This window comes from Bidens hawaiensis, unplaced genomic scaffold (assembly GCF_021521415.1).
Source record: "Bidens hawaiensis isolate Kalapana, Puna unplaced genomic scaffold, B.hawaiensis_p1.1 tig00010302_1, whole genome shotgun sequence".
In the NCBI taxonomy this organism is placed as follows: Eukaryota; Viridiplantae; Streptophyta; class Magnoliopsida; order Asterales; family Asteraceae; genus Bidens; species Bidens hawaiensis.
The window spans coordinates 422,152-494,240 of record NW_027491781.1 but is presented as its reverse complement, the minus strand read 5'-3'; the positions used below and the strand labels follow the sequence as shown (position 1 = coordinate 494,240).

The 72,089-nt window shown below is 38.0% G+C and overlaps 4 protein-coding genes across 4 annotated transcripts in view; 3 read left to right on the top strand and 1 right to left on the bottom strand.

Moving 5' to 3' along the window:
* The first annotated feature begins 11,121 nt into the window (after positions 1–11,121).
* LOC143534746 (transcription repressor OFP17-like) lies at positions 11,122–12,567 on the top strand. Its single transcript, XM_077029164.1, has 2 exons — positions 11,122–11,540; positions 12,139–12,567. Exons 1-2 carry the CDS (start codon positions 11,234–11,236, stop codon positions 12,387–12,389), a joined length of 558 nt encoding a protein of 185 aa, XP_076885279.1. The 5' UTR covers positions 11,122–11,233; the 3' UTR covers positions 12,390–12,567.
* Positions 12,568–13,285: 718 nt separating this feature from the next.
* LOC143534769 (heat stress transcription factor A-4c-like) lies at positions 13,286–15,339 on the bottom strand. The gene is made up of 2 exons (XM_077029182.1): positions 14,871–15,339; positions 13,286–14,211 (listed from the first exon to the last, which is right to left on the bottom strand). The coding sequence occupies exons 1-2, from the start codon at positions 15,087–15,089 to the stop codon at positions 13,333–13,335; spliced, it is 1,098 nt and encodes a 365-aa protein (XP_076885297.1). The 5' UTR covers positions 15,090–15,339; the 3' UTR covers positions 13,286–13,332.
* Positions 15,340–18,457: 3,118 nt separating this feature from the next.
* On the top strand, positions 18,458–22,946 carry LOC143534744 (uncharacterized). The gene is made up of 6 exons (XM_077029163.1): positions 18,458–18,627; positions 19,785–19,898; positions 20,006–20,264; positions 20,349–20,469; positions 22,295–22,453; positions 22,724–22,946. The coding sequence occupies exons 1-6, from the start codon at positions 18,535–18,537 to the stop codon at positions 22,758–22,760; spliced, it is 783 nt and encodes a 260-aa protein (XP_076885278.1). The 5' UTR covers positions 18,458–18,534; the 3' UTR covers positions 22,761–22,946.
* A 40,643-nt stretch (positions 22,947–63,589) lies between these two features.
* Positions 63,590–72,089, top strand: part of LOC143534767 (putative LRR receptor-like serine/threonine-protein kinase At1g07650) — a 10,005-nt gene continuing 1,505 nt past the window's right edge. The window contains exons 1-22 of the mRNA XM_077029180.1: positions 63,590–63,729; positions 63,831–64,014; positions 66,074–66,145; positions 66,258–66,326; positions 66,446–66,517; positions 66,629–66,700; positions 66,780–66,851; positions 66,942–67,013; positions 67,398–67,469; positions 67,593–67,661; positions 67,741–67,812; positions 67,904–67,975; positions 68,057–68,122; positions 68,237–68,302; positions 68,389–68,427; positions 69,261–69,319; positions 69,400–69,785; positions 69,934–70,129; positions 70,314–70,454; positions 70,757–70,875; positions 70,973–71,183; positions 71,862–72,089. The exon at positions 71,862–72,089 is cut by the window's right edge and continues 13 nt beyond it. Of these exons, the coding sequence (XP_076885295.1) occupies positions 63,594–63,729; positions 63,831–64,014; positions 66,074–66,145; positions 66,258–66,326; positions 66,446–66,517; positions 66,629–66,700; positions 66,780–66,851; positions 66,942–67,013; positions 67,398–67,469; positions 67,593–67,661; positions 67,741–67,812; positions 67,904–67,975; positions 68,057–68,122; positions 68,237–68,302; positions 68,389–68,427; positions 69,261–69,319; positions 69,400–69,785; positions 69,934–70,129; positions 70,314–70,454; positions 70,757–70,875; positions 70,973–71,183; positions 71,862–72,089 (2,545 nt within the window). The 5' untranslated portion in view covers positions 63,590–63,593. The remainder of the gene's footprint in view (positions 63,730–63,830; positions 64,015–66,073; positions 66,146–66,257; positions 66,327–66,445; positions 66,518–66,628; positions 66,701–66,779; positions 66,852–66,941; positions 67,014–67,397; positions 67,470–67,592; positions 67,662–67,740; positions 67,813–67,903; positions 67,976–68,056; positions 68,123–68,236; positions 68,303–68,388; positions 68,428–69,260; positions 69,320–69,399; positions 69,786–69,933; positions 70,130–70,313; positions 70,455–70,756; positions 70,876–70,972; positions 71,184–71,861) is intronic.

Genomic DNA, 72,089 nt, shown 5'->3' with positions numbered 1-72,089 from the left:
TACTAGAGGGTGCTCCTCCTCGTATTGTTGTCGGTGAGCTGTCACCCTGTGATTGGTTCATGGGCTGCTCTGGTCAAATTGTCTGTTCCGCCCATACCTTAGTAGGTATAGTACGAAAGACCTTCCAGAAGCATACGGACTGGCTCATTTAGGCGGGAGTATTCCTGCCTTGCTCATTCCTTCATGTGACTACTGAAGTAGCGAATGCCTTGTGCGTGTAGCCTTGCTGTTAGTGCGGGTAGCCTTCCCTGATGGCTTGTATCCGCAGCTGCGGGAACAGGCGGGGTACTTCGCCATTGGGAGGCTTTCCCTGCGGGTACAGCTGGCGTACTGCGCGTAAGGTTCTCTGAGCATGGTGGGCCCTGCTGGAGCAGTTGGTTATTGCGCAGACGTCCCTATTCAAGGTGAGTCTTGCGGGTCCAACTGGGCTCTGCTGGGACCTACCTCTTCAAGTCCCCCCAGTCCAATGTTCTTCTCATGAATTATTAATAAGTGAGGTGAACTTTTGGACTTAGCAAGGAATTCTTTGAAAAGGGTTTAGTTTTTCGGTTTTCCGTGGTGATTCTTCCCGCGGTTTTCCTGATGTCACGCAGAAATTCCCGACTTTTCTGCTTGATCTTTGGGTGTGAAGCGGGTAGGTTTGTAACCTCCTCGTACGTCAGGAGCGTTGAGTCCCACTTGTGTGGATTCTCCGTGAGGTTTTGGTAGTTTTCAACATACTGATCAATTATGCTAAAACCACCAATCCCATCATGGAGTTTCGAACAATATAGTTCTCGACGTTCCCGTCATGCGGGGACGTTATTCCCGTTCCCGCCAGCATGGCCCAGAAGATCCTTCTTGGTTTGAATTCCCTGCAGAGTGCCACGTATGTGAAGGGTTTTGCCTTGACACCGTACCCGCACTTGTCTTACGGTTACTTTACTTCCAAGGTATTCCTGGCGTCAATTCCCTGCGGGTACTAAGTATGTGAAGGGTTTTGCCTTAACACTGTACCCGCACTTGTCTTACGGTTACTTGGTTGCCGAGGAATTCTTGGCTTCAATTCCTTGCAGGTGCTAAGTATGTGAAGGGTTTTGCCTTAACACTGTACCCGCACCTGTCTTACAGTTACTTGGTTACCAAGGTAAGGGGTATTTTCCCGCTTACTTTTGAATCTTTTTGAATTTTGAAATTCGAAGAATTGGTGGAAGGATAAGAACAGTCCAAACCTCTGACACGTCGTGCGACGGTTTCTTCTGACTGTGTCAGGACGTGCAGGAAGTTATGGTTACGTGACAGTACATGGTCATTCCAGACGCTTTTTCAGGCGCGTGGGCGCGATTTTTCGGGCGCGTGGCCGCGAAATTAATGGTATGCGTCCTGTCAACAGCTGTTGCCAGCTTGCTTTTTGCCACGTGTCATAGTTTCATTGCACCTTCGTTTTCTCTCTCTTCCGCATTAATTTCATCGCATTAATTGCGATTAGTATATAAAGGGGGAGAGGGTTCTTTGTAATCCATACTCACTCTTCTCTTCATCTTCTTTGCGATTTCCGGCGAATACTCACCTTTTCAGGCAAGCATTCTCCCGAAATCGTTTTCTTTTTCTTTTACAAGATGTCTCGTGATCTCGAATCTACAGGTGATGACCATAGTACTGCTGGCGAGTGCCAGTGTGCTCTGCCTGGCGATCTGTATCGGTACGTCGTCAGGAAGTTCATGCTCGAGTCTCTCGAGCCTGAGTTTCCTGAACCCCATCAGACGGTGTACGATGCCCCCAGAGGCAAGATCGGGGTTTATGCTGCATTCTTTGTTTATGGGAATCTTAGGTTCCCATTGACAAAGTTTGTTTACCGTGTCCTTGAGAGGCACGGTGTTCATTTGACCGAGTTGCACCCCATGGCGATCGCCAAGATTCGCCACTTCGAGTGGGTGTGCCGGATTTTGGGCATTGAGCCCTACGTTGACCGCCTGATGACCTTCTACACTTGGAGGTGCATCCAGGGGTGGTACACGTTGATAACCCGGATCAAGGGTTTGAAGATTTGCGCAACCGAGCGCAGTCTTCGCGCGTGGAAGCGGGAGTTCTTCTTCATATCCGCTCGCGCCATCCCCATTGCCATGAAATTCAAGAACGGGCAAGCACTTCTCAGCCTTCACGCCTCCAACTACGAGGAGGCGGAATGGTTTTCGAAGATATCCCGGGTCCAATCTCCGGTTTACCGGTTTGCGGAGTCCGGGATGGTGATGTTGGGGATGAGCCGGGTGTGGAAGGAGGCGGATGCGCGAAAGATTCCGATCGTCCTCGAATACGGTTCGAACTCTGTTCCTTACGGTATGCTTCGTTTCTTTTTTGTTTGTTTAGAATCTCTTCTAACTGTTCTTTTTGTTGTGTATTTCAGAGGGGAACGACTTGCAGTCGCTCCTGAACCCGCTGGAGGCTGACGGTCCCGCTCGGATGGGTACTCGCGCTCTAGACGAGAACGAGTTGCCCATCCTATAACAAACGGCGGATCGGTTCGTGGAGGTCTATCCGCAAGGCCATGAGATCCTTAGCGCCCGTCGGCCAGGTAAGGCGCTGATCGACCCTCGACCCCTCAATGTTGAAACCTCTGCTGGAATTCCTCTAATCGTTTGTTCTGATGAGGAATCCGCAGATGGTCCTCCGTTGGTGCGGAAGAAGAAGGCTGCCGGCGGGAAGGGGAAGGAGAAGGTGGCCTCCACTGCCGATCCGGCGCCTCGGTCTGATTCGGAGACCGAGAGCGAAGAGGTGGCGGGGAATCCCGGTGGTGATAAGACCACCGCTCCGGAGGCTGCGACTGTCACCTCCGGAGCACCCAAGAAGACGACGGTAACCGGCGGAAAGAGGCCGGCTCCATCGGGTTCGTCCCCGCCTCTCCGTACCTTTAGGCTCAAGAAAACCCGTAAGTACAAACTTCTTGTCTTTTAACTTCATAGCTTAATATCATTTAACACTTATCTTTTTTACGCAGGCGTGGATGTTGACGCATTCCAGGGTGGAGCGCAGAGGAGTACCTCTCCGCCAATGACGGTAGGCTTGGTCAGCCTACCTGAGGCGTCGACCCAGGCGCCTGCGCCTGCTTCCGCCGGTTCGGTTGCTCATTCCTTTCAACCGACTGTTCCGGCTGAGATGACGTCACCGCCGGCTGTGAGTGCGATTTTTACAGCATCCTTCACCGAGCAGGCGGTTACTATTGCTGCGGCTTCCGCAGCGGCCACCGCGGCGGCCGCCACCATGCCTCCTCCGTCATCGGCAACGACGGCCGGTCCTTCAGGTATGCATGGGGCGTATCGCCAAACTCTGCCACCTTCCCATCTGCCTGACCTCTTGGATGGATTTCCCTTGGGTTCAGGTGATGGGTTCGGCGGCTATCGGCCTGTTATTGACCCTACAGGTGCGTAGGGTTCTTTTGGCCTATTTTATATTTGTCAATCATCTTTTCCTAACTGCTCTTTGTTTTTTGCTGTGTCGGATTCCAATGAAGTGTATGTTCCACGATGGAACATTCGCCGAGGAACAACCCTTCGCAGACCTGTGGAGTGCGTGGAGTGGGCTCGTCACGCTGCTCCCAGTGGTGCGTTGGGGGAAGCCATGGCTAGCTACCAGGAGGGTAGGCTAAGCAATGAGCTTCGGGTTCTCCTTGCCCGGATGCAGCCGCGCGTCGAGCTGCTTTGTCGTGAAAACGACAAGTTAAAAGCAGCTCGCATTCAGGAAGTAGCTCAGGCGCGGGCTGTCCGGGAGGAGAATAGGAGGCTTTCCGCCGCGGCGGCGGAGAAGGAGAAGGCGTTCAAGGCCCTTGAAGTCGAGGTTCAGGCCCGTCTCGAGGCTCGCTCCAAGGCTGCCCAAGCTGTTAATGAACAGCTTCGGCTGGCTAAGGGGACTGCTAGGAACGCGACTGAAAGGGCCACCAAGGCTGAAGCTGTTGCTGAGCCTCTACGCCTGGAGAATGAAGAGCTTAAAGCCAAATTAGAGGCTCTCCAGCAGGCTCATGATGCCTTGGCGATGGAGGACGCTAAGAAGCTTCAAGAAATCCTGGATCAGAGGGGGGTGCTTGACCATACCGAGCGTAAGCTAAAGGGCGTCGAATAGGCTGCGGCTAAAGATGTGTTGCTTGCCAACCTCAACAAGAGTGAAGCCGAACGCGCCCGTAACGAAGCTCAAGCTGCCCTCCAAGAAGCTCTGGTTGCCAAGGAATGGCTTCTTCGAGAAGCGTTGTCTCAGGTATCTTTAGCTTTATGTCTTCACGCTTTTCTTTGTAAATAGAAAAGGTTCTGATACTTGTATTTTTTCTTTGTAGGTTGTGCATCGGGTCTTCTCAGAGACGTCTTATGACGATGCTATGAGCGCAGCCCTCAACGCTTCTCATGAGGATGGGGAAAAGGCCGGCTTCCTGCTTGGTTTAGGGTTCGTTGAGAAAGGCATCCCGCCTTCCAACTTCCCTTTGTACGATGTGGATACTGAAGCTATTTACGACCAAGCGGTGAACCAGTATGCCGCCTTCCCGCATCCTGTTGTGGAGAAGGTGAACGAAGTCGCTGCTGCTGATGATGGGCTAGCTATTCTTAAAGCCTTCCTTGAACCACCACGCTCTACTGATGGAGCGGGTCCAAGTGGAAGTGGTCCTGAAGCCTGATTCTGAAGATCCTTTTCCACCATTAGCGTAGATTTTTGCTTTTGTATAGCTATCTTTGTAATATTTGAATTTAATGAAATAAAGATTGCGTTTGCTCTTTGCCTTGTTTATTTTACGCATGTTTTGTTCTAACTTAGCAATTTCTTTAGTACTTAGATAAGTTAACTTTTTAACGTGGTAAATTATAAGTTTGTTTCGCTTCCTCTTTCATGATTGTGCGGGTATGACCGTCACTTACACTTAGTAGGATGGCTTAACTTTACTTATATCTGACCTGCGTGGAAGTTTTCCTCATCTTTTCCTTTGAAATTTTCTAAGTGTTCAGAATAAGTTAACCTTTGAACGTGGTAGATGATAGGTTGAAGTTTTGCTTCCTTGTTCGTGATTGTGCGGGTAAGACCGTCACTTGCACTTACAAGGATGGCTAAACTTTACTTACATCTGAGCTGCGTGTAGGTTTTCCTTATTTTTAGCGTTGTGTTTATGCGGGTTTTGCCGCCTTCCACACGTAACGACTTACTTCTTCCCCCATTTATGCGGTGATTACCGGCACCAGTGTGGGAAGTTCATAAGTATAAAGGTAAGGCTATCAACACATTGTGAAAGGAGAATCATTTCCATTAGAAGTGGCTTTAGGCCTTTTCTTTACAAGTTTGGAATTGATCTACATATAACATTTGCGTAATTGAGCTCCATTCCATGTTCTTGGGATGGGAGTGCCATCGAGCCTTTCGAGCCGGTATGCGCCCTTTCCCAGGACTTCTTTGATAATGTATGGCCCTTCCCAGACCGGGGCCAACTTTCCTGGGCGTTCTTGGTTCGAAGCCTCGTTGTTACGCAGTATGTAGTCTCCTACATTGAAGTTGCAGATTTTACCCGCGTGTTGTAGTACTTTTGCATTTGTCGCTTGTAGTTTTCTTCACGCACTGCGGCTAAGTCTCTGCGTTCCTCGGTTAGCATAAGGTCCAACCGTCTTTCCGCATCATTGTCTTCTGGCTGAATCAAGACCCTTGGTGAGGGTAAACCAATTTCGACTGGGACCATGGCTTCAGTGCCATAAGTGAGGCTGAACGGGGTTTCTCCCGTACTGGCCTTTTTCAGCGTTCTGTTTGCCCAAAGGACGTGCGGAAGCTCGTCCACCCAGCCGGATCTGTGTTCCAATAGTCTTTTCTTTACGCCTTCGACGATGCTCTTATTTGCTCTTTCCACCTCACCATTACCTTGCGGGTGTGCCACTGAGGTAAAGGTGTGGGTGATTTGAAGTTCTTTCAGCCACTGTTGTAGCTTCTTGTCAGCAAAGTTGGTGCCGTTATCGCTCACCAAATTCTGTGGAAGTCCAAAACGACAAATAATAAATTCCCAAATAAACTTTTTGATATGTTTCGCGGTTATTTGGGCTAAGGGTTTTGCTTCTATCCACTTGGTGAAGTAGTCGATGGCTACCACTAGGAATTGAACATTTCCTGCTGCTGTAGGAAATGGGCCTGTCACATCGATGGCCCACTTCTGAAATGGCCATGGAGAAGTGACTGGAACAAGTTCATTCTTCGGTCGGTGCGTGTTGGGTGCGTGAAGCTGGCAAGACCTGCATTTTCTGATGTATGCCAGTGCATCCGTATGCATCCCCGGCCAAAAGTATCCCGCATTGTTTAGCTTAGCTACAACAGCGCGGGGACCTGCGTGTACTCCACAGATGCCTTCGTGTACTTCCCTTAGGAGGTAGTCAGCATCTTGGTTGTCCACGCATCTTAAGAGTGGGCCAAGAAAGTTACGTCTGTAAAGGATGTCATTGATGAGTTGATAATTCAGTGCTTTACAGCGTAGTTTTCTTGCCTGTGTTTTGGATTCTGGTAGTGTACCTGCCGCAAGGTATTTTATTATTGGTGTCATCCACGTTTCCGTGCCGGTTTGGATGACACAAATTTCCTTGTGCGGGACCGAAGGTGTCTCAAGGAGTTCAATGCGGATATCCTTTCCTAAGTGGGTGAAGGCTAATGATGCAAGCTTGCTTAACGCATCCGCAGATTTGTTTTCACTTCGCTTGACGTGTATGACTTTGCAGTTGTTGAAATCGCGTATAAGGGATTTTGCTTGTGCGAGGTACAGGGCCATTGTGTCGTTTACGGCCGTGTACGTCCCGTTGATTTGATTGGCTACTAACATTGAATCCACGTGGGCTTCCAAGTTTTTCACTCCCATCTTACGCGCAATTCTCAACCCAGCCAGGAATGCCTCATACTCGGCTTCGTTATTCGTACTTGGAAAATCCAGTCGAATAGCGTAAGTGTATTCTTGGCCCACTGGGTTGGTTAGTTTCAGCCCTGCGCCTGAACCCTCGTTACTGGCTGCTCCATCAGTGTAGAGTCGCCAGACATCATTGATGTCTTGTGCTGGAAAGGGTTGAGCCTCTTCATGGCACTCTTTTTCCCGCGATACAGGCACTTCTGCAATAAAGTCGGCCAGAACCTGGCCTTTTATGGCTGGTCTTGGCTTATACTTTATCGCGTATTCCCCCAACTCAATTGCCCATTTGGCTAGGCGTCCCGATAACTCGGGTTTGCCTAGAACGTTTGCAAGTTTGAAGTTGGAGAGAATGGTGATTGGGTGACCCTGGAAATATCGTCTTAGCCTGCGTGAAGCGTGTATAAGTGCTAAGACTAATTTTTCGAGGGTAGAGTACCGGGTTTCTACGTCTGTTAGGATACGGCTGACATAATAGATCGGCATCTGGATGCCTTTTCGTTCTACTAGCAGGACTGCCCCGGTTGCTCTATCAGTTGCGGAAAGGTATAGGATTAACTCCTCTGCCGCTTTTGGTGCTGTCAGCGTTGGGAGTTCGATCAAGCGTGACCGAATCTCCTGAAAAGCTGCTTCCGCTTCTGGTGTCCAGCGGAAGTGCGTTTTCTTTAAACAGTTTCTCAATGTTGACACGAAGGGAAACGACTTATCCGCGTGGTTTGCCAAAAAGCGATTAAGTGCTACTAGTCGTCCATTCAGTGTCTGAGCCTGTTTGATGGTAGTAGGTGATTCCATTTTGATAATGGCTTCGACCTTTTCAGGGTTCGCTCTGAAGCCATCTTTAGTGACGATGACCCCCAAGAACTTCCCTTCTTCCATTCCAAAGGCACACTTGCTCGGGTTGAGCTTCATGTTTATCTTCCTGAGCGTGTTGAAAGTTTCCTCGATGTCTTTCAACATCGCTTCTGGGTCAGGGCTTTTGATGACCAAGTCATCCATGTAGACCTCCAAGTTCCTCCCAATTTGGGCATGAAACTGGCTGTCCATCAGGCGTTGGTATGTGGACCCGGCATTCTTAAGTCCGAATGGCATCATTTGGTAACAAAATGTGCCATCGGGCGTCCGAAAAGCGGTTTTGTCCTGATCATCAACGGCCATGTGGATTTGATGGTACCCCTTATACGCGTCCAGGAAGCATTTAAGGCGGAATGGTGCCAATGAGTCCACCTTAAGATCAATTTCAGGTAACGGATAACAATCTTTTGGGCATGCTTTGTTCAAGTCTTTGAAATCTATGCACATGCGCCATTGTTTGTTATTCTTCGGTACCATAACGGGATTTGCAACCCAAGTTTGATATCTACTAACGCGTACGATGCCTGCGTCAAGGAGTTCCTTGACTTGGGTTCTACACGCGTTAGTTTGTTCTCGCCCCATTACTCTGCGCTTTTGTACGATCGGTGTAACAGCCGGATCGCATTTGAGCTTATGCTCTGCCTTACTTCGGGGTACACCAGTCATGTCAGCTGGTGTCCACGCGAAGATGTCAGCGTTCTTTTGTAATAAGCGCTTGAGTAAGGTGCGTGTGGGATCAACAATTGTTGGGCCAATGGTGACGGCCTGGTCAGGGTACTTGCCGTTGAAGGCCCATCTTTCTGGTTCGGTGATGGTTGGTTTAGCCATCTTTGGTTTGGGTTTAGATGAGACAGATGCGATGCATACCTGGGGAATGCCGGTGATCATCGCTACACCCTCAGCTGTTGGCCATCCCATCATGCCGTGGACTGAGGATACCACGGCGTTGAACCTTGCCATCCCGTCTCTCCCGAAGAGGATGTCGTATGTATGGTGTGGCTTCCTCATCACGACAAAATTCACATCTTCTGTGCGGGAGTGTTTCCCATCCGTAAGAGTGACGGGGAAAGATAGGATACCCAGGGGGGTGTTTGTGCTGCCATCAAACCCTTCCATCGAGGCGTAGATCGTTTCCAGGCGTTCCTTGTCTTCGTCGTCTAGCTTGTCAAAGAACTGCCTGTACATCACCGTTGACGAGGCGCCGTTGTCAGCAAGAGTGCGGGAAGTGATGTAGTGCCCCAGCTGGCTTTTGATGACGATAGGGCCTTCTTTGCTGGGTCCTCCTGGCACTCGCGGGAAGCGCACCTCAGCTTCCTTCCACGCACATGGTTCTGGCGCTCGCCTTTTTCTTCCTCTGATCTTACCATGAACCATGTTGATGCTGATGTCAACAGGTTTTCGTCCGTTGCCTCGGTACCGGTTGTCGTTTCTTCCTCCCTTCTTGATTGATGCCACCAGGTGTGCCAGTCTTCCATCCTTGACGAATGCTTCGATAATATCCTTCAAGGATGTACACTCTTCCGTACTATGACCTTTTGTCCCATGGAAGTCACAGGATTTGCTCTGATCCGCATTAGGTCGCTGCCGGATCATTGGAGCTTTTGGCCACGGTAGCTTTTCAGTGGCAAATATCTCCGTGACGCTTTTGGTGAGTGGCGTCCACCGGTGCTTTTGGTTTGAAGGGTGTGTGTGATTTCTTCCGCCAACAAGAGGGTGAGAGCTGGATGAGGTGTCAAAGTTTACCCTTGACTGCCAGATACCTAGCTTCCTCTTTTTGTTCTGCCGGGCGATCCGAACATTGTTCTCTCTTGTCCTCTGCGTGTAGAGGTGTGTACTCTGGGGAAGATCCCTTCCCAGTTGCTTCTCCGTCTCGGCAAAGCGCTTAGCCGCCGTCATGATGGCATCCCATGTTGATGGCATGCCATCCTTACCCGTCAATGTGCGGATAAGCTCTGGGTATTCGGCGCCTTGGATGAAAGCGGCGCGAACAAGATCCTCACTTATGTTGCCTAGACTTAGCTTTTTGGAGTTGAAGCGGGTGATGAAGTCTAGTAAAGATTCATCCTCCTCTCTAACGCAGTTGAGGATTGTCCATTGTTCTTCAGTATATTTCCTCTGTTGGCTGAAGTGCTGGCTGAACTTGTTCTGAAAGTCCGCCCAGTCATATATGTGGTGGACCGGTAAACGATCGAACCATGCCCTGGCCGCTCCAATCAGAGTCATCTGGAACATATAACACCACGTGGGTTCCGTCCAGTTACTGACGGTTGCCCCCGCAATGAATCTGTTCAAGTGGTCGTCTGGGTCGGATAGACCATCACAAGTGCCAATGTTGGACATTTGTTTGGCACTTCTCGGGGCGATTGCTTCCGCAATGTCCCTTGCGAACTTTGATTTTCCTGCATTTGTAGGAGTTGGCCTAAAGGTTTTGGAGAAGTCACGCGGGTTTCTCTCCGCATTCGTTGGTTTAAAAGCTTCCCCAAAATTCCTTTTCGGCTGGAAGTCCGTTTCCTTACGCTTCCCTTTCGCCTTATGGCGAGGGTTTGCGTCGGTATCGGATTCTTCCCTTTCGTCGTCTGAGTACTCGCACTCGCTGTTCATATTGAGATGTTGGCGAGTACTGCCGAATTCGTCAGCCTGTTGAACTGAACGCAAGCGTTCATCCAATTCAGCTTGGAACTCTCTCTGACGTGCTTCGGCCCACGCCTTCACTTGATCCAGTGTTTGGCGAGGGACCCTTGTTCGTTTTTCCAACTGGGCATCAATGAACCCCAGTGGAAAATTTACTGCACTTGCCCCAGCTTGGGTAGTCGGGGTAGTATTCGTAAGATTTGTATAACCGCCGGTGTTCCCCCCAGTTGCTGGGGTTGTGGTTACCGGGGTTTCTTGGTCGGTTACTGGCCTTGGGACCGGAGTAACGTTAACCATTTCTTCAGAAATTTTGAAAAAACTAAATTAGTTCTAGCTTTTATGCACGGATGGCGCCAATGAAGAAACACTAAGTGAACCCACGGGCAGATTATAGATAATCTGGGGGTTAAGTAATGTTTCCCACGAGGATGAGGTCCAGCAGAGAAGGTTGTTCTTCAGGGGACCTGCAAAACAGACACCGTAAGCTCGTCACTGAGAAGGGGGGGGGGTTCCTCCTTGTGACCACCCTCCGGCGTGAGAATCAGACTAGATTGCTCTGAATATAAGTGTATATTAAGAGATTGCTAGATAAGATTGAGATATCAGATGATGTCCTTACATTCCAAGGTGTTGGAGTATTTATAGCCGAAGGTAGGTTTCCTAGAAGGTACAGCCGGCTGAATAGTATTCCTGTTCTACCAACAGTGGACTACGCACAGGCCTGTTCTACCAACAGTGGACTACCAACTCATACATAATAATATTATCAAACACAACTCATGACTGCAACACCAACTTCCATTAAACCAACAACATTTCACTCATCATTCTTTCGTACATTCCAATTGCTTCACACACAAGCCATCTACAAACATGGTCACCAAACCTTCGGTTAGTACCTTCACGCGCAAGAAACTCTTTACCGGTCCATGCAAAACCTTCATTCGTCTCTTCAAGTTCAAGAAACCAATCTTTATAAGAAGAAGTCTTCGGTCTCACAAAACTAAACCCAAAAACACGCGACGTTGGAGCCGGTTAACGTCGTTTTTTAGGTTGTTTAGGACGAAGAAAGATATGGACCGGGTTATGGAGCTCAAGAGCTTTTCGGACAATGGGTATGTGCATAAAGCACCATGCCCATCACCTCCTACACCGGCGTATATCAAGATGGCTAGAACTGGTAGGGAAAACTGGTCTATAGTGACAACATGTGGTTGCTAAAATATTCGTCAGTATATTTTTTTTAAATAAAAATAAATACTTAATGGTTTTTGTTTGAACCCGTCCCCTCACACATACACATAAATTAATAAATATACACACATATAGAAAAATAAATATGTATGGTGGTGTCACGCATTTAAGCTTAGATGGGAAATCTTTAAATACTTTTTGTTTATTAAAATCAAAATTACGACATTTTAAGTACGTAAAATCTACTCTTTTTTAGTGTTTCCTCGCTGATATTTTATCGATCACAATGTATCATGAACTTGACATGTTGTGCTCGACATTGCACAAGCAAGAAGCGTGATAAGAAAAACATTGTTAACGAAGTCAAAGAAATTTTAACAAGAAGAGTAAACTTAGGAAAGATAGTTTCAATGCATTTTACTTATAAAAATACGTATTTTTTATTTATATTAACCAAAACGAAGTATTTTTATCAGGTTTCACATTCGAATTCAGTTAAATCTTAAGAGTGTGACATTTCTACTATTTTTGCACATTGAGTTGCGATATGGACTAAACCGTGAGGATTTAAAATATATGTGTAGCGACGGTGAAAGAAGAAAATGACGGTGAGGAAGACGCTTGCCAGAAGTTTGAGAATTATTTACTGAAAATGATAGCAGAAGAAGGAAAAATGAAGGATTTGGTGGATGTGGAAGAGCTTCTTTACTGCTGGAAGAACCTCAAGAGTCCTGTGTTTATGAACTTGGTATGTAGGTTTTATGGAGAGCTTTGTAAGGATTTATTTTCTAGCAATGTCGATAATGATGACGACGAAATTCGTAACCTAATGTAGATTTTGAATATTTTTTTCGTGAACTCGGATAAAAGTGTGTCGATGTCACATTTTGAGTATTCGTTGAGTAGGGATTTGGATTTGGTTGCACTTATATGTTATTGTTACTTGAAGCCATAAAAAATAGGTATTTTGGTTTTTATTAATCTCAACCATCATCTTTTGGTCGCTACCAGTCCCAACTAACAAATTTGTTTCCGACGGTCCGTGACTAACATAATCCTAAAGCCATTAGTTGCAGATCACCAGAAAAACGTTTTTTGCCAGAAACTCACATTTTTCAGGAAAACTCATAATTTTTTGTCACAAAACGTCTTTGTAACCTTGGATCGGATCTTTAAGAACTTCTTTATGGTAAAAGCCTCAATAATTGAGGTCGTCGGAACCCTATAACCTCTGTCAGAATCGGTTGGTGGTGCTCAAGTGGCGGTGGTTGGTTGGCGGCGAGTCAATTGATGGTGGTGGTGGTGTTCAGGTGGTGTTTTCCAACAAAAAAATGTAACTTTTCCAATTAAAAAACATTTTTCCAGCGACCTACATTAGAATTCTGTTAGTCGCGAACCATTGGGAACGATACGTTGAAAGATGGGACCGTCAACAGCCAATTCGTTAGCTGGGACCGGCAGCGACCAAAAGATGATAGTTGGGATTAATAAAAACCAATATACCTAAATAAAAAAATAAAAAAAAAATTAATGAACCACAGGTTACTTACATGGTGTTATGTTGATCAAGATGAAGCAAAACCAAATGTGTCAAAATGTAACATTCAAAGCTTTCTATAACAGAAACAAAACTGCAAATAAAACAAAGCTTTAAAAATCTACCCAAAACAGAACACAATGCTTAAAATTTAAAACAAGTAACTAATATTAAACAACATTAGTTAGTTACACTAACACGAGTTTAAACGAGAAACCTCCACGAAACTTACGATCTACAATCATCGAACGTCAAGCTTACCCGAAGGACTACTAAGATTCCCCATTTTCTCCGTAATTTTATCTACATTATTCACACTCCACAAAGATCTAAGTACATCTCGTCGTTCAGACTGAACTTCCTGCGTGTCACCACCACCAGGCGACTCAGTCAAAAACTGTTCCCAGAAAACATCGTTCGCTCCTGTCTGCACTGGCGCTACCACCGCTCTACCACCACTGTCACCGCCACCACCACCGCTACCGCCAACCGGCTCTACATTCACATCAATCCCGGAAGATTTAGACTTCACCCGAGAATCTTGATTAATGTCAGCATCATCCAGTTTTGGATCATATTTTTCTTGACCGCTTTCGCTAACAAAATCCACCCAAAACGTCAACGATGAATCCAGTTTGTCTATAAGCACATGAACATCCAAATTCTCATTTTCGTCTGCATTGGCTTCGTTATGTAAGTAAGTAGATATTAATAATCTTCTCTTTCTGCTGTTTGTTTCCAAATGTTGCACGCGTGACGATGATGTTCTTGGATTTTCTAGTAACTGAGCAAGAAACGACATCATTTTCTTCTGTTTCAACTGGACGGTCTTTAACCTTTCGAGTAAAAATGTGAACTTGAGTTCGTTTTCTTGGTTTTCTTGCTTGTGGGACTGTAACTGAAACCGAAGAGAACCCGTTTCTTGTTTTAGTTTCTTGATTTCGTCTTCATACTCTTTTTTTTCTGAAGCGGATAATGGGACAACAGAAGGCGCTTGTGTCGGTGTTGAGTGGCTGTGGATCGGTTTCCGCCTGTGAATGTTTTTCAAAAGGTGTCGTTGACCTTTTAGAAATTCTTCGTTTGCAAATTCCCATTGGTCGGGATCGATCTTTCTAAAGCCCTGTATGAAATCATATAATAAAAATGCCTTATAAAAAAATACATAACATTTTTTGTTACATCATGAAAGAAAAAGCATTTAATAATAGTTGTCGCACTATCTATGCTCCCAAAACAATAAGATCTAAAATCTAAATCTTTAAGTAAACAGGTCGAACGCCACCTTTGAGCTAAAAAAAATCTGACCCGTTTGAAATAATACGGAACCAAAATTGACCCATTCATAAGTAAACGGGCCAAACGCCACCTCTACTTGCAGTTAGCAAAATGAGCATATATAGATAATAAAAAAAATGTGAATAAGAAATCTATAGTAGAATTGACAAATATACCCTTGAGAAAGCTAATAACAAATCCATCAACTACAAAAGTTCAATATAATTGGTAAACCAAATGTATCATGCAGACGGTAAAAAAAATCAGATTTTGAAATATAGCAATATTTGGCATTGTGGTTTGAATTTTGAAAGTAGATAAACTAATATTAATACTATCATGTAACCATCAATTTAGGAATAGCTGCAACAAAACCGGCTTACTAATTACTAAAGGGTCATTTTACATGTAAATTCTTAAAATATCAGAAACAGCCAAATGTTATTTCAAACATCATAAGCCCATTCAAAACACCATAACTAAAAACAGAAAGAAGATGCTTACGTATGTATTGAGCTGTCGAACGAAACTGGAGAAATTATTGTGCTTGAAGTATTTCGGAAGCAATTCACTAGCAAACTCGGGCGGGTTCCAAACAACAAAACTACTCCCGGTATGACTCCAAGAAACAATATGATCTGTCAAAGGGTCATCCACCATTTCGTACGTTTTATTCAAAAATGGTGGTGATGAATTTGACCCCCCTTGTGAACCATCCATCATAAGATAAAATTATCTTTCGTTAACCGGTTTCACACTTCAAAATTCAAATTGACAAACACTAATATCATCCGGACCTACAACACCTGTTTGCTTCCGAATCAATAGCTACCACCGGTGTAGAATATAGGGTTTGCGAGTCTCTGTTTTCCAAGAAAGATCAATAATAAGAACCGAAAACAATCCATAAAAACAAATTATCATAAATTACAAAATTTTTCAGAGTTGACGGTTCAACGTTGAGAGAGAGCGTACAAATAAATAGACATATCGTACAAACAATACGAAGTGATGGAAAAAAGGGCGCGGTGGCAAATTTGTAATTACCTTGTATAGAGTACTTTCGCTACAACAAAATATAAGTACTAATAATTGCGATACACTTTACAAGTAGAGTAATTATTATTAACTACGTCATTTTGTCGTGGAATAGTTATTGTTACGCTACAGAAAAATATTTCGTGAATTTCGTGAATTTGTATTCTTCGCAAGGAAATTTTCATTTGTATTAGACTCAACTCCACGATACAATTTCAAAAATATTAAACACATATTATCATAAATAACAAGATTTTTGCAGAGTTAACGATACAATTTCCATGAAATTAACCACAAAATTAATCATAAATTTCAAAACTTTTGCAGAGTTAACGATTCAATTTACATGATATTAAACACAAAATTATAAATTAGAAGGTTTTTGCGGAGTTAACAATTCAATTTCGATCAAACTAAACACAAGTTATCATAAATTCAAGATTTTTGCAGAGTTAATGTTTCAATTTTGATCAAACCAAACACAAATTATCATAAATTTAAGATTTTGGCAGAGTCGACGTTTCAATTTCCACGAAGTAAACCCCATATTATTACAAATTACAAGATTTTTAACGATTCAATTTCCATGAAACTAAACACAAATGATCATAAATTACAAGATTGTTCATGTGTTAGGATCAAATACAAACAACTCTTAACATAAGAAGCGCACAAATAACTAGAACTAGACTAATTATTATTATTACTCTACAATTACTCAGTTCAAAACCGTTGAGAAATAATAATAATAATAATAATAATAATAATAATAATAATAATAATAATAATAATCACTCTAATTATTTGTGCATTCAGCAGGTTAATTTCATTTGTACCGAATCCCACTGAACTAACTATTCAACTTCTATGAATTTAAACCCAAATTAACACACAAATCACAAGATTATTCAAAGTTAATGTTTAAATTTCCTTGAAATTAAACACAAATTTAAGCGATTCAACGTACCTCAAATTAGGGCATACAATTTGGGGCTCCCAAACACTATAATTTCAATAAAATGTAAAAACAGAGGATTAGATCAAAGAAAATATATTCAATTTTCATGAAATTAAACACAACCCATCTTCAATTTCATGAGAAATCAAACACAAATTATATTCAATTTTGATATAATCAAACACAACCCATCTTCAATTTAATTAAACCAACCACAAATTCGTAAACAATTATAACAAATTCAACACCACAGAAACTATCCCATCATCCCAAACCAAAACTAAGCAATTAAAGTAATAATACAAGCAATGTGAAACAAGCTACTACTTTAATTTAGCTGATAATTTTAATTAACCATGTGTACATTACCTATGTAAATGAGTCAATCATGGAGTGGTAAGAAAGAGAATGACGTTTCGTGTGATCAAAATTTGATATTGGTAATGAAGGATTTAACACGAAGGTGATGATGGAAGACTAACTGAATATGTGACTTTTACTAGTTGGATATAGTGGTGCGGTTCGGTGCTGGTTTTGGCTAAAACCAAAACTTCGTTTTTGGAGTTTTTGAAGCCGTTCGGTTTCGGTTTTTGTCATTTGAGCTTGAAAATTTTAGGCCGAAGAAAAAAGTTGACAAAAAATAATGAATTTAGGTATAAATAATTTTATTAATTGTAAAATAATCGACTATTATACATTTTATCAAAAATATTGGAGTTATACATTTATTAAATTTTTATAACTTACTTAATATAAAATATAAAAAAACAAAACTTTAGGAATTCGGCTCGGTTCGGTATTTTCGGTTTTTTTAATTGAGAAACCAAAACCAAAACTAAACCGTCGGTTTTTGTTTCAGTTCAGTTTTTTCGATTTCGGATCGGTTTTTTCGGTTTCTTGCACACCCCCTAGTTGGATCATTGAACTGAACGAGTTTTATCTCACCGCACTGTCGTGCCTTCGAATGACTGTTCATGGACCTTAGTCTTAAGTGAGGGTTTTTCCCAAATCGAAAGATGAGTGTATCCCAATGTAGTGAATTTAACCAGTATCCCATTTGGTGGATTCGTTGACTGTTTAAAATATAAAACACATGTATTTCTAGTGAAGTTGATTTCACTTGTCATTTGTTTATAGAGGTGGGGAAAAAATGGTTAACCAAACCAGCCCAAAAATCAAACAAAATCGATCTGGTTTGAAACCGATTATATAGAAACCAGTTTGGAACCGATTGAAATTGTAGGTTTGGAACCGGTTTATAATTCTCTCTACCGAAATCGGTTTAAACTGGTTAACTAAACTGAAACCAGTCAAGAACCAATCATAACTCGAACCGAAACCGATCGAAAACCAATGAAGAAACCGGTTTCAACCAGAACCAAAACCGATCATAAACAGGTTTGACTTTTGTTGACCAAATAGAACGGGTTCAACCCGAACCTATTTATGCACCTCTCTTTGTTTATACTTAATCAACGTGTGAGTAATTATGTGTAGGTAAACGACACAAGTTAGTTTTAAGGACTAGTATAAGAGTTATTAGCAACTGTTATTAGCAACTGAATTAGTCGATTTTTACTTTGGCCTAGTAGTAGAAAGACTTAGGTTCTCCAATGGATACCCAAGTTCGATCCTTACTTGTATCACTTTGGAAGGATATTGGCAATGAAATATTTGAGCTAGGCCTTGTACAAGGTTATCAGTTCGGATTCCGAGCCCACCCGGGTTTTCGTCCCAGCGTGTGTTAAGCCAGAGAGTTCTGCTCTTGTGGCGGCACAACGACTGTCAAAGTGGCAGCCGACTGTATGGTTTCCTGAGGGAACGCCCAAGTAAACTCTGAAGCCAGTTAGCCTGGTTAAGTCAACATAGTTTGGCCAGAATGGGGCATTGGATTTAATATCCTATGAATAAAACACATCCAACCCGACCCGACCCGACCCGATCTGAGAAGACAAATTTAATGTTTAGTGTCCGGGTCTTGATTTTTTTGGAGAGGGTATGAAGCTAAGAGTGAGGCACAGGACACGTTGTTGTTTGTGTGCCCATAAAAATAATAATAATAATAAAAAAACACATTATTTGTCTACTGCTATAACAACCTTTTAAAATATCCAGCTACCTTAATAACTGAAACAACACAAGCCAGAGCATCAGTATTCAGTGAGCAGAAAGATGGCTAGTGAAACAGCAAGACGAAGAGTTGAGACGATCGGCGCTCACTTCTCTGCCGCCGATAACATCTCCGCAACGCATCTCTTCCCTCTGGTAACCTTTTTTCGTACCAAGTTAAATATTTGGTTAATTAGAAATGATTATTATTTTAAGTGAAACTTTAGTTTTCAAGTGTAAATTTCTTTGAGTTTGGGTTATTCAATGGATTATTAAATATGTGTTAAAGTGATTATATACAAAATCAATATATTGTGTAGTGTTGTAAAATCAGTGTACTAGGTAGGGTGCCATGGCGATTTTCTTCAACACGGTCAACATTACTCGGAATCAGTCAAATTGTAGCTAGGCAGTCTAACTTGAACAACGTAGTCAAGTTGGTTTTTCGTTGTTTTTTTCAAGGAGATACCTTGGAAGATGATAATTAAATATTTACTATGGCTATGTATCATTTTGATTCATATTAATATTCACATTATTTTGCTATACATATTACTAAACTTATGATATTTGACATATATATATAATTTCCTGAAAATTAATTCTTTATGATTTACTATGCTTGAGTACTCCCCACCTAGGCCTAGTACTCGCAACTCCCCAATCGACTAGCCTGACAGCATCTGGCGAGTTCGGCAACATTATGTTGTAGAATTTAGTACAAAAACATGTCCGGTTTGTCGGGCTGAAATGATGAACCTAAACAACACCCATATATATTTATAAATTATCCATGTGATAAGTTTATCTAAATGAGTCAAATAAGTTGGAGGTTGAACTCGTAAAGTACAAATATTTTCGTCACGTTACATTTAACTTTAAACGGTTGACATGTCAAACTATTTAATTAAACAGGTTTAACAGATCAATTGTGGAGCACAAATGCACAATACATTTAGTTAAATTAGTTAAACATATTAAATACGAACATTAAATACTAAATGCACAATACATTTAGTATTAATATTTTCTTAACTATATATTAAATTTTAAATTGTTGACACGTCAACCTGTCTAACTAAACGTGCTAACAATCAACCTGAACACAACACATTTAGTTAAATAGATTAAACAGGTCAACACAAGCTGTTCATTAAGCTAGTTAGACGTGACAGCCCAAAACCTTATTATTTTTGTGTCATATTTCGAGTCGTGTCAGGAACCATTTAGTTATGACGTTCTGTTTTAAAAGATACATAAGATTATGCGCATATTATATAACTTTAACTCTTTTGGTTACTTCATTGCATCAGAATTGCAGTGGCGGTTTAACCACGATCAAGAGAAGATGCGATAACACTATGCATTTCGCAAGACAAGATTCAAGGTCCCAAGGTGGCTTCATGAGGCCAACTTCAACACAGCAGGTACCGGTCAACAAAAGTCAAACACCGTCCGAAAACGAAAATATTTTATTACAAAATCCATACCAAATTCTAGTTTAATCAAGCTAACATTCATAATTCTTTAGCAGGATAGCTTTGACCAATCAAGTTTGACTTTTAAGTCAACTCTTTCCCAACAAGACCTGTCATCTGAACTTGTGACAACACCTATGTTTTCTCAACCAGCAAGTATTAATTCCAATCCTCCAAAAGTTAGAAATATTCAATATGATGTCAGTAATTACGTGTCGCCTTCGTTACAACCACCTAAGTTTTCCAGAACAACATTTGAAAGAAATGTACCAATGAGATTCGGTCACAATAACATGCATGCTACTAAACGTCCCGGTAATAAAACTTAAGAAATCAGCTATTTGTTATAATATATATATATATGTATATTATTTTTGATAAAATGAGTGTGTTGTACAGGATTAGAGAGGAAAATATCCCCGAGAATGGACGTTGTAGAGTCTGGAGGAAAATATGTTGTGCTGATAGAACTGCCCGGGATTAGTATAGATGATATAAGAGTTGAAGTTGATAATACAACGTAAGATTATTCTTATAAAGTTTGTGTAACGGGTCAAAACGGGTTTGCGTTGGAACGGGCCATTGTTTTAATACGGGTTGGAACTTGGAACAACCCAACCCGCAACTTTTTTTAGTCAAGTTTATTAATTTTGACCTTTTTACCCTTTTAATACAACGTAAGATTATTTTTATAAAGTTTGTGTAATGGGTCGGGTTTGGGTTGGAACGGGCCATTTGTTTTGATACAGGTTGGAACTTGGAACAACCCAGCGCAACTTTTTTTAGTCAAGTTTACTGATTTTGACCTTTTTACCCTTTTAATACAACGTAAGATTATTTTTATAAAGTTTGTGTAACGGGTCAAAACGGGTATGGGTTGGAACGGGCCATTATTTTAATACGGGTTGGAACTTGGAACAATCCAACCCGCAACTTTTTTTAGTCAAGTTTACTGATTTTGACCTTTTTACTCTCTTAATACAACGTAAGATTATTTTTATAAAGTTTGTGTAACGGGTCAAAACGGGTTTGGGTTGGAACGGGCCATTTTTTTAATGCGGGTTGGAACTTGGAACAACCCAACCCGCAACTTTTTTTAGTCAAGTTTACTGATTTTGACCTTTTTACCCTTTTAATACAACGTAAGATTATTTTTATAAAGTTTGTGTAACGGGTCAGGTTTGGGTTGGAACGGGCCATTGTTTTAATACAGGTTGGAACTTGGAACAGCCCAACCTTCAACTTTTTTTAGTCAAGTTTACTGATATTGACCTTTTTACCCTTTTAATACAACGTAAGATTATTTTTATAAAGTATATGTAACGGGTCAAAACGGGTTTGGGTTGGAACAGGTCATTGTTTTAATACGGGTTGGAACTTGGAACAACCCAGCCCGCAACTTTTTTAGTCAAGTTTACTGATTTTGACCTTTTTACCCTTTTAATACAACGTAAGATTATTTTTATAAAGTTTGTGTAATGGGTAAGGTTTGGGTTGGAACGGGCCATTGTTTTCATACGGGTTGGAACTTGGAACAACCCAACCCGCAACTTTTTTTAGTCAAGTTTACTGATTTTGACCTTTTTACCCTTTAAATACATCGTAAGATTATTTTTATAAAGTTTGTGTAACGGGTCGGGTTTGGGTTGGAACGGGCCATTGTTTTAATACGGGTTGGAACTTGGAAAAACCCAACCCGCAACTTTTTTTAGTCAAGTTTACTGATTTTGACCTTTTACCCTTTTAATACAACATAAGATTATTTTTATAAAGTTTATGTAACGGGTCAAAACGGGTTTGGGTTGGAACGGACCGTTGTTTTAATACAAGTTGGAACTTGGAACAGCCCAACCCTCAACCTTTTTTAGTCAAGTTTACTGATATTGACCTTTTTACCCTTTTAATACAACGCAAGATTATTTTTATAAAGTTTGTGTAACGGGTCAGGTTTGGGTTGGAACGGGCCATTGTTTTAATACAGGTTGGAAGTTGGAACAACCCAACCCACAACTTTTTTTAGTCAAGTTTATTGATTTTGACCTTTTTACCCTTTTAATACAACGTAAGATTATTTATATAATGTTTATGTAACGGGTCAAAACAGGTCTGGGTTGGAATGGGCCATTTTTTTAATACGGGTTGGAACTTGGAACAACCGAACCCGCAACTTTTTTTAGTCAAGTTTACTGATTTTGACATTTTTACCCTTTCAGCCAAGTTTTTTTATTTTGACCCGTTTGAGATAAAAGACAACCCAATTTGGCCCATTTATAAGTTAATGGGCCAAAATTGTTAAATGTCAACATTTTTTATTTTCTAATGGTAACTGACATATATGTTGGTAGTTTGACTGTACAAACAACCAATGGGAAGACTAAAGGCTGCTATTTAAGTGACTCTGCAAACTCTTCATATTACAAGAAGGAGATTCTAGAAGGACCATTTGAGATCAAGTGGGCCCTACCGTTCGGTGCCAACCCGGATTCTGTTTCAGCTGAATTTTTGTAAGTCAGCATCTTAGTAATATGATAGTTGTTGACTTGTTTCTTAGAAAGATGAATGGGCCGAGCCCGTTAAGTAGAAAATGCACACGGGCTCAATGAAAAACGGGCCTTTTAAAGCCGGCCGGGTCGGGTTTAAGCATAACAGCTTTTGTCTAGAATTATGTTAATTTTGAAGTAAAATGATTTGGAGGGTTGACAAATTTTGACTCGGTTGACTCGTTTACTTTTTCCGTAAGGAAATTTGAGGTTGATGGAATGTTACTTGTGCAGGGACGGGCTTTTACGTATTACGATTACTAAACTTTGAGTCGTGGTCTCGTGATGCAACGAATCGGGTTATTCGTAAATATATACTTGTATATTGTAGAATTGATATAAAGGTATATTGTTGTTTTTGTTTGTAATGATTACAAATTATAGACTACTTGATATACCATATGTAAACATGTTGTTTACTTGTTATAATGTTAAGAACTTGTGTTTGGAGGTGGCCTTCATAAAGAGGATATAATTGAAATGGACTTATATACAAGTCCAAATATTTGGATTGAAACTTGGAGACTTATTTATTTACACATTTAAAAGTCTAATCAAGCGCTTGCTCGTCTAGGATACTTCGAACCTTTGAAGGGTTTCTTGCCTTGATGTCGCGTTTTAAAAATAAGACACGCTATTAAAATTGATGTCTTTCGTGTCACAAAGTTGTTTAGCTAGGAGAAATGAGAGAACAAACTTTTGGGCCATTTTCCCTTAACATTTGAGAGGAAGGAATTGTGCACAACCCCCCCCCCCCCCCACCCAAGTTAACCGATATAAATCATATAATGAGTGAACAAAACAAAGCATGAACCCTAAATTTCGGTGTGGTTTGTTTTTGCAGCTGGAACTAAATTTTATTAACGCAACCGACCCGCTCTATATATTATCTGAATTTAATATGTTTTTATAATCTTTGCTTTAAGTAGTTCATTTTGGTTATTTGAAAATGTTCATATTAATATATGAAACTATTTTACAAATAAAAAAAGAGGATTAATAAATAATAATTTAAAATTTTGCTTGTTGTATTTTAGCCCAAAAGTATGGACTCAAAAAGAAGAAATTGTGTTTCATGGGTGAAAGCCCAAATTTTGGTCAATAATCAATTTAATCATAACATTCATTTAATCTTGCTTTAACATTACAAGTCACTCAATCATGTGTTGAATCAATTTACAAATTGATAAGAACAAAATAATATATGTATACAGTTGAGTGACAATAGCACCTTAGTGTGTATCCTTTTCATGACATTTAAGTCAGTAGACACCTTTTGGCCAAAATTCATAAAACAAATCCCAATACATACTTATTTGGGTGACTTGGTCCATCGGTCAGAGCTTTATAAGGGAACGGTATTAATGAGAGAATGTAGTTGGACATAGCTAAACTATAATAAAAGAAGAAACACAAAACATCATATAATAATTATTATAAGTTAATAATCAAGTTTTAAAAGTGTTCCAAATAGGTTACTCACACAAAATTTTCTTAAATCAGATCGTTAAATCTTCAAATCAAGTCTCATCGATTTTTGTGTCATCAAGAAAGAAATGGAGGATAATGTGTGTGGGTTAAAATTTGCAATATATGTAGTTAAATTTAGAAAAAACGTTAATTATATTAAAATTTAAAAATAAAAACAAAATCCACGACACCGGTCAACATAAAAAAAAAGAAAAAAGATTTAATATGTGAAACAAAAAAAGAAAAAGACTAAAAAACATGTTAAAATCTTTAATTTAATAAAATATAAAAGTTGGGTGACTTAATTAAAACAATATTTAACTTGAGTTACTTAATTGAAACAATTTTAAAACTCCGTTATTATTCAATAAAATTGTCCCAAAATTCATTGATAAAAACTTGATGAACCGCTCTTAAATTTGAATTAATGTAACTAAGTTAAATGTATAAGTTTTATAACCCACATTGCATATTGTATAACCTATATGATACAAAGTTACAAACAATAAAACCTATACATAGCCCGACACTCCTCACTAGCCGACACCACATGTTGCCGATAGCCGTCATTCTTACCCATATCGTCCATGATGGATGTTGGTTCTAGCCTCCTTAACATAGTATCACACTTCATCTCGTTTGTTTCTTTATTTATTTTTCTTTTTAATAAATTAATCTTACCAATTGAAAGGTTAAATTATTTATCTTAATTAATGTGTTACAGTGGAATTACATTCTAGCGTCTGGTAACATTCATACGTGCGAAATCAGAGAGCTTAAAAAACATTGACATGAATATAAATGCACTAAATTGATACAAGATTATATATATATAGAGAGAGATAAAAGATCCAATACAATAATCCCTAATCATACATTACGTACGCGAGTTCCTACACTGTTGATTTCAAAATCACGCGATGGCAATAATGTAAATTTCATCAACTATGATCCACTGCTCCCATCGATTCCGTCCGCCTTCACTATCACCGTTCATCAATTCGGTCACTGTCCAACGATTGTATTCACCGTCGCGACCATCGACGTTACCGTCGTGAACACCATCTTTCTCCGTCACGAGTTGTTCACATGTTAGTTTATCAAATTGATCAATTGAAATTGAAATTGATGAACTAATTGATCAATTAAACTTTGAAATTATTCAATTAATCATCAATTTGAAGTTTCAGTTATCAATTTTGAGTTTGAGTTCTGGGTCCTAACATTGAACGTATTAACATTAACCTAAAACGTATAAACATAACGTATAAACTTTTTGTACTGAACTTTTAAAGTTTAATTGATTTTTGTTCTTAACGTTTAAACAGAACGTATAAAGTTTTTGTATAGAACTTCTAAAGTTTTTTGTATAGAACTTCTAAACCTTTTGTTAGAACTTCTAAAGTTTTGGTACAGAACATCTAAACTTGAACGTTTAAAGGTGTTCGTTTTGGTCAAAACGTTTAAATTTGTAGTTTTGATCAGAACGTATTAGCTAAACGTTTAAACTTTTTGTTCATTTTTTGTCAGAACGTTTAAACTTTTTCTTCATTTTGGTCTAAACTTTTTACTTTAGAAGTTCTATACAAAAAGTTTAAAAGTTTTGTACAAAAAGTTTAGAAGTTCTGTACAAAAAGTCCAGAACGTTTAAAGTTTTTGTGCAGAACGTTTAAACATGAACCCTAATCATAGCTCAATTAAGTGTATTATTATGCAATTTCATAATCGATTGATGATTCTAAAGCCTCCTACACATCAATTCTATTGATTAAATCATCAATTTTTGATCAATTTGAAGATTTTTAATGTTCAGTGACGTTCTTTTCAATTTGGGTTTTGACTTTTGAGATTTCATACTGTAAGTTGTGATTAGAGTTTAGAAATTGGATGAGATAGATTAAGGAGTTATGAATTTGGATCGGAATCAATTTTAAAATCGATTAATTTGATCGCGAACTACTGTTTGGGTTATTTACCAAATTGCCACCGCGTGAAATTGAAATCGATGACCAGCAGTGTCGCGTACGTAATGTACGATAAGTCATTATTGTACAATAAATCATCCATATATATATATATATATGGGGGAGAGTTATCCTAAAAATAAGTAGTTTCCTAGGAAGACTAGGAATAAATCATAGCTATTGGATTATATTAATCAATTGTTGAGATTTAAAATTACCAATAACCGACATAGTTTCCTAGAATTACTCTTTCAACATTATAACCGACATAGTTTTATAAAATTGTTCTTTCACCATCATATGTAATACCAAATGTCAAAATTTTCTTAAGAATAAGGATAAGGAGTTTCTTAAGAATTGTAAGAATCAACAAATTTTTTACATTTGTCATTACAAATGATGGTGAAAGAACAATTCTAAGAAACTATATTGGTTATAATGATGAAATTGTAATTTTAGAAAACTATGTCGGTTATTGGTAATTTTAAATCTCAACCATTGATTAACATGATCTAATGGCTATGATTTATTCCTAGTCTTCCTAGAAGACTACTTATTTTTAGAATAACTCTCCCCTATATACATATACATATACATATACATATACATATACATATATATATATATATGTGTGTGCGTGTGTGCAAACAATAAATATATAAAGTTGATAAACTATTAAATAAATAAACAATTTATTAATATTGGTAGAACCAAATTTTTTCCTAAGCATCTGGTCTTTCATACCAACTAATATTGTGCATTTAACCACAAGAATTCAATCTTTTTTGGTTCTTCGAATGGAACTTCCTAGGAAGTCACTAATTATGGATTGCTTTCACTAGCTCAGACACGTTTAAGTGTGGAGTTCTCATATAATTCACAATATTTTTGCCTAAAACGCATTAATGATAGTTGTTGGGGACATTCCTTATGACCAATATCTCTCTTATCAATAGAGAACGATGTGAGATATACCTAAAGCGTCTAAGTCGGGGTTGCTCCTCACATAAAAATATGAATTGATTGAAGTTAATTAGGTTGCTCTTCCGCAAGACATAATTGTTGTGACCAAAGTGTATGTAGTAGTGTAAAGAACGTTTATTACTAGCTAGCTAGGTAACATTTTTTAACTACGTTCCTAAGGTTTGAACCATCATCATTTTTAATAATGGATAGTATTTAGTTCTTTACTACTATTTTACAACCACTAAGATATACCCTCTTCGAGCGCTAATAACACTATAGATAAAACATTAAAACCAGGAATCATATACTCTATAACACTAAAAAACAAACTCATATTTACATGTAAAATCAAGTATCATATACTACGTAACAATCGAAAACAAATCGTGACCACTCTTCTTCCGTCTATTACACGTAAAACAAGATTCTAATACTAGGTAAGACAACAACATTTGCAAACAAATTTCTTCAGTCGTTAAATGCACATACCCAACAAATCAACAGCTGACTCTAAATGTTATTATTTTAAAAGTTTTAAAAGTAGAAATATGTGAAACTAAAGGGTCATGTGAGTAGGTCATGTTCATGTGTCATGGTCTCATAATATTATAAGCCACACAAAAGTTGTATAAAGTTAGATTTGGATGAATGCATACATGGGCCATGCAGAAAGCGCGTACGGTCCACTACGTACGTATATATCCAGACATGCAGTCTGCGGTGCAAAGCGTGTCTGCTGCTGGTTCATTTGACTCATTCAACTATGTTACTATGTTCCAATCTATTGGTGAATATAATATTTTTTTATATCTTAAGAAATTAAGAGAGAGAAATACGGTTTTGTGAGTGGGATTTAATTAAATATGCGTCAAATAGTTTTGTTTTCATTTGCAATAAAACCTAACTCTATTAACCTCGTTAGCTATGGTCGTTAAACGTTTTAGCTTGAGTGGCAGTTTTGTTCTTTTTCTCTCACAAAGAAGATGAAATTGGTATTTGAGAATTAGGGTTGGGTTTATTTGAGGAGAAAAAGTTCAGAATTGCCCCTCACGTGAAGGGTACGTTGTTGGTTTTAACGACCAGAGTTAATGAAGTTAGTGGTGTCGGGTTTAATTGCAAGTGAAAACAAAACTATTGGACGGAAACCGCAAATTTGAAACTATTAGACTAAAACCGTAGATTTGGTCAAATCATAAAAACGAAAACCATAGTTATCTTAAACATAAATTATGTTATTTTACAATACTTCATAAACTTAACGGGATTAAACTGAAAGTTTACAATATTATTTTCTAAGTTTTTAAAAGATTTATGGTAGGATACCCTTTTACTTTTTTTTTTGTTTTGCTTTTGTTTTTGTTTTTGTTAACGACCGTAGCTTAATGGTAGCACTGCCTCTCCTAAAGTTCGATCCTACAACAGTTACATTACCAAGTCATCAAGACACTGATGAAATAGTAAATTAAAAATGATTAAACGATAAAACATGCATTAGCAAGCCATATGTGATGTCCGAAGTTATGTTGGCTTAATAGGCTCTATAGAGCAACAATAAAATTGGTATGATTCGACAAAATAACGGATAATAAGATAATTTAATATTTTCAAGGTTATCTCGAGAACAAATATTTGTTACAACATTTCTAACTGTATGACAAACCTCCTAATATGTATTAAAACTATAAAGAAAAAGAAAATAATATCAATAATTTGAATTCAAATAAATAGAAATTAATTAGCTTTCATTGTATCAACCGATTGATCTCATCATCCATTACATGTGGAATCTTGAAGTCAATACACTAGAAATAGGGTGATGTTACATGTCAGAGTTTTCTGAATCAGAATGTCTATGTACGCATTGTTCATGTTTGTGGGTACGTTAGGACAATATCGATGGTCGTCAATTAGGCCAATCTACAAGATTTTGATTATAATTTTTAATTTGATGTTTGTTAGATATAAACATTTGTACAAATTAGTCTATACAATTTATTAAAAAAAACAATGTATTGATTAGAACAGTGTTGACTAAGGTGAGTGCAAGTGGATTAAAATGTCGTGATCATAATTCATAAATGAAACCTGCATGTTGGTGAATAGTTGGACTGGGGACAATATTAATGTTTGTAGTTTTCTCTACAACATATATGTCTTTCAAGGATTATATAAGTATATTCTCAAAGAGGACAAAAGGTATTGACTTGCAAATAATTGAGGGACCATCTTTACAAATTTTCAATTTTGATAATCACTTAACCTTAATCTTTTAATGGTAAAATTAGTTAGTAAAACTTAACCTTTTAATGGTAAAATCAGTAAAACTTAGTGTTTGGTTTACAAGTACTTTTCAAAGAGTTAAAATATATAAAAGAAATTAGAATTTGAAAAAGTTTATTTGGTTAATATAATATTATTTTATTTTAAGTAGCTATAATATGGTTGTGTGGTAGCGACGACGGCCATGGTGGTGGTATTGTGGTGAATAAGGAAGATCTAACTTTAGATTATACATTTTTTTTTATTTTTTATCATAGAAAGAATGTTGAATTTGTTTAATTACTTGCATGAAAATGAGAGAACTCGGCTATAATCATAGTATTATCTTAAAATCTTAGCTTTTAGATTAAACGAAGGATTATATAAATCAAACAAACCCTTAAATACTTAATAAAAACTAAGTGAAATGAATCTATCAGATGGTTAACGGATCAATAACAAACAAAAGTACATTCAATTATTCAAATGCTACTTTTTTTAAAACCTTTTTATTCAATAAACCTAAGCTGATGACTTATAACTAAGTTGCCATTTTAATAATACAATTATAAATTATATAGTCATGTCGCATGTACTTATATATATACAATACTGTTATCGATGATCTTTTATTAAATAAATGTATATTTACTAAGAGCATCTGCTGATTTGTTCTCGCTTCTCTTTATGTGGATGACCTTACATGAGGAGAACTGAAGCATCAAATCTTTCGCTTGTGACACATATGAAGCCATGATGCCATTCTTTGCTTCATATGTTCCGTTGATCTGTCCCGCAATCAACATGGAATTCACACGGGCTTCCAAATGTTTAACCCCAAGCTTTTTAGCTATTCGTAAGCCTGCCAAAAAAGCTTCATACTCTGCCTCGTTGTTAGTACTCTTGAAGTCTAACTTTATGGCGTATGTAAACTCATGGCCTTCGGGATTGACTAGCCTGAGGCCTGCGCCAGATCCCTCATTGCTTGAAGCCCCGTCCGTGAACAAAGACCAAATCTGTCCTAGTTCCGGAGGTGCTTGGGGTTGTTGCTCAATCAAACACTCCTTCTCTTTGTGTTGCGGGACTTCAGTGACGAAGTTCGCTAGCACATGTCCCTTAATTGTTGGCCTAGGTTTGTATTCTATCGCGTGTTCACCTAGCTCGATGGCCCATTTGGCCAATCGCCCAGACAATTCCGGCTTGCTGAGGACGTTGTTGAGCTTGTATCCGGTCAAAACGTTGACGGGATGCCCTTGGAAGTATTTGTGGAGGCGTCGTGCTGCATAGACCAATGCTGGGACAAGTTTTTCCAGCATTGAATATCTTGTCTCCGGGTCTGACAGTGTTCTGCTGACGTAGTAAATCGGTGTTTGAACGTTTTTTCTATCCGTCAGGAGGACAGCCCCGATAGCAATGTCTGATGCTGACAAGTACATTGTTAAAGGTTCTCCCGCATAAGGTGCTGTCAACGTAGGCAATTCCATCAAACATTTTTTAACCTCCAAGAAAGCTTGTTCCGCTTCCGCGGTCCATCTGAATTGTGCTTTCTTGAGGCATTTCCGTAGTGTTGAAACGAAAGGATAAGATTTGGCTGCATGATTCGCCAAGAACGATTCAACGCAACCAATCGACCATTGAGTGTTTGAACTTCCTTGAGAGAGGAAGGAGAGGGCATGCGAGCTACAACTTGGACTTTATCCGGATTAGCTTTGAAGCCCGCACCCGTGACAATTACTCCGAGGAACTTTTCTTCCTCCATCCCGAACGAACATTTAGCCGGGTTTAGCTTCATGTTGATGCTCTTCAAGGTTTCGAATGTCTCTTCGATGTCCTTTAACATTTGGTCTTCCTCAACACTTTTGATCACAAGATCGTCCATATAGACTTCCAAATTTCGACCATTTGACCTTTAAACGCTAAGTCCATTAATCGTTGATATGTGGCTCCCGCATTCTTTAGTCCGAAAGGCATCATTTTGTAGCAAAGGGTGCCTTGATCGGTACGAAATGCTGTTTTGTCTTCATCGCCCGCAGCCATGCGGATCTAATGATAGCCTTTATAAGCATCCAGGAAGCATTTGAATTTGAACGGTGCCACAGCATCAACCTTGAGGTCTATTTCAGGTAATGGATAACAGTCCTTGGGACACGCCTTGTTTAGATCCTTGAAATCTATACACATCCGCCACGTCCCATTGCTTTTGGGAACGATAACCGGATTGGCGACCCAGGTCTGATATTGAATTGGTCGGATGATTCCAGCTTGTAAGAGATCTTGAACTTGCTCATTCATTGCTTTTGTTTGTTCCGGACCCATCTTACGTTGTTTTTGAACAGTCGGTGTAAACATAGGATTTATCCTCAGCTTGTGTTCCGCAATGCTCCGCGGGACACCAGACATGTCCGCGGGTTGCCATGCGAAGACATCAATATTCGCTGACAACAACTGTTTCAGAAAGGTCCTTACTATCTCAGAGATAGCAGGTCCAATTGTTATAGTTTGCTCGGGAAAGTTCTTGTTCAAAACCCATTTTTTTGGTTCAGTTAGTTGAGATTGTTTTGAAATCTTACTAGGTTTTGAGCTTTCAGTTGCAAAGCAATGTCGATTGACATGGATTATCGCTACGCCAGTGGGGGTTGGAACCCCTACTGCACCGTGAGCTGTGGACGGATGAGCATTGAAGTCACCAATAGCTTCTCGTCCAAGGATGATGTCATGTTTTGACGTTGTAGGTAGGACTAAGAATTCGACCTCCTCGGTCCTTGAATGAGGTCCATCGCTTAGGGTGACTGGGAAAGAAATCACCCATCGCGGATGCATTATTTCACCTCCGAACCCTGATACCGGAGCATGGATGGGTCTTAATCTTTCTTTATCCTCGTCGTCAAGTTGTTCAAAACACTGTTTGTACATGATGTCCAATGTACTTCCAGTGTCGAAGAACACATATTGAGATCGGTAATGACCGAAGAGGGCGGTGATAATCAGGGGGTTTTGTTATTGGGTCCACCCTTCACTTGTGGAAAAATTACTGGTTCATTTTTCCACTCCTCTTCGTCACATTCTCTTCTATTTCCTCTTGTCTTTCGTCCGCCCTGGATCATATGGACGTTCAAGTCCTTGACTTGCTTTTTAGATGGGTCCTGGTTGTCCCGCATAAGAGCCTTACCAGTCCCCGGCTTTCCATCTTTCACCAGGTGTCCAAGCTTTTCGGACTTCACAGCTGCTTCAATTTCGCTTTTTAAAGCATTGCATTCGTTCGTGTTATGGCCAATGTCATTATAGAACGAACAATGCTCTTTATTATCAAGGAACGATCTCCTTGTGAGCGGCTGTGGCTTCCGAAAATTCACATTCTCTGTGGTGAGAATCTCAGCAGGAGTCTTTGAAAGAGGAGTCCATCTGTTAGGACCTCGATTTGCTGGTCCTGCTTTGTTCTTGTTGCCGATGAGAGATCTTGCATCAAATGGCTTCGATGCCTCTGTGTTTGGCTGAAGTCTTGACCAGATTGGTCCCTTTGCCTGTTTATTAGGTCGTGGAGTTTGAAACTCAACTTTGAATTTTTGTCTTGAACTGTTGTTCCCCAATGTTTTTTCAGTATTGGCAAACAACTTCGCCGCAGTCATAAAATCGTCTCACTCCTTTGGTATTCCATCCCTGCCAGTGAGTGTGCGGATCAATTCGTCACACTTGACGTTTTTGCAAAAAGCACCGCGGAGCATGTTGTGGCATTCGTCAAATTCAGATCACGAATTATATTCGTTTTTGTAAACTTTTAATACGTAAACCCGACTCAACATTTTAGAACCTTATTTATTTATTATATAATATTATAATATACCTCGACCGTAAATAAATCGATGTTTGTCATATTATCGCTAAGAAAAACATAAGGAGTTCAAATGATTTTCGTAAAGTCGTTACGAGTTGTACAAACCTTTAAGCTCGTATTAACCATTATTGAAACTTGAGGGGCCAAAATGTAACATCTATAATCCACCTATATAAGCCAAAAACCCTAACCCTATTTTATTTATCATCACAGCCGTCACCCACCTGGCCGTTTTCCAGCGACCTCGGTCCCGGCAACCTCCGGCCACCCTTTCTTCCTCCGGCCACCACCTCCAAAACACCACCACCGAACATCCACCATCCTCACCGCCAAACACCTCCCTCCCTTGGTCCGGCGAGCCCGACGCACCACCCTCACCTCCCCTTTTTTCCGTTTTTCCGGCGACCGAAAATCCGGCCGCCGTGGTCTCCCCGCTGTTCTCTCTCCGGCTCACCCTCTTTCTTCGACCTCTCTCTCTCTCTCTCAGCCTCTGTCTCTCTCTCTCTCGCTGTCTCTCTCTCTCTTACTCCATCTCTCTTTCGGCTCTGCTGGAGTTTGGCTCCGGCAACCCTCCGTGTCTTCATCTCCGACGACCTCATAATCACCTAATAGGTAAACTAATTTGGATCTTGGTGTTATTAATTTTTCATATATCGATTATCGGATTTAAATTGTTAATAATTGTCTTGGTAGTATCGGTTATATTTTTGGTTAAATACTTTGAAACGATTTGGGTGTGTATAGATTGTTTTGAATTTGGGGAAAAGATAAACGATCGGGTAATGGATATATTAAGTTCTTATGGGTTTAATTATTTTGGTTCGGTTGGTTTGTACATAAGTTGTTGAACGAGAGGTCTCGGGTTCGAGTCTAATACTAGACCGGTTTCGGTGTTATTTTTATACTTAATAAATTTATTATTACTATTAGTATTAACATCAATACATAAATATTATTATTAGTGTTATTATGTTTAAATGTACTATTATACGTATTCATTACTAATATGATTATTATTATCATTTTCTATAAATATTAAAGTTGTAATGTTATTATTAAAGATCATATTATTATTATTTATTAAAATTATATTTCTTATCATTTATTATTAGCAATAATATTATTATATTTAATTTGTGAACTCGTTTAGAACTTGAACCGACATCGAGAATAGTATCATTATTTATTATCAATATTATTTACTATTATTATTATTATTTTTACCGACGACACTTAAATTAATACCAAGGCTTTTATCCTATAACTATTATTACTTGTATTTTAGTGATAATTAATGTTATATATACTATACTCTATTAATATTATTAATAATAATTATTGTTATTATTATTATCATCTTTATCTTATACATATCTATATATATCTAACATATCTTTTTAGAATTATTATTATCATTACTATCATTATCATTAATAATTTTATTATAAACTTTATTATCAATTCATTTTTATGAAATTGAACTCTTAATTTAAACCCGTCTCGTTTCTATTTAATAGTGGTTTAGTTATTTAAAAGCTCAATAAAATAATAATTTTATTTTAAATTATCAATTTAGTACGAGTCCCTAATCATTAACCGGTAATCCGATTTACAACGAAACCTCATCGTTCATTGTTTTCAATATAGTTTCGTTATGGTTTCAAGTTCATTAATATATATTACATTACTTATTTTAGCTAAGATGTTTATCGTTTCAAGTCAGCTCTGTTCATTTACCGTTCGAGCTTCATTTATTTATCTATTTATTTCTCGGTTCATCAATCGATGTGAGTACTTTCATACCCCTTTTTCCATTTTCCGTTTTGGGGTGACATTTCATACTTATCAAACTAAATGTTTTATTTAATTGAATCTTAAACCCACAAACGTGATTGTATACTTTACTTAAATGATTGCTCGATTTGGTGTTCTATGCTTACATGCTTATGTGTTTATCGCTTTTGGATGGTGGAACTATAAATCCTAGACCATTTGGCAACCCCTTATGGCAAGGTGTCGTTAACGTAATGCAATTAACGATAACTATAAAATCCTAGACTACTTGGCAACCCCTTGTAGCTAGGTGGTGCTAATGTGTTTAGCAATTGTCAATAAAATCCTAGACTATTTGGCATCTCCTTATAGCTAGGTGTCGCTAACTTGTTTAGCGATAACTATTTTATCCAAGTTTATAGCTTTTATTTATTGTTTTGTATACAAGTTTGTGGTTTTTTATTACTATATACTTATATGCTCAAACTTATGAATTGCTCACCAACCTTTGTGTTGATAAACTTTATTTTATGAAATGTTACAGGTTTGACTTTTGTTGACTCGAGGACTTGATGAGAAACGTTACCAAGACTATTAGGGTATTAGTAAAATGAACAATATAAATGTTACTTGTATTAAATTGTTTGTGTGAACGAGAGGTGTTGATTATTGATTTATGAAATAAATGAGTAGATTAAATATTGTCACTATAAATAGTGTCTTGTGTATCTGGGCAATCCGTTGCACCCCGACATGTTCCGCCGCCTTTGATCGGGGTGTGAAGCACAAGTTTTTAATAAATTAAAACGAGACAAGCTCGGGCTCGACTCCTTTATAACAATACTATTGGTTCCCTTTTTCAAGACGTGTGGAAATGACTTTTTAGTTTTTACAATATGAGAAATGATTAATAAGGTGTTTACATAATAAACACATGTCACATGTGTTTATGGAATAATATTTATTTCGACCAAATAAAGGTAGCTTGTTTCTGTATCCAAACATTCCAAAATATTCACATGATGGTGGATTCAACTTTCAAGAATGAACTTTATATTCCGTAAATTAAGTTAAAAATCATTATTATTATTACCCACATTTTATCTTTTTTAACAAAGTTTAAAACTACATCCAATACTTAAGTGATTCTTTACGAGATAAGATGTAAACCGTTTGTGATTTTAACGCTATAGGCATGACTTACTCAGAGAAACCATCAAAAAGAAAGTACATTGTGGTAAAAAAACATTGAAAACGGATCAATCGATCTAGTCTACGAATCTATTCTAACTATCAACTAATTCGTTAAGTTTTGAACATGAAACCATAAGATTCTCATGGTTAAAACTTAGGATTTATGGTCTCATGTTTGAAACCTGATTTAGGTTAATTTAATAAGTTAGCCGCTCACGAACAACTCGAACTCGGATCGATAAGATGTTCGAAATGAGTCGAGTCCGAGCCTAAGAAAACTCGTTTATTTATCGAGCCCGAACTTTGTGTATTTTTATTTATTTTTTAATTTTTAGACTTGTATGTATTAATTTTACACTGCACAATCAAGCTCGAGCCAAACTAATGCTCGTTTATGTCACACCCCGACCAAAGGCGGAACATGCCGGGGCGTAACGTATTGATTGGACAGTAACTCGAAAGACAATAATTAAAGTGACAATAATTATTTAATTTATTAATATCAAAACAAGTACACAAATTCAATAAACAGAACAACAATTACATCATGTTTTGTATTTTGAATAATATTCTAAGGTAAAACTAAATTCTTCGATCTTGAACAATGTAAATTACTTGTTGTACATGTAGCATGTATAAAAATAGAGTTTGTCAACACGAATGTTGGTGAGAATACATAAGTTTTAGATGAGATATATATAGATAAAAACCACAATTCATATGTTAATGTTGAGTATCACAATTTCTATGAAAATGTGTTAAAACAATGGATACCAGAAATACACAAATCTTTATTCACCAATCAATCTTGAATCTTACAGCGGAAGACAACAATTCTTCAACACAAAGATCACCAACACAGTGATCTTATTACAAACTCTCAAATCTATCTAACAAGTTATCAGTTCATAGAACAATGAACCAAACCCTAGCACTCACTATCGATTACAGAGAGAGAATTAACAGAACCAAGAAAAAGTTGTTATTGTGTGTGTTAGATAATAAACTCTAACACCCCCTTTTATATATCTTCAATTCAACTGAGATAAATAAGAACTAATATCTCAGTTGTGATAAGAAGACTGGCCCAAGGCCCAACAAAGCTCCAGCCCATCTCAACAAGCTCCAAGCCCACCAACGTTCCAGCCCACCAGATCCAGCCAACTCAATAAACCGAATCTCATTAAAGATATAACAAACAATTACTAAACAAATTATAACTAGAAAACAATATTGAATTGCAAGAAATAGAAAATAACATTTTACCATGAATATTTTCTACACCCCTCCTCAATTCAATAGCCGAAAACATCATGCATATGAAGCAACATGCACATCTTAGCATGATCATTTATCAACAACCCTTTAGTGAACACATCAGCCACTTGATTCTTAGACTGAATGTTCACAGTTTTAATACAACCACTAGCAATTTTTCCTCTTAAGAAGAACAAATTCAACTCAAAATGTTTAGTTCTATCATGGAAGACAGGATTGGCTGCAATAGATATTGCAGCAGTACTGTCACAAAACAAACTTACAGGTAAACAAACATTTACCTTAAGCTCAATCAAAAGATTTTTAACCCAAATTATTTCACATGCAGCTGAACACATCGCTCTGTATTCTGCCTCTGCAGAAGACCTGTCACACCCTCAAAATCCACTAACGGAGTTTTACCGTCAGAGGGTGTGAACTGGCAGGATCAGATTCATTAGTTATAACTAAACCAAAGAAAACGTTTAAATGAAAAATAAGTGCGGAAGCGTAAAACCTTAATTCAAAAGTTGCGTCACGCAGGACGACTTAAAACCAAATGTAAATGTTAAAATTAAGTTTGCAGAGTAAGATGTTTAACAATTAATGCATGCTCCTAAACCGCGCGCCCGCCTCGGCTACCTGAGAATAACATACTAAAAGGGGTCAACACGAGGTTGGTGAGTTCACAAGTTATATAAGATAAATCGTTTAGCGTTTGAGTTCAGCGTTTTCGTTAAGTGTTTTGCGTAACCACGTTACGGCGTTTAAAAGTTTTGCGTAACCACGTTACGGCGTTTAAATGTTTTGCGTAACCACGTTACGGCGTTTAAATGTTTTGCGTAACCACGTTACGGCGTTTAAATGTTTTGCGTAACCACGTTACGGCGTTTAAGTGTGTAACCACGTTACAGCGTTTAAGTGTGTAACCACGTTACAGCGTTTAAGTGTTACCAGATAATGTTATGTCAAATTATATATCGATAGGTAGCTAATCTATACAACAAGTATTACTAAGTGGTTCGAGACCGAAGCTGACTGTTTATCAAGTGCCCGTCACCAGGTCAACCCAGACCATGGTAAGTGTTAGCCAAAATTACACCCACTCAACCTCCAGTTGAGCTTAGCGTCGGGTGGGGTTTGTCAAACCCAGTAGTACTACTCAACAGTGACTCGCTATTCCAAATATTAACCGGTTCGATGCGTGGGACTTCAAGGGTTACGTGCCGCTTAGCCTCTACAAGTGATATATATAATTTATAACAAAATCTTAAATATGTGTTTATCTCAAAAATGCGTTTATCGGAGTATGTTATCTCCCCCAAGTGAAAAACGTTTGAAAACAGTTCAAAGAGCGGGGTAAGTGAACTCACTGTTTGCGAAGAATATTCCAAATTAGATCACCGAGTGATGCGCGTCGTAGAAAACTCTCTAGCGTTCTAAAATAACAAAGAGATTTTCTAAGTATCGGAACGTTTAACGAGTCTCTAGACTCGGCACATAATACCTATGCACGTATCATGTTTCGTGTTTCGTTTGTGAACCGTGTGTGATTTAAACAAGTACAATTGTGATACGATACACGAGTGAGCAATTACTTTCGTGTCATGTATTAATAACATACTTACAAGCAATTATTCCCGTAAGGGCATTTTGGTCAACAAACAAAGACTAACTAACCATTATTCCCCATAAGGGCAATTTGGTCAATTCATGGCAATCAAACTAGCAACTATTCCCCACAAGGGTATTTTGGTCAAAATACAACAATTATATAAAAACTATCATATTTCATGCATTCCTACACAACTCAGCAGCTAGTTTCATTGTGACAGAATTTCTACTTGAAAGATTGTACTATTTCACCGATCATATCATCTCAATTAATTCACCAAAAATCACCACTGAAACATACATGTCTTAGGTTTCCAGAACATATTTTATATTATTTTTATTCCATATAGATTTCTCATAATGATCAAAACACTACAGTAAACTCATATCAGTCAGATTCATGCACAACAGAATGTTATTTGCAATTCCCGGTAAACGAAAAATCCAATAAATGCAAGACCACTTGGGTTTGGTTCCTAACTCAGTGAGTCAACTTCCAGAAGTGGAACCAACCCAATTGGCCTCGTAGTTCATGAGATATAGAATTTACAATATAACCTAACAGCAGGTCTAATAGCTCAGCTTTGCATCACGTTTTTGTAAAATCATAAAAGTATACTTCCACTTATCCAAAAATTACGAATTTATACTTTATAGAAACTAGACTCAACCTAGTTTACTGCAGTACTCACAATCTCAATCAATTTTCACGTTTACACTTCGTTACAGTCAGTTAAACATCGTATATATATTCTGTCCAGAATCTGTTCACATCAAAACTCAACATCATAACAATCTATGAACTATCATGCATCCATATAACCCTCTAGACACCATAACTACTATCCATGCATATAAATCACACCATACATACAAGATTAGGGTTTGTGTTTTAATTCAAATCAAGAACAACAATCAATCATGCAACAACATCAATCTAGTTATCAATCTATTATCCAACTAACAACTATCATATTGATCACATACATACATATAATCGGCTGAGTTAGGGTTTACATACAACCCATTAAACATCAAAATTACACAACAAGGAGGTAAGAGATGATCAAGTATACCTTCCTAGCACCTAGTTCTTGGATTAATCTCTTGATTGATGTGTGTGTGTGTGATGAAGGTGGACGGCAGCCGTGGATCAAGAGAGGGAGAGAGAGCCGATTTAGGGTTGTAGGTTAATAATAAGTTAGGGTTTGTTTATTAGTGATGTATTTATAATAATACAAGTTACACTCTAGTCCCTCTTCTTTCCAAGTGTTGTTTTTCTAGAACATTCCATCATACTTGCCCAATAAGTTAACATGACCATAGTTTTATCACATAGCACATAATCCTAAAACATAATAATCACATAATTATTGTTTTTACGTTTATCGTTTATTTATCAATCGTTTGCGTCAACTCGTTTGCGTTTCGGTGCAAATCCCGAAAGACTACACATGTAGTAAGTGTTACGCGTCATTTAAACCCTAGTTTAAATGTAATGAAGTGTACGTTATAGATTCAACGATCATAAAGTTTGAATTGACGGAGTTGAGTTAACGGAGTTAACCTGAAATTGACGATTGTCACATCATTCCCATGTTAAAGAATTTTCGTCCCGAAAATTTGAGTCAAGTCGTGATGAGAGTCTGAAAGAGTAAGAAGAAAAATTTTCAGTTTGTCATATCATCCCCTAGTAAAAAGAAATTTCGTCCCGAAATTTAATTCATACCTCCGGTGATGTTTGACGGTTTGCCGGGTTTCGCGGTTTTCGGTGTTTGGTTAGCCCTTCAAAAAGGTGGGGATACTTTTTCATCATTTGATCCTCGCGTTCCCACGTGAACTCCGGTCCACGTCTCGAGTTCCAACGAACTTTAACGATTGGAATTTTGCTGTGTTTGAGCGTTTTGGTTTCCCAATCCAAAACTTCGACTGGTTCCTCAATGAACCGTAACTGTTCATCAACTTGCAGTTCCTCCAAAGGGACTACTTGGGTTTCATCAGATAGGCATTTCTTCAAATTTGATACGTGGAATACATCGTGTACGCCACTGAGTTCTGTTGGTAGGTCCAGTCGGTACGCCACCGGACCAATGCGCTCAGTTATCCGGTACGGGCCAACATACCGTGGGTTGAGTTTGTTTCGCTTACCAAAGCGAACTACACCTTTCCAAGGTGAGACTTTGAGTAACACCCGATTGTTTACTTGAAATTCGAGAGGTTTTCGGCGCTTGTCGGCGTAACTCTTTTGGCGATCTCGTGCTGCTGCCATGCGATTTCGGATTTGAACGATCTTTTCCGAGGTTTCGAGTACCAGTTCCGGACCAGTGATTTGGCTATCACCCACCTCTGCCCAGCAGAGTGGTGATCGACACTTCCGTCCGTACAGCGCTTCAAACGGTGCTGCCTTAATACTTGCGTGGTAGCTGTTATTATACGAAAACTCTACCAAGGGTAAGTGGGGTTCCCAACTCTTTCCGAAATCTAAGACGCATGCACGTAACATATCCTCCAGGGTCTGAATAGTCCGTTCACTTTGCCCATCCGTCTGAGGATGGTATGCGGTACTCATATCAAGACGTGTGCCCAGTGCGCTTTGCAGCGACTTCCAAAAGTGTGAGGTAAAACGAGAATCTCGATCGGAAATGATCGAGACAGGCACTCCGTGTCTAGACACCACTTCTTTCATGTATACTCGAGTCAGTCTTTCCATTTTGTCCGTTTCCTTAATCGCTAGGAAATGTGCCGATTTAGTCAACCGGTCAACGATCACCCAGATGGTATCGCATCCCGTCGGTGTCTTAGGCAAACCCGTAATAAAATCCATTGAGATGTGCTCCCATTTCCACATTGGGAGTTCCGGTTGTTGCAGTAGACCAGATGGTTTCTGGTATTCAATCTTGACTCTGGCACAAGTCAAGCATTTGCTCACGTAGGTGGCAATGTCGGCTTTCATGTTCGGCCACCAGTAAAGTGCCTTTAAATCATGATACATTTTATCTGAGCCAGGGTGGATAGAATATCGGGACTTGTGAGCTTCGTCCATCACTAGAGTTCTCAACTCTCCGTATCGTGGAACCCAAATCCGGTTCTCAAAATATCGGACCCCGTCCGATCTGGTTTCAAGTTGCTTGTTCATGCCCCGCATGAGTTCCGATGGAAGATTTTCATCTTTCAAAGCTTCCAGTTGCGCATCGCGAATCTGATCGGGTAAGCTGGCATGAATCGTAAGTTGCAATGCTCTTACTCGTCTGGGTTTTTCTGTTTCTTTTCTGCTGAGGGCGTCGGCCACCACATTGGCCTTGCCCGGGTGGTACTTGATGGCACAATCATAATCTTTGAGCAGCTCGACCCAACGACGCTGTCGCATGTTCAGCTCCTTCTGATCGTAGATATGTTGGAGACTCTTGTGGTCGGTGTAAATGGTAAACTTGGTACCGTACAAGTAATGCCTCCATATCTTAAGAGCAAACACCACAGCTCCGAGTTCCAAATCATGGGTCGTGTAGTTCTTCTCGTGAACCCGTAGTTGTCTAGAGGCGTAGGCTATAACCTTCTCGAGTTGCATCAGCACACAACCGAGACCTTGTATAGATGCGTCACAGTGTACCTCAAAATTTTCTGTTCCCTCGGGGAGGGCTAAAATAGGGGCGCTACAAAGCTTGGTTTTCAACAGTTGGAAAGCGGATTCTTGCGCGTCACCCCAGTTGTACTTAGTGCCCTTGTGAGTCAAAGCGGTGAGGGGTTGAGCAATCTTTGAAAATCCCTCGATGAAACGCCGATAGTAGCCGGCCAGTCCTAGGAATTGTCGCACTTCAGTCGGAGTCTTAGGTGCTTCCCAGTTTTTGATGGCCTCTACCTTACCGGGATCGACATGGATACCATTCTCGTTGATCACATGTCCTAAAAAGTGAACCTCGCGAAGCCAAAATTCACATTTCGAGACTTTAGCATACAGTTGTTCCTTCTTCAGTAGTTCCAGAATTATCCTTAAGTGCTCTTCGTGGTCAGTCTCGTTCTTGGAGTAGACAAGAATATCATCGATGAAAACAATCACGAACTTGTCGAGGTACGCCTTGCATACTCGATTCATGAGATCCATAAATACGGCTGGTGCGTTGGTTAGGCCAAAAGGCATAACCGAAAACTCGTAGTGACCATACCGTGTTCTGAAAGCCGTTTTTGAAATATCTTCTTCGCGCACTCTCAGCTGGTGATAACCGGATCGTAGATCGATCTTCGAGTAGTAACTCGATCCCTGAAGCTGGTCAAACAAATCATCAATTCGGGGTAAAGGATAACGGTTCTTGACCGTCACCTTGTTCAACTCCCGGTAGTCGATGCACATTCGGAAAGTCCCGTCTTTCTTTCGAACAAACAAGACAGGGGCTCCCCATGGCGATGAGCTAGGTCGGATAAAACCTTTATCCAACAAATCTTGCAACTGGGTGGACAACTCCTGAAGTTCCGCCGGTGCGAGCCGATACGGGGCTCGTGCTATGGGTGCTGCACCGGGTGTCAACTCGATTTGGAATTCGACTTGACGAATAGGAGGGAGTCCGGGCAAATCCTCCGGGAAAACTTCCGGAAAGTCTCGCACAACCGGTATGTCTTCAATTCGTTTCTCCTCCGCGGGTTTCTCAACAATCTGCGCCAAAATTGCCGGATGACCCTTTCGTAGATACTTCTGTGCTTTCATAAGGGTGATGATGCTGTTGGTCATGCCGCTTCTCTCGCCTCGGACCGAAATGATCTCGTCGGAAGGGGTGGTAATATGGACTATTTTATCATGGCATATAATCTCCGCTCGGTTCTCGGATAACCAGTCCATGCCGACAACGACATCGAAACTACTAAGCGTAAAAGGAATAAGGTCGATGTCAAAAACATGACCTGACAGTTTCAACTTACATCCCGCAAGTATATGAGTTGTTACTACAGTTTTACCATTAGCTAATTCAACAGGAAACTTAGCGTCTAACGGGGTTGGAGTAAGGTCTAAAAGTTGGCTAAAGGCTTTCGACACAAAACTCCTATCAGCTCCAGTGTCAAACAAAATAGAAGAAAAATAATCGTTTACAGGGAACTTACCGGACACCACATGCGGATCATTGCGGGCTTGACCCGATCCAATCACAAACGCTCTTCCTTTGCCATTTCCTCCACCGTTACTGCCACTTCCATTGCCCCCATTGTTGTCATTATGTTTTAGCTTGGGGCAATCCTTCCGGAAATGACCTTCCTGTCCACATTCAAAACATCCCTTAGTCGTCGGTTGCTTAGGAGCACCCTTTGCCGCAAGGTCTCCTCTACATTCTTTCGCTTGGTGACCTATCTTTCCGCATCTTTGACACTTGACACGGTCACACTGGCCAACATGATGATAGTTGCACCTGTTGCACTTTGGATACTTCCCAGCATATCCGCTCGAAACCTGCCCGCTACCGTTGTTGTTGGAGTTGTTGTTGTTGTGATTCTGAGTGTTAAAGCTCCGGGTGAACTCGGGTTTACGGTAGTGTTGTTGCGGTGGGAGGTTCGAGGATGAAGATCTGGTGTTGTCGAACTTTCTCTTCCCGCTGTTCGGGTTGCTGTTGTTGTTACTGTTGCTGACGTGGTCATTACTCGGGTTGTCACGGGCTTTAACAGTCGAACCCCTCGGTGGTAACGCACCCTGGGTCACAGCCTGATCCGTCAGTTTGTGAGCCAAACGGATCGCTTGTTGGATCGTGGCTGGTCTGGAAGACGTCACCATACCCTGAATCTGTGGTGCTAACCCATCAATATACATCTCTATTCTCTTGCTCGGCGGATCCACCATCCGCGGACACATCACAACCACACATTAGTCTAAATAAAAATTCATGATTAAAACCATTGTATTCGCTACAAAGTATTTCCAATCAATCCTTAAAATCATAGAAAAATAATAGTTAGGATGGAGACAACCCCTCCATCTAAGTGTCATCATCACTAGATGTCGTCATCGGAGGACACCTCTGAATGTGCCTCCTCCTCAGCCGGTTCCTCCTCCGGCTCCTCTTCGGGATCTTCCTCGGGATCCTCCTCAGGCTCCTCTTCGGGATCTTCTTCAGGTTCCTCTTCAGGCTCTGCCTCGGGTTCTGCTGCGTTCTGGGCAAGTTGCATTTGTAGGATATCGCAACGTTCTAACGCTATTTCGGTTCGGGTCCTTGCTTCTTGGAGTTGCTCTTTCAAGTCTATCATCTCGGCTTGCATCTTCATCATAACCTTGGTTTGTTGCTCACTAGTCTCTTGCATTTCTTTCGTTGCCGCTGCCATGCGGGCAATCTCCTCCTGAGTCTCGGTTCCATCTTTAAACAGTCTGGCAACATTTTCTCTAGTGTAGCGCATGTAACCCACATCACGCTCCAAACAAGAAACGACAGCTGCGAGAACTCTCTCTACAGGTTCGGTTATGGGTGGTAGGGTGTTGGGATAAGCAGGGTGGTTCGGGTGTGGCAACGGGGGAACTTGTTCACGGTAGACCATACGTCTGATCATGTTAGGGTACCAATCCCAGCTAACGTTGTTTTCGTAAAGGCTTCCGGATAGGCGGTACCTCTTCGGTGCGGGAGCTGCGAGTTCCGGGACTACGCGGGGTGGCGAGGCGGTAGGTAACTGCGGTTCCTTCCCGTGAGCATGCGTCATCGAATCGGATGATGATGAGGGTGGCGTCGACATTCCTACAGGTAAGCCGTGTATGCGCGCGCGTATGAGCGAAAGAGGTAAGAGATAAGATTACAAGACTACACAAACCTATGCAGTGCGTATTATTATAACTAATGGGTCGTCGCGGTTATAGTCTAGTATGCATGCAGTTTCTAGTTCGCTATAACCAATGGATCTGATACCAATCTGTCACACCCTCAAAATCCACTAACGGAGTTTTACCGTCAGAGGGTGTGAACTGGCAGGATCAGATTCATTAGTTATAACTAAACCAAAGAAAACGTTTAAATGAAAAATAAGTGCGGAAGCGTAAAACCTTAATTCAAAAGTTGCGTCACGCAGGACGACTTAAAACCAAATGTAAATGTTAAAATTAAGTTTGCAGAGTAAGATGTTTAACAATTAATGCATGCTCCTAAACCGCGCGCCCGCCTCGGCTACCTGAGAATAACATACTAAAAGGGGTCAACACGAGGTTGGTGAGTTCACAAGTTATATAAGATAAATCGTTTAGCGTTTGAGTTCAGCGTTTTCGTTAAGTGTTTTGCGTAACCACGTTACGGCGTTTAAAAGTTTTGCGTAACCACGTTACGGCGTTTAAATGTTTTGCGTAACCACGTTACGGCGTTTAAATGTTTTGCGTAACCACGTTACGGCGTTTAAATGTTTTGCGTAACCACGTTACGGCGTTTAAGTGTGTAACCACGTTACAGCGTTTAAGTGTGTAACCACGTTACAGCGTTTAAGTGTTACCAGATAATGTTATGTCAAATTATATATCGATAGGTAGCTAATCTATACAACAAGTATTACTAAGTGGTTCGAGACCGAAGCTGACTGTTTATCAAGTGCCCGTCACCAGGTCAACCCAGACCATGGTAAGTGTTAGCCAAAATTACACCCACTCAACCTCCAGTTGAGCTTAGCGTCGGGTGGGGTTTGTCAAACCCAGTAGTACTACTCAACAGTGACTCGCTATTCCAAATATTAACCGGTTCGATGCGTGGGACTTCAAGGGTTACGTGCCGCTTAGCCTCTACAAGTGATATATATAATTTATAACAAAATCTTAAATATGTGTTTATCTCAAAAATGCGTTTATCGGAGTATGTTATCTCCCCCAAGTGAAAAACGTTTGAAAACAGTTCAAAGAGCGGGGTAAGTGAACTCACTGTTTGCGAAGAATATTCCAAATTAGATCACCGAGTGATGCGCGTCGTAGAAAACTCTCTAGCGTTCTAAAATAACAAAGAGATTTTCTAAGTATCGGAACGTTTAACGAGTCTCTAGACTCGGCACATAATACCTATGCACGTATCATGTTTCGTGTTTCGTTTGTGAACCGTGTGTGATTTAAACAAGTACAATTGTGATACGATACACGAGTGAGCAATTACTTTCGTGTCATGTATTAATAACATACTTACAAGCAATTATTCCCGTAAGGGCATTTTGGTCAACAAACAAAGACTAACTAACCATTATTCCCCATAAGGGCAATTTGGTCAATTCATGGCAATCAAACTAGCAACTATTCCCCGCAAGGGTATTTTGGTCAAAATACAACAATTATATAAAAACTATCATATTTCATGCATTCCTACACAACTCAGCAGCTAGTTTCATTGTGACAGAATTTCTACTTGAAAGATTGTACTATTTCACCGATCATATCATCTCAATTAATTCACCAAAAATCACCACTGAAACATACATGTCTTAGGTTTCCAGAACATATTTTATATTATTTTTATTCCATATAGATTTCTCATAATGATCAAAACACTACAGTAAACTCATATCAGTCAGATTCATGCACAACAGAATGTTATTTGCAATTCCCGGTAAACGAAAAATCCAATAAATGCAAGACCACTTGGGTTTGGTTCCTAACTCAGTGAGTCAACTTCCAGAAGTGGAACCAACCCAATTGGCCTCGTAGTTCATGAGATATAGAATTTACAATATAACCTAACAGCAGGTCTAATAGCTCAGCTTTGCATCACGTTTTTGTAAAATCATAAAAGTATACTTCCACTTATCCAAAAATTACGAATTTATACTTTATAGAAACTAGACTCAACCTAGTTTACTGCAGTACTCACAATCTCAATCAATTTTCACGTTTACACTTCGTTACAGTCAGTTAAACATCGTATATATATTCTGTCCAGAATCTGTTCACATCAAAACTCAACATCATAACAATCTATGAACTATCATGCATCCATATAACCCTCTAGACACCATAACTACTATCCATGCATATAAATCACACCATACATACAAGATTAGGGTTTGTGTTTTAATTCAAATCAAGAACAACAATCAATCATGCAACAACATCAATCTAGTTATCAATCTATTATCCAACTAACAACTATCATATTGATCACATACATACATATAATCGGCTGAGTTAGGGTTTACATACAACCCATTAAACATCAAAATTACACAACAAGGAGGTAAGAGATGATCAAGTATACCTTCCTAGCACCTAGTTCTTGGATTAATCTCTTGATTGATGTGTGTGTGTGTGATGAAGGTGGACGGCAGCCGTGGATCAAGAGAGGGAGAGAGAGCCGATTTAGGGTTGTAGGTTAATAATAAGTTAGGGTTTGTTTATTAGTGATGTATTTATAATAATACAAGTTACACTCTAGTCCCTCTTCTTTCCAAGTGTTGTTTTTCTAGAACATTCCATCATACTTGCCCAATAAGTTAACATGACCATAGTTTTATCACATAGCACATAATCCTAAAACATAATAATCACATAATTATTGTTTTTACGTTTATCGTTTATTTATCAATCGTTTGCGTCAACTCGTTTGCGTTTCGGTGCAAATCCCGAAAGACTACACATGTAGTAAGTGTTACGCGTCATTTAAACCCTAGTTTAAATGTAATGAAGTGTACGTTATAGATTCAACGATCATAAAGTTTGAATTGACGGAGTTGAGTTAACGGAGTTAACCTGAAATTGACGATTGTCACAAGACCTTGACACAGTATCTTGTTTTTTACTTTTCCATGAAATTAAAGAATTTCCTAAGAAAACACAAAATCCTGTAACAGATTTTCTGGTTTCCAAACATTTGGCCCAGTCAGAATCAGAGTATGCACTTAACTCAAATGAATCACTTTTGCTAAAAAGAATACCTTTACCAGGCGCCCCTTTTAGGTACCTTAGTAACCTTAAAGCAATTTGTAAGTGTGATTTGTAAGGTTTATGCATATATTGACTCAGATAATGTACAACATAAGCAATATCAGGTCTAGTATGAGAAAAATATATTAACTTACCAACAAGTTTTTGATAACCAGTAACATTTGTTAACATATCACTTTTTTTCCTCATATTAGCAATAATGAAATGTTGCTCAATTGGATTACTTACAGGTTTGCATCCTAACATGCCATACTCTGCAAGTAAGTCCAAACAATATTTCCTTTGTGATAAGCATAATCCCATATCACTTTTAATTACTTCAATACCAAGGAAAAATTTTAGATCACCAAGATCTTTAATCAAAAACTTGGTTTTTAGATATTCTTTAACTTTCAAAATCTCAGATTGAGAATTACCAGTTAACACAATATCATCCACATACACAAGTAGAACTAAAAACACAGATTTGTTAGACAAAACAAACATAGAATAATCACACATACTTTGAACAAATCCTAGTTCAAGTAACACCTTTACAAGTTTCTCATTTCGCATTCTAGGAGCTTGCTTTAACCCATATAAAGATTTTTTTAATTTACAAACCCTAGAATCATTTTTTGAATGATAACCTTCTGGTAAATCCATATAAACATCCTCATGTAAATCTCCATATAAGAAAGCATTGTTTACATCTAACTGATATATAGACCAAGTATTTTGAACTGCTAGAGATAGAATACATCTCACAGTAACCATTTTCACAACAGGAGAAAAAGTCTTAAAAAAATCTACACCTTCTTTTTGACTAAAACCTTTAGCCACAAGTCCGGCCTTATGTCTTTCAATCTCTCCTGTGGACTTATACTTTATTTTAAAAATCCATTTACAACCTATGGTTTTCCTATTAGGAGGTAATTCTACAAGATCCCAAGTATCATTTGTCATACCCTCAAAATCCACTAACGGAGTTTTACCGTCAGAGGGTGTGAACTAATAGGATCGGAATCATTAGTTATAATCAAACCATAAAAACGTTTAAATGAAAATAAGTGCGGAAGCGTAAAAACGAAAAGACAAAAGTTACGTCACGCAGGACGACTTAAAAACCCAAGTAATAATAGTTAAAAACATGTTTGCATATCAGAATGTTCAAAAACCATGCATGATCCTATACCGCGCGCCCGCCTCGGCTACCTGAGAATAACATACTAAAAGTGTCAACACGAGGTTGGTGAGTTCACAAGTTTATATAAAATAAAGCGTTTAGCGTTTTGTGTTTTGCGTTCAGCGTTTTGCGTTACCAGATAGTGTTAAATCAATTATATATCGATAGGTAGCTAGCCTATACAACAAGTATTACTAAGTGTTCGACACCGAAGCTGACTGTTTATCAAGTGCCTTGTCACCAGGTCATCCAGACCATGGTACGTGTTAGCCAAAATTACACCCGCTCGACCTCCAGTCGAGTTTAGCGTTGGGTGGGGTTTGTCAAACCCAGTAGTACTACTCAACAGTGACTCACTATTCCAAATATTAACCGGTTCGATGTGTAGGACTTCAAATGTTTCGTTTGCCACTTAGCCTTTACAATTGATATATAATTTACTAACAAAATCTTAAATGCGTTTTTCGGAGTATTTTATCTCCCCCAAGTGAAAAGCGATTAAAACAGTTTAAAGGGGTAAGTGAAACTCACTGTTTGCGAAGAATTCCCAAATTAAATCACCAAAGGATGCGCGTCACATAAAAACTCTCTCTAGCGTTCTAAAACAACAAAGGGATTTTTCTAAGTGTCGGAACTATTATCGAGTCTCTAGACTCGGCACATAATACCTATGCACACAATATGTTTCGTGTTTCGTTTGTGAATCGTGTGTGACTTTAACAAGTACATTTGTGATACATTACATGTGTGAGCAATTATTTACGTGTCATGTATTAATAATGTACATCACTAGCAATTACTCCCCGTAAGGGCAATTTGGTCACACATAACAATTAACTAGCAATTGTTCCCCGCAAGGGCAATTTGGTCAAAACACGACAACTATTTAGCAAGTATTCCCCGCAGGGGCAATTTGGTCAAAACATAACAATTAACTAGCAATTATCATGTTTCATGCATTTTCACAAAATTCAGCAGCTAGTTTCACCGAGACAGAAATTCTACTTTAAAGATTGTACTATTCCACCGATCATAGCATCTCAATTAATTTACCAAAAATCATCACAAAAGAATACATGTGTTAGGTTTCCAGAACATATTTTATTTTATTTTTATTCCACATAGATTTCTCATAATGATCAAAACATTACAGCAAGCTCATAACAGTCAAATTCATGCGCAACAGAATGTTATTTGAAATTCCCGTTAAATGAAAAATCCAACAAATGCAAGACCACTTGGGTTAGGTTCCTAACTCAACAAGTCAACTTCCAGAAGTGGAACCAACCCAATTGGTCTCGTAATTCATGAGATATAATATTTACAAAACAACCTAACAGCAGGTCTAACAACTCAGCTTTGCACAACGTTTTTGTAAAATCATAAAGGTTAACTTTTACATGTCCAAAAATTGCAAATTTATATTCTTTAGAAACTAAACTCAACCTAGTTTACTGTAGTATCAATAATCTCAACCAATTTTTACATTTACACCCCGATACAGTCAATTGAACATCAACAACACAATCTGTCCAGAAACTGTTTGCAACAAAACTCAACATATTAACCATCTATAGACCACAATTCATTCATATAACATTCTAGACCCCATAACCACTATCCATGCATATCAATTACACCATTCATACATGGTTAGGGTTTTATTTGATCTCAAAATCAAAGACACAACAATTAACATGTAACAATATCAATTCTAGTCATCAAATCATCATCAATACATCATCAAATCAAAATAAAACCTATGAACACATATACATATGAAAAATCGGACCTAGGGTTTATAATTAACCCATTCAAAATCAAGATTAAGCATAGAGGATGCATAGGATAGATGTTTATACCTTCCTAGCACCTTAATCCCAATAAACTTGAACGATTCTTGTATGTATGTGTGTGTGTGATTGACGGCAGCCAAGAACAAGGGAGAAGGGGGGCTGGCCGATCGGTTTTGAGAGAGAAAGAGAGGCTAGGGTTTTAGCTTAATATTATTTAATAACAATCATGTTACATCTAGGTCCCTCCACTTTCAAATGTTACTTTTCTAGCTCAATTAACTAGTTCTAGCACATTTAGTTAACGTTTATAACAATGTTATCACATAACACATAAGTCTAACACATGATTATCACATAATTATTGTTTTGGCATTTTTCGTTTATTCACCAATCGTTTGCGTTTCGGTGCAAATCCCGAAAGACTACACATGTAGTAAGTGTCAAGCGTCATTTAAATCCTAGTTTAAATGTAATGAGGTGTGCGTTATAGATCCAATGATCTTTAAGTTTGAATTAACGGAGTTGAGTTAACGGAGTTAACCTGAAATTGACGATTGTCACATCATTTCTATGAAGAGCTTCAAGCTCATTATTCATAGCAATCATCCAGTTAGAATCATTAACAGCCTCATAAAAATTCCTAGGTTCACAACTTTTATTTAACACAGAAGCAAAACACATATTATGTGCAGACAAATTAGAGTAGTTTATCACTTTTTCCAAACCATATTTCACTTTTCCTTCAATAACATAATTATTTAAACTTTTTGGAAAAACTACATTCCTAGTAGACCTTCTAGGAACAGTAGGGATGTTCTCTTCAACATTGGTTCCCTCAGAATTATCATCTATATCATTAGTTCCTACCTCATCCTGAACCCTGCCAGTTTCAGATTCAATACCACTAGTTTGCTGATGTTCAGCCCTACTTACAATGGTAATAGGATCTGTCTCTGGTTGCTCAAACCCATGAGAGGAATCATTGTTTGGATCATCATCATTGGGTAATAGATCATCCACAGACTGTCCAGGCTTTAAACAATCATATAAGTCAAAAAAATTTAAGTGTGTGATTTCTGAATTAGTATTATTTTCTTGTAAAACTTTATTATTTTTAAAAGGAAACACTGTTTCATAAAATTTTACATCTCTTGAAAACAGAAACTGTTTTTCCTCTAAACTCCACAACTTGTAACCTTTTTTATTAATAGAATAACCCAAAAACACACATTTTACAGCATTACTGCCAAACTTATCAGATTTATTTAAAATAGTGCTAAAACACAAACACCCAAACATTCTAAGATGATCTAAATAAGGCTTAAATCCAAACACACATTCATATGGTGATTTACCATTCAACACAGATGAAGGGGGTCCTGTTAATTAGATAAGTAGCAGTTAGAATACATTCAGACCAGAATGTTAAAGGAATGTTACTTTGAAACAGCAAGGACCTAGCAACATTAAGCAAATGTCTATGCTTCCTTTCAACAATACCATTTTGTTGAGGAGTATAGACACAAGAAGTTTGATGAATGATACCATTATCAACACAAAACCTTTTCATTTGGTTATTAACAAATTCTGTACCATTATCACTTCTAAAGACCTTTACTAATTTGTTAAACTGAGTTTTAATCATATTTGAGAAACATTTAATATGATAAAAAACTCCACTTTTATTTTTCATTAAAAAAACCCACACAGCCTTTGAGTAATCATCAACAATTGTTAAGAAAAATCTAAACCCTTCTTTGCTTGGAATCCTATAAGGTCCCCAAACATCAAGATGAATAAGGTCTCCTAAGTTTTTTGAAACATGATCACTTAAGGGAAAAGGTTCTCTATGTTGTTTAGCCTTGTGGCAAACCTCACAAGGGGTATCATTCTCAATTTTATTTAATTTTAACTTCAATACTTTCAACACAATATCAGAAGGATGACCTAACCTAGCATGCCAAAGATTCACACTACTACAGCTAGTATAACACACCTTATCAGATATTGAAAAACCACCACAAAAATACAATCCATCAAGTTGTTTACCAGTCACCAGGACATTCTTGGTTAAAGAATCCTGAATATAACAATTTTCTTTATTAAAAGATACAGTCAAATTGCTATCTTTAGCTAACTTATAAACTGACATCAAATTGACACAGTAACCAGGAACCACAAACACATCATATAAAGTAACATTATCATTTATTCTAATATTACCAATTTTGGTTACAGTAGCACATGTACCATTTGGATGTCTAACTGTTATATTAAGATCAGAAACATCAACTTGATTTATCAAATCTTTATTAGACATAACCATATGTTGGTTAGCCCCAGAGTCAATCACCCAACCAGGACAAGACTCATTTTTATTAAAACTGTTAAAGCTATACCAACAACTAGAGCTACCAGAAAAGGACAAAGGATTACAATTACCTGACACATTACAACTTTGAACATTGTCACCAGGCTTATCATTCAAAAGACTTAACAATCTAGAGATTTGATCAGGAGTAAGTCCACCATTAGGAGGATTATTAGAAGCACCTGGAACATCACTAACAGCATTGTTATTTGTCACCACTTTCTTTCCTAAATTATTCCTAGGTTTCACCCATGAAGGATAGCCAACAATCTCAAAACATTTTTCAACACTATGACCCATTTTATTACAATGAGAACATTTAACACCTTGATTAGGATTTCTAGCAACGTTTCTTTTGTACTCAAAATTTTGATTTGCCTTAGAGACAAATCCAATTCCTTGGGTTTGTCCCTTTAAAGAACCATTGATAGAATTCCTATGAGACTCTTCTCTAGAAACAATAGCAAAAGCATCCTTAACAGTAGGAAGCTCTTCTTTTAACAACAAAGCAGCTCTAACAGATTCATAACTACTATCAAGACCCATCAAGAATTGCATTAGTTTGATTAAATGATTAAAATTGTTAAATTCTTGAGAAGCATCACAAGTACAGGAAGGCAATTGCAAAATTTGATCCAGTTGTTTCCACATTATGTTTAACTTATGATAGTATTCAGTAACAGACTGATTACTTTGTGTAAACATATTAATCTTTTGATACAGATTGAAAACAACAGACCCATCCACTTTATCATAAGTTTCTTTAAAATCTTTCCACACTTCAGTGGCTAATTTAGAGTAAACTTGCCCTAAGTACAATTCTTCAGACACAGAATTCAACAACCAAGTAAGAACAACAGAATTGCACATATCCCACTGTCTAGAAAGAACAACATCAGTATCAGATTTTTCACAAGTACCATCTATAAAACCAATTTTATTTTTCACTTGTAGAGCAAGCGTTATAGCATTAGACCAAACCTTGTAATTCTCAGTCCCCTTCAATTTTATACTCACAATAGTGAGACTACTTGAATCACTAGCATGTAAATACAAAGGATCACTAGCTTCAAGTGTAACACCCCGACCGATGGCGGATTATACATCGGGGCGCCGCGTATTTGTTTCATTACTCGCGACACTATTTGGGTGTCCAAATTTAATAAATACATTTTCATTGCGCACGCGCAGAACACAAATCTCATAAATTAACATAAATCATATCATAACTCAAAATATCCAAATAACATAATTGTCTTGTTACATTTTAATCTAGGTCCAAAGAAAAGAAAACATCCTACGTGTCCTTGAGATTCCAAAAATAGCTACAGCAAACCTGAACATGTGTTAAAATAAAACGTCAACACTTGCGTGTCGGTGAGAAATCAAGTTTAATAGATATAAATAGATAATAATAAACACTGCGCGCAACATGTGCATAACTGGGGTTTAACATAGGGTGTAATCAGATTGTGATCAAGCCTTAGATCATAGCTCATAGTTCAATCCGTGCTCCTAATTGAGCACAAAAACAAGAAATCATACGTGCATGTGTAAGCAAAACAAGAAAACCGTAAACGATAGGTCTCCCGTGTTCATCTAATGGATCCATGAAAACTTCGGAATAGGCCGTCAAAGCGGTTAATGATTCACACATACAAATAAACAGCCAAGTAAACGTCCATAACACATGGGATTTTGCGCACATAAATTTCATAAACAAGTTTAAGACTCAAGTTGTAAGAACACATGAACATCCCAAAACATTAAAAATAAAAGGGGATTAAGTACGAGATTACTCACTTGTAAACGGTGCGTTGAAAGATAAGCAAGAATCCAAATTTTAAACAAGCACAAGTTAACCTATAAATAAGAGGTTATTGGTTTAACGATTGGTTTTTATGTCTTGAATATATGCAAGTTACTTAAACAAAATATATTTTTACCGAGATTTCTGGGCAGAAACGAAGAGAAGGCGGATGCAAGGAGGCGTCGCTGAGGATCACGGCAGAGAGCAAAGGAAGAGAGATTTGGGGAGTGTTTAAGTGTAGTGTGTGAAGTGTTAAGAAAATAGCTTAATTTATAGGCAAACCCTAGGGAACACATCCCTTGAAAAGAGGAAAAGATCTTATCAAATCCAGCAAAAGATATTAAAAAACACAAGAATCCAAAAGCAAAAGATATCAAAAGATATGCCGGCAGCTGCAGGGGATGGGGAAAAGCTGACAGGTTACTGTTCAAAGCATGGGAGGTGTCAGATAAAGCACTGTTCAAGGCATGCAAAAGAAGATTTCAAAAGATTATGTCAGTCACTTTTTCTGTCAACCAATAGGATTGGTGCGCATGCTGCGCCGAAAGTGGCTTTTCGGACAGATGTCGGAACTGACCTACAGTGCTCATACAAAAGATAAGATATTTCAAAAGCATACAGGCTAACCTAAACTGGAGAAAAGACTTAAGGTCTAGCGCGCGCGAGGGCGAAGGCAGACAGAACAATCCTTAGCGCGCCGCGGGAAGAACTACAATCCTTAGCGCGTCGCGGGAAGAACTACAATCCTTAGCGCGTCGCGGGAAGAACTACAATTCTTAGCGCGCCGCGGGAAGAACTACCATTCTTAGCGCGTCGCGGGAAGAACTACCATTCTTAGCGCGTCGCGGGAAGAACTACCATACTTAGCGCGCCGCGGGAAGAACTATAATCCTTAGCGCGCTGCGGGAACAGTTCGCCTCGCGTATCGCAGGAACAGTTGGTCTACGCGCAGGCTTCCTTGTAAGGAGTCTGGCGCGTGGAGCTGCGCAGACATCCTTAGGCGGGAAGAACCAAAGGACAAGCAAAGAGTTAAGAGAAAAAGGGGTTCAAGGCTTAAGGGTTAAGTAGAGGGGCGGGACGGCGACAAGAGAGAAAAGGCGAGATGGCGACAAGAGAGAAAAGGGCGGGACGGTCGACAAGAGAGAAAAGGCGAGATGGCGACAAGAGAGAAAAGGGCGGGACGGTCGACAAGAGAGAAAAGGCGAGATGGCGACAAGAGAGAAAAGGGCGGGACGGCGGAAAGGAATTTTTTTATTATTAGTAAGTATTATAAAATATATATATATATATATATATATATATATATATATATATATGATTTATTTAATGTTAAATTTACAAAGATTAATAATCAAATTTTAAATCATAAAAAGAATCGGATTCGAAAACGGGTACCTGGGTCGGGTCGGATTGGGCAGTTGTCACATCAAGTTTGCTAATCAACGTATTATTATTAATAACACTACTAGAAGCATTATCATCACCCATATTATCAAATAAAGAAAGAACAATCACAGAAGGAAAAAAAAACAAGAACCACACAACCTTAGAATGCCTAATGCACAAGAAAACACCAGGCAATTAACCTCTGGTAACAATAAGATGCCTAAATGCACAAGGAAAAAAAGAGTAGAAAGATGTAACCCGAGAGCGCCCAAGTTAGGGTATTCCTTCCAAGAGTCAAGACTGTAACCTTCACTTAGGGTTACAGATCTATGACAGAATGTTGATCGCACAACCAGATGACCAGAGATACACCGATTTGGAATCGAAACCAAGCCCAATTATTAGGGTTTCAACTCGAAACCCTAATTTTATGATTATCACCCAAGAGTTCTTCAAGAAATCAAAAGCAACCTCGCTCTGATACCATGTTAAAACAATGGATACCAGAAATACACAAATCTTTATTCACCAGTCAATCTTGAATCTTACAGCGGAAGACAACAATTCTTCAACACAAAGATCACCAACACAGTGATCTTATTACAAACTCTCAAATCTATCTAACAAGTTATCAGTTCATAGAACAATGAACCAAACCCTAGCACTCGCTATCGATTACAGAGAGAGAATTAACAGAACCAAGAAAAAGTTGTTATTGTGTGTGTTAGATAATAAACTCTAACACTCCCTTTTATATATCTTCAATTCAACTGAGATAAATAAGAACTAATATCTCAGTTGTGATAAGAAGACTGGCCCAAGGCCCAACAAAGCTCCAGCCCATCTCAACAAGCTCCAAGCCCACCAACGTTCCAGCCCACCAGATCCAGCCAGCTCAATAAACCGAACCTCATTAAAGATATAACAAACAATTACTAAACAAATTATAACTGGAAAACAATATTGAATTGCAAGAAATAGAAAATAACATTTTACCATGAATATTTTCTACAAAATGTAAACAAATAAGTAGATGTGGACCCGTTCTTATTGATACGAAATCAAAGTATTTGGGTAAATGTATGATCATACTAGATGAGGATGAGATACCAACCACCAAACATAAAATAAACATTTAAGCACATAGAACATAATCATAGAGCATGCAATAATCATACACAAACATATATTGAATTGTGTTTAAGTAGATGCGGTCAAAAACATAAGTAATTTAAATACAATATACATGCTACCTCCAAAATATAAAATGTGAAAAAAAGGGGTATGTAAACCCACCTAGTAAATTTTCTAGATGATCCACATGAAAGTTCTTAAATGACGAGAAGCAAAAGAAAACCCGGAAGAGAATCCTGGTGCGAAAAGTATACGTTATGGGACCTATAATAATTATTATGATTTTAGAACCTAATGCCCGTTTGACGCTCAAGTACAAACTATGAGGTTTGGTTAAAAGTAAAAACAATATTTTATGAGTCTGCTTATTTAAACGTACATGCCATCTTTAAAACAACATTCAGTCAAATGAGTTTTGGAAAAATAATAATAATAAATAAATAAACGAATAATAAAAACTGATTTCATCATAAAACTATTTGATGCTTAAAATAATAATAATAATAACTATTACTATTAATATTATTATTATGCTTAGGAATCGTTTGATTGAATAAAAGTCCTTTTTTATTTTTCTTTTGTTATTAAATATTATAATCATAAGTATAATATGAAAACAACACTGGTCCCGTGATTCGTTCACAAAAAAAAATAACATATTTTATTTAATAAATAGGACAGAATTACAAATTTTGTCCTTTAAAATAAGTCGAATTACGGTTCGTGTCCTTTGTTAAGTTTCCTTGCAGGCTGTGTACTTTAAACTTTTTTTTCCTACAAGTTTTGTCCTTTACGCTAACTGGGTTAGAAAAAGTCAGTTAAATGCCCTCACGTGAGACGCATGTGAGGGCATTTTTGTCTTTTCGTCTACCCTGCAACTTCATCATCATCTTCTTCTTCTTCATTTTGCATCTCTTTCTTCCATAACTCATCCTAACCTAAGAACCTGGTAAAATAGCCTAGCTTTATTCCGGAGAGATCTACATCTAGAAATGTAAGATTCATTCATCATGTTACACAAAATCAATATTGTCAATATTGTCATTTTGCATCTCTTTCTTCCAAAACTCCCTCTGGATATCTTGATTCTTAACCTAAGAACCGTTTTCCGGCGAGTCCGTTCGCCGTCATCCCAACACATTTTCAGGTAATTTGTATATGATTTTTGATCGTCATTAACCAATAATCAAAACCCCTAAGTCAATTTCAACGAACAAGGAACCGATTTGTGGAATTCATTTTCGTCGGGCTTTGCGTTTGTTGTTGACCATTGTGTTGGTGGGTTTGTGGGTGGATTGCATTAACTCGTCCAACTGATCACCTGCAACCTGCAAATCACAATAATAATCAGCATCGAGAACGAACACAGCATTAATGAAATACGATACCGGTTCAAACTGAAATTAGGCGACGGAATTGAACGAAATGATAATTAGAGCTACGGAAACATGTGAATTGAATATTATTGAAAACCTAATTGGAAGAAGACGTTAATTTGAATCAATTAGCGAAGTTGAATGACTTACAGTGTTGTTTGTTTGTGGCAGCAGAGAACGTGAGAGAGAAGAAATGAAGGTTTTATCGGGCTGCCTGCTGACCAAGATATGTGACTAAACAATAAGATTGAGTTATTATTATGCTCTGATTGTGAGAAAATGGAAGCTCCGGCGAGTTGTGATGGAAGCTCCGGCGAGTTGACGGAATTGGAAGCTCCGGATTGAGTTATTATTATGATCCGGTGATGGAATTGGGGTTTTTGGTTTGGTCTGGAAGATGTAATTGGGTTTGGGAGGGGAGGTTGGTGGGTTTGGTGGTGGTTGCTGGAGGTTGAATGGTGGGGTGAAGGTGGGTGTTGGTGGTGGGTTTGGTGGTGGTGGATGAGTTATGGAAGAAAGAGATGCAAAATGAAGAAGAAGAAGATGATGATGATGAAGTTGCAGGGTAGACGAAAAGACAAAAATGCCCTCACATGCGTCTCACGTGAGGGCATTTAACTGACTTTTTCTAACCCAGTTAGCGTAAAGGACAAAACTTGTAGGAAAAAAAAGTTTAAAGTACACCGCCTGCAAGGAAACTTAACAAAGGACACGAACCGTAATTCGACTTATTTTAAAGGACAAAATTTGTAATTCTGTCAATAAATAGCTTTAAAAGGAAAGTCATTGAGCACAAGACATCTTTCACAGTATACAACTATTTTCTTTATCAGTTTACGCCATCGCTCCATAATTCCATTTTCTGGGTTACCGGTTGCGATTAAACATTGTGGATTTTGATGTTAAAGGAAAAAAAAAACGATCATAAATACATTTTATTTACCTCAGAACAGGGCATAAAACAACGATCGTCGGGGCTTGGTCGCGGAAGTAGAAAAACAGACGGGGCCGATTTTTGGTGAGGAAAGAAAGAGATTTGCTAGCAGGTGTGGTTCGATAATGATCGGATGGTTCTTAATTTATAGGATTACAAACGCTTTTTCCTATTTTTGGTAAACCGTAAATTTCGTCGGAGACTCAAGACTCGATAGAAACTATTTTTGACAGCTAAAAACACGCGATTTGACCACGTGAATCTTGGTCAGTTATTGTTAGGGGTGGCAATCTTGACCCATGGGTTGAATGAGTTGTATCAAAATGTATAATATGGGTCAGAATGGGTCAAACTAAAAAAAGAAAAAAAGAAAATGATTGAAACGGGTCAAAACGGGTTGACATTTCTCGGGTTTTTTTTTATGGAACGAGAAAAACGGGAAAAACTTTTTGGTATTTTTACTTTTTACGTTTTTGATTTATATATCGAGTTATAATTTTTTAATTATTTTTTTTGAATTTTTTGGTGACGGGTTTTGAAATGTGTCAAAATGGGTTGAGATTTCAAAACCCATTTCAAAACCCCTCATCAAAAAATTCAAAAAAAATAATTAAAAAATTATAACTCGATATATAAATCAAAACGTAAAAAGTAAAAATACCAAAAAGTTTTTCCCGTTTCTCTCGTTCCATTAAAAAAAAAAAAAAAAACCCGAGAAATGTCAACCCGTTTTGATCCGTTTCAATCATTTTCCTTTTTTAGTTTGACCCATATTGTACATTTTGATACAACTCATTCAACCCATGGGTCAAGATTGCCACCCCTAGTTATTGTGAGTAAATTGGTGTAATAAATGGTCGGTTTTGGTAATAAATATGATGATAAAAGAAAGCTCGCCGGAGCATTTGAATGTTGCCTGAGCCGGTACAATGAGGACGACATTTGAAAGTTAACTCAAGTTTAAGCAATATCCAGAAAGAGCCCTTCAACTTTAATTATATATAAAAATCCAACGTTACAAAATCAACCCCATTAGTGTTAGATATATATTTCATTATTCTTAACTTTAAAAAGAAAAAAAACGAAACTATTATAACCTTAAGAATATTAATATTAAACCAACCTTTTAAATGAAATGGTCGGTTATTCGTATGCGAAAATTAACGAATGTTGCAGTTTAAGTTTTTCTTAAAAAACATAAAATAAATAAAAACCCATATACATACGAATTAATTAATAAATACTAAACGAGCCGAAGTCAAAGAAACAGCTCATGAGCCGAGCTCGAGCTTTAAAAAATAGCTTAAATCAAGCCAGTCTCGAGTTTTCCTAAGTTTTACACCCTTGTCCAGTGGCGAAGCTTGGACTAAGACACCGGAGGGGCCGAACTCAAAATGTATACAAAATTTCACAAACAAAAGGGGGGGGGGACTTAAACTTTCGGCCGAAAACGGCTAAATTTACACTACGTATAGAAAATTTCGGGCAAAAACGGCTAAATTTTACACTACGTATAAAAAATTTCGGCCAAAAACGGCTAAATTTTACACTACGTATATAAAATTTCGGTCGAAAACGGCTAATTTTACATTACGAATAAAAAATTTCGGCCAAAAACGGCTAAATTTTACACTAGTATATAAAATTTCGGTCGAAAACGGCAAAATTTACACTATGTATAAAAATTTCCGGGCGAAAACGGCTAAATTTTACATTACGTATATAAAATTTCGGCCTAAAACAGCTAAATTTTACGCTACGTATATAAATTTCAGTCGAAAACGACTAAACTTACACTACGTATAAAAAATTTCAGACGAAAGCTGATAAAATTACACTAACGCGTAAAAAACAGGGGGGGTCGGGGCCACCCCTGGCCCTAAGAGTCCTTCGCCATTGCCCTTGTCCGAAACCATAAAATAGGCTTGAGCTTGAATCCATCCAGCTAAAAAAACCCTGACTTGAAACAACCTGAATCGAGTTGACTCGTTTTTATAACCGAGTTAATCCTGTCCCAAGCTCGGCTCCTAAATAATCAGCCCTTTGATTTGAATAAGCGAGGCTTTCCCGATAGAAAGATTTGCCTGTGACAGAGATCCCAATTCCGTGTATCCGGTTAAGCAAGCCCCGCCGCCAGCTTCCACCCAGACAAAAAAAGTGAGCGCCTAGCGCGAAAGGTTGCTTTACTAAGTAATATAAACGTTAGCGCTTTAGTTTGTTTGATTGCTCGTTAGTTTCGTTTTCAAAAAGGGGCGGAGCTTGAAGAAGCGAGCCTAGAGTAGCAGCGCAGCCTATTACGTTTTTAAGGCCCCTTTTCTTTTTTATTCTATTAGTAAAGCGCTAGCGCCCCTATAGAGTCAGGATATTCTGCTATCAATGAAACCGAAAGAAAGAAAAAAACCCGTGCTTTTCGTATAGATCGAAACTTGTAGCTTGATTCTTTACTCATTCCATACTGGGAAGAATTGCAGGCGATAACACTTCTTCCTTTTTTTTATTTTAACAAAGATATCCGACGATCAAGACAATTCCCGTGAAAGTCTTTCATAGAAGTGAATTCTTATTCTTACGAAGCAAATAGCATTTCCTTTTGATTTGTCCCCTGGACCTATTCTGATTCTGAATTATCCGTCGCTACGCTGTTCCCAAGGACTAGCAGAATCGAAATAGCGAAATTCTTGGGTCATCTCAATGGGTTTATCATGGCTGAGCTGCTAAATTAAACTAAAAATTAATTTTAATTAAACTTAATATAATGACCACATTATATGATGGGTCATGTGTCACATCAACAACCTTCATCTTCCATCTTCCACCTCCCCAATATTATTATTATTAATATTATTATTCCCTCCTCACTTCCTCAGTCCACCATTTTCATCTCCACCTCCCCAATATTATTATTATTACTAACCTCTCTCTATATATCTATACATATAACTGTATGATAAACGTACACTCAATAACTACTGGATGTGCTCGCACCATGAAGAATAATAACGTCTTATTCTTCGTTATATTATCAATTCTATCTTCAAATCTCACACTCACACACTCCGCAAAGCTCAACACTCAGGAAGGTACGTTTTCCGTTTAATAATAATATCATTAGGTTTTGCGTACGATTAATAACAATTAATGTGTGTATATGAACTGAATTGACGTGTGTTCACTGGTGCAGTGAATGTATTGAAGCAAATTGGAGTGAAATTAGGGCTAGCGAACAGTAACGTGTGGGATCTGAGTAAGGATCCGTGCACCGGTGAAGGTAATTGGGGCGTTGGCGAGTATAAAAAAGGATATAATGTATCTATTGTCTGTGACTGCTCGTTTGAGAGTAATGCCACGTGTCACGCCGTTAATATGTACGTATTATTCTTCTTATTCTGGATATTATTAGTTCTTTTGATTTGATTGATTGATATTGTGACATAGATGTTAATTTTGAAGGTTTATTTATTAATCTGTAAACCCTAGCTAGCTAGCTAGCTGCAGTAGTGAATGTAGGTGACATTTACCGAACCACGTTATATCGTCGTGTTGTTTGTTTTTCTGTTTCGGCGAGTTTGTGTGTTTAAATTGTTTGTGTATTGAACGAGTTTACTTTTAGGCTTTGAGGTCGGGCTTGTTTAAGCTCGTTTTTTAATGAGCAGATCCTGAGTAGGTTGTGAGCAGCTCAGCTCGTTTGTGTATTGGTTTCCGCTTGATACCTAACAAGTTGAAGCCGTTATCGTCTGTTACATATTCCGATTTATAATTAATTTGGTAAATTTAGTGAGCTAGATGTTAATGTTTCTGTTTTGAACCTGGAAATTATACTGATGCTTATTATTATTATTATTATTATTATTATTATTATTTAATCGCTGTGATTTCTGTTTTTGAATATTTAATGAAATATGAGTCCGCGTAGGATATTGTTGTGTTCGTTATTTTTCTGTTTCCGCGTGTTTAAATTGTTTGTGTATTGTGTGTTGGTTTCGTGGCACCGCTTGGTACCTAAAGAATCGAAGCCGTTATTGTTTGTGACGTGTTCGGATTTGTAATTAATTTGGTTAATTTTGTGAGCTAGATGTTAATTGTGTTAGGATTATGAAGGTTTATTAATCTATAAATACTGTCGATGTAAGCCCTAGCTGCAGCAGTGGACGTAGGTCACCATGACTCAACCACGATATATTGTCGTGTTCTTTTTTTTATTTCTGTTTCCGTGTATTTAACTCGTTTGTGTATTGTGTGTTGGTTTCTGCTGCGCCGCTTGATACCTGATGAATCGAAACCGTTATCATTTATGACGTATTCTGATTGATGATTAATTTGGTAAAGTTTGTGAGCTAGATGTTAATATTTCTGTTTTGAATCTGGAAACTATAATTTATTTGGTTAGTTTTGTGAGCTAGATGCTAATAGTTATAATTAATTTGGTTAATTTTGTGAGCTTGATGCATATTGTGGATGATTAATTAATCACTGTGATTTCTGTACTTCAATATTTAATGAGTTATGAGTCCACATAGGATATTAAAATATGAAAAGAAATGATAAATCTGGAGGATGTATTGAATTCATCGCTGCTTTTGCTGACTTTTAAGAAATAAAACATGTGAGTACCTAGAGGCAAGAGAGGAGGCGAGGATAGTAGCGTTGACTGAAATTGTGGTCAACCCAGCTTGTTGACTGCTGATCTGGTATTAGCTGTACTCACTGGCCCACACTTTTTAGATTGTACACACTTTGACTTCATCACCGTGTACAGGAAAACAGACCCATCACTCTCTAGAATATTGCATCACTTGTAATTATTTTAGAAATATAATTAAAAAACTGTATTTGAATTTATCTGTTTGCTTATCAGCAAATATTGTAAGGAAATAATGTGATTGGCTATGGTTTTCAAGTTCTTTTGACTGTCTTTTGCTTAAATATAATATATATTTATTAATTAAATCATGTATCAGTTTAAATATTACAATTGTTAGCCAGGAGTGTTATTCTAAAAATCAACTAACCTTGTTTGTTTGATTGTGTAATTGTTTAAATATTTTTCAGTCACTATCACATGCTTCCTATTAAACAATACTCAAAATTAGTAACTTTGACCATGTTTAATACTTAATACATGTTTGTGCTAATTAAGTGAGATTTTGAGAATTTATTTTAATCAATTTAAATAATACCATTGTTAAACTGAAAGATATAATTTCTCGACGGAAGTAATATAGAATTTATATGAAACACCGGAGACATGAAACTTTCATAAAAAACTAACAGTACACGATTTGAAAAAAAAACTATTAGTAAGACAAGTTATGTTTATGAGCTATTTAATTAGACGTCACACACATCAAGTGCTTGTAAAATTTCATAATATATTGGTATAAAACACATATGTATATATTACTATCATTTTCTGTTACAATGCAGATATATTAAATCCCAGAACATCTCGAGTACTCTTCCATCTGAGTTTTCCAAGCTTCGGTACCTTCGAGTTTTGTAAGAAAAATATCCCGGCTTAATAAAATATTACGCTATTGATTTCTTTTTCAACTTTTTACTATTTAAGCAATGATCATAGTGATATGATAATCATGTTTTATTATTGCAGGGATCTCAGTCGTAACTACATCAATGGAACCATTCCTTCTGAATGGGCTACTATGCGATTGTACAACCTGTATGGACAGATATATCACTCTCATTGCCAGTTTTTTGCTTGCAAAAAATACCTATTTGACTGTGATAATTTATCATAAAATTTTATTTACCTTTTTTATACTATGATTATATATGCAGTTCTCTCATGGGAAACCGCTTATCCGGGCCGTTTCCAAAAGTTCTTACCAGAATGACCACCCTCCAAGAGTTGTAAGCCACATCACTACTTCTTTTGTCCTTAAATGAAAAATAGTAAAAACAAAGTACGATGACACACATTTACACTCCATTTTGATGCTTAATAGCTTCTTGAATTTGTAGGAGCTTAGAAGGAAATCGCTTTTCAGGACCCATACACCCAGGGATTGCAAACCTGAAAGATTTGCAGAGACTGTAATTATTTTCACATTATTCCTTATATTTTTTTTTCTTGAAAATATATTCATGATTAAGTAAAACTTTGTATTCCCAGAGTTCTAACTTCAAATGATTTTACCGGAGAGCTGCCTGCTGCACTTGGAAAACTTACCAACTTGACTGATCTGTGAGTATAATAAATCATATAAACTTGACTAATAATCCGTATATGTTTGGCATTTTTCTTAACTTATGTGTTTTTTATTTACCTTTTTAGGAGAATAAGTGACAATAATTTCACTGGAAAGATACCAAGCTTCATTAGTCAGTGGACACAGATTGGGAAATTGTAAGAATCTTTTTTGCATGTATTTGTAAAGTTCCCATCATGCTAGGGGTCTATTAATCACAGTGGTGGATATTATGGCCCGTTTACTTATGAATGGGTGGATACGGGTTATCTCTTACCTCTAACGGGTCAAACAGGTAAAATAACAAATGCCTGTGAAAAGGTAACAAGTCAAAAGTTGGCCAAAGTGTATTTTTGCATAAACCTTTCAGATTATTAAATTCATAACTATAGAGTACTAAAAAAGGTAAATTTTAATAAAGAGGTTGTTTTTTGGACAGAAAGTACTTTGGTTCAACCATTAATGGTCAGATGCATTAATCGAGCCACTAATTGTCCATCTATATTTGAATTTAAAGACATTAATATTTGGTTTATTTGCAGGCATATGCAAGGTTGTTCTCTTGAGGGGCCAATTCCTTCTAATATCTCTGTCTTAACACAACTAAATGATCTGTATGCATTCTTTATTCATCTTTCAAGTTTTTTTGGGTTGTATTTGTTCCAGTGAGGTGACAGAATATACAAAATGATTGATAATTGTTTAGTTTTTTTCACTATATTTTTCTTGTGTTACAGGAGAATCACAGACTTGAAAGGGGCAGCTTCTAGTTTCCCACCAGTGCAGAAAATGAAACTGAATAAATTGTGAGCATCTATATTTGTATGATGATTTCTTTTTTTAGCATCCAAGTGAAGATATTAATTACAATATGTAAATTTACAGGGTACTTAGAAATTGTTTGATCCGTGGGAAAATCCCTGACTATATCGGGAGTATGCTTTCTCTGAAAACTATGTAAGCAATTCATCATTTATTGGATATATTTGGTACTTTTTAAATTTTCATTTTCTTGGAATTTATTTTGGATTGATTTTTATTGATGTAGAGACCTCAGTTTCAACAACTTGACTGGCCAGATCCCGCCATCTTTTGCCCAACTAGGAAAAACAGATCACATGTATGTGAATTGTCTTCAACAATAGTATCTTGTCTTCTTATAACTATGATAAATTTTCTAAGGGTAACCACTATTTAATAGTTATTTGACAGCAAATAATCTTACTGGACCTATGCCTGCATGGATCTTCCCAAGTACCAAGGACGTGTAAGGATAATCTTGCCCTAATAGTTATCATTTCACTACATGTTTATACCATCAAATGGTCAGAAATGAAATTTTAGTAGTGTGTCATGTTTATATGTTTACATGCTTTTACAGGGATGTTTCTTATAACCAATTTACTTGGGATTCTTCTGCTCCAAATACATGTGAACGAGGGACAGTGTAAGTTTATTTTCTATTTTCATATATATAAGCTGGATTTGTGTATGGTTTTATGTTATAAACAAAGTTATCATTACTTGACTCAGAAATGTGGTGGAGAGCTATTCTTCGACAACAAATAAACAGTAAGACACATGACCCTATTTTCATTAAAGGTCACACTATTACATTGGTCTTTGTGAAAGCATCATAACTTGAGCCTAACAGGGCCTAGGTCCAGGCCCGGTCCTAAATAGTTGCTAAAGCCTGGTCCTTCACATCAAAGAGTGGGGTGATTTGGGCCTCACTGTCTCAGCCGGTTCTGATTTTTTACTATGTTTTCATCTATGTATTATTAAATAGTAAAATACAGTTAAAAACTAGGTTTTTAAGTTACAGAAAATAAAGCTATTTGCACGAAGAATTAAATTATATATATTTTAAATGATTTAATGATGCATAAAAATATTCAATTTGCATTTCACCAGATGTAGAAACATTTTAATTCAGTATAAAAATGTTATTGTCCATGATACTATTTAGGTTTGTCCCAAAAAAATTGTGTTCTTCCAATATTTAGATAGTAATAATTCACACTTTTTTTCATTATACCCTTAATTACCTTTGCAAAAATTCAAGTTTCTTTTAAATGCAAAGGCAACATTGACATTTTACTATCTAAAAACTACATTAATTACACACATCTTAAATTGAGTTTTTCTTTTTGGTGTATAGACAATTATTTTGAGATGGAGAGAGTTTATATGACATGGAAAAACCGATATATACAGCCTCAAGGGACCAGGCAGTTAGCACCAGAAACACGGGTCTAACTGGGCCTTAGAGAGGTATGGGACCGGGCCTAACTTAATATTCAAGGTGGGCCCAGGACCGCCCGGGAGCTCACACGAATCACATCAAGTTATATGTATCCATCAAAACTACATAGTGATTTCTTTGTCTTGTATTTCTTATGCAGAAACAATATTCCTCCATGTCTCATGAAAGATTTTCCATGTACTAAATCGAGAAAACAGCGTAAGTAAAGTTATTTACATCACTACATACAAATCAACCCTCACCTCATCTCTTCATTAAAATGTCATCTTTTGCATCAGAAATCTATTCTCTTTACATAAATTGTGGTGGCAAAGAAGTAAACATCAACAACACCATCAAATATGAATCCGATACAGAAAGCAAAGGCGCCTCAACATATTACTATGATAGAGATTGGGCATTTAGCAGCACAGGAAACTTCTTAGATGATGACCATGATTCTGATGTTTATATTCTTTCCAACACATCTAGGCTCCGTAATATTCCCAGAAATGAGACAGAATTGTACACGTCAGCACGCACCACTGCTATTTCTCTTACTTATTATGGATTGTGCCTTATGAATGGGAACTATACGGTTAAACTCCACTTTGCAGAGATTGTTTTCACCCAAGATAACACATTTAACAGTCTCGGGAAGCGTGTATTCGATGTTTACGTGCAGGTAAGTCCACTTTGAATATAATAATAGGGTAATTGCATAAATTTGTAACCAAATTGTTTCAAAAGGTTTGAATTAAGGTAACCTTAGCCAGTTATTAGTCTTCATATCAAGAAAGAAAGTTAACATTTTCTACGAAATTTCAATGCAGGGAGAGTTGAAACTAAAGGATTTTGATATAGTACAAGAGGCTGGAGGTACGGGGAAGCCCGTTATAAAGAGTTACATGGTTGATGTGAAGAATAATACACTCAAAATTCAACTTTTCTGGGCTGGAAAAGGCACTATTGGAATTCCTCTTAGAGGAAGTTACGGTCCACTCATATCAGCTATATCAGTTGAACCGAGTAAGTATTTTCCCATATCTGATTTCACCAACTTTTTATTATTAAGATTAAAGATTGCATAAACCCAACAAAAAGATGAATAGAAATGTATGCTTTGACTTTTGAAGTCAAAGTTGGCATTCAGAAGTTGGCTTACAATGTTATAATGTCGCTCATTGTCCTTTCATTACCTTCTTTCATACAGATTTTAAGCCACCAGATTTTAGAAAAAAGATTGATCTTCGTTTAGTAGTCGCTGCGGCTGGTGGACTGTTTTGTGTGTTTTTAATCATTTTTATCTTGTGGAGAAAAGGCTACATTATGGGCAAAAATGCAGCAGATAAAGGTGTGTATATTTTGTTATCTTCTGAGGTCTGATTGCTTAAGAGTAGGTTGCTCTTATTTCGAATGAGTTGCATCAAAAGCTTGACACACACTCTCCTAAGTCGTTTTATAATCAAAGATTTATATAACGATTGGAATAAACTAGCAGTTAAACACATTTATAGACTTCTAAAACAGTGGACATATAACTGTCAGCAGCGAGTCAATCCAACCCGTTATGCAACCCACCTATATTTCCACCTCTAATTCTTTTCTAACGATTACATATTGCAGCAACTAATCACAAGACTTATTGTTTAACAGAGCTTAAAGGTCTAGATCTACAAACAGGAATATTCACTCTAAGGCAGATTAAAGCAGCAACCAACAACTTTGATCCATCAAACAAGCTTGGAGAAGGTGGTTTTGGTGCAGTTTACAAGGTAATATTATCATGTTATACTTTTAGTTGATCAAAACACAAGTACAAAAACACAGCATTTTATTTTCTTGTGTTACTAAATACCATATATTATGTAGGGTCGATTGTTGGACGGAACAATAATCGCTGTGAAACAACTATCATCAAAGTCAAAACAAGGCACCCGTGAATTTGTCAATGAGATTGGCATGATTTCAGCACTGCAACATCCGAATCTTGTCAGACTATATGGATGCTGTGTTGAAGGGAACCAGTTGTCTTTAATTTATGAGTACATGGAAAATAACTGCGTATCTCGTGTTATTTTTGGTAAGCTTAAAAGTATTGATTAGCAGAGATGCTATGGACGGGTTGGAGTAGCGGGTTATAACATAATATATATTATTTAGTTATTTTTAACATAATTATATATAATAATTATTAGATAGAATATATTTAATATATCAAATAAAAGTTATATTACTAATAGGCTCGTTTGGGCTTGCGAGCTTGCTCGAGCACGGTAATTGAAGCTCCAGCTTGGGCTCTTTATTAAATAACCTTATTTTTAGCTCCGAGCTCATTTAAGCTCAGGTCAATTCAAAATTTTAGCAAGCCGATCTTGAATAGCTCATGAGCGGCTTTGCTTGTTTACATACCTAGGAAGGTGTAAGAAAAGGGGGACGGAACTCTAAACATGTCATTTTTTGGTACAGCTCAAAACAGGGCCGGGTTGACCACCAAAATTTTTTTTTGTCCGTTTTTAATTATCTTTTTTGCAACTACTTCAGAGTATTCTTACAAAATCTTTTCTCCTATTTGACCCAATCCCCTTTCATCGAAATCTTTTATTTGACCCGTTTGAGATAAAGCACAATCCAAATAAATCAATTCCCAAGTAAATGGGTAGACATTTCCAACTCTATAATAATCATCAAATTATTTGTAAAAAGAAACATATTGTTCACACTGATGTGGAAAATCCAATGTTGTGATTAAATTCTACAGGGCGAGACAAAGTGTCGAAAGCAAAGCTGACATGGCCCGTGAGGTTGAAAATATGCATAGGGATAGCCCGAGGTTTGCTTTACCTTCATGAAGAATCACAACTGAAAATTGTGCATAGAGATATCAAGACTAGCAATGTTTTGCTTGATAAAAATCTCAATGCAAAAATATCTGATTTTGGTTTGGCAAAGCTCAATGATGATGGAAATACACACATCAGCACTCGTA

Excerpts from the sequence above, each read along its gene's own strand:
- LOC143534746 (XM_077029164.1), top strand. The coding sequence starts at position 11,234 with ATGGTCACCAAACCTTCGGTTAGTACCTTCACGCGCAAGAAACTCTTT. Across the intron at positions 11,541-12,138 it reads TATCAAGATGGCTAGAACTG|CGACGGTGAAAGAAGAAAAT; the intron begins GTAGGGAAAACT and ends ATATATGTGTAG.
- LOC143534744 (XM_077029163.1), top strand. The coding sequence starts at position 18,535 with ATGGCTAGTGAAACAGCAAGACGAAGAGTTGAGACGATCGGCGCTCAC. Across the intron at positions 18,628-19,784 it reads CAACGCATCTCTTCCCTCTG|AATTGCAGTGGCGGTTTAAC; the intron begins GTAACCTTTTTT and ends TCATTGCATCAG. Across the intron at positions 20,470-22,294 it reads GTTGAAGTTGATAATACAAC|TTTGACTGTACAAACAACCA; the intron begins GTAAGATTATTC and ends ATATGTTGGTAG.
- LOC143534769 (XM_077029182.1), bottom strand. The coding sequence starts at position 15,089 with ATGATGGATGGTTCACAAGGGGGGTCAAATTCATCACCACCATTTTTG. Across the intron at positions 14,212-14,870 it reads TTCGACAGCTCAATACATAC|GGCTTTAGAAAGATCGATCC; the intron begins GTAAGCATCTTC and ends GATTTCATACAG.